At 35.4% G+C, this 72,089-nt stretch overlaps 1 protein-coding gene across 2 annotated transcripts; it reads right to left on the minus strand.

Moving 5' to 3' along the window:
• Nucleotides 1-17,030: 17,030 nt before the first annotated feature.
• Nucleotides 17,031-51,193, minus strand: LOC149562664 (uncharacterized). Of its 2 annotated transcripts, XM_089823908.1 has the most exons (4): nt 51,043-51,193; nt 27,380-27,511; nt 25,657-25,711; nt 17,031-17,110 (listed from the first exon to the last, which is right to left on the minus strand). In XM_089823908.1, exons 1-3 carry the CDS (start codon nt 51,189-51,191, stop codon nt 25,690-25,692), a joined length of 303 nt encoding a protein of 100 aa, XP_089680034.1. In that variant the 5' UTR covers nt 51,192-51,193; the 3' UTR covers nt 17,031-17,110; nt 25,657-25,689. The 2 variants fall into 2 exon arrangements, with proteins under 2 accessions (XP_089680034.1, XP_089680033.1); XM_089823907.1 differs by lacking the exon at nt 17,031-17,110 and having other exon boundaries at nt 25,619-25,711.
• Between the last annotated feature and the right edge of the window lie 20,896 nt (nt 51,194-72,089).

A 72,089-nucleotide genomic window follows, 5' to 3' on the forward strand; every position in this document is an offset into this window, starting at 1 on the left:
TATAGTTGATCTTTTGTCAACTTCAACAAATAGTATACACAATTTTGTTTATTTTAATCATGTTGCACCAATTCATTGAAGAAAACTACAAGTTTTCACATCAAGAAAGAATGTAGTGCCAAATTAAAACCAATTAGAATCTCCTAGAACTAAGATAGGTTATTGTAGGGTTCAACACCATGGTCTAGTAGAATTTAAAATTTAATTGATATCCCTCATGGCCTCCAAATTATGACCCTCCAAAAGTCATAGTTAAATAGAGCTTAGTGCACGTTGGGGATACTCTAGTGTGTGGTAGACATGAATGTTCTAAAAAGTCCATGGTTAAAATAAGGGTGTTACTAGGTCTCACCCATCCATTCAAATCTAATGACATAGTTGAATTAATGCAATGATGAATGATTAGAAAGAGACATATTATTTCACTAATTCAATTAGGAACACTTCAAGTTTTGGCATCATGTGAGAATGTTGTGAAAATTAAAATCAACTAGAATCTCCTAAAATTAAGTTAGGTTATTATAAGGTTTGAGAACATGGTCCTGTAGCATATGGTAGTCTGTCAATATCTCTCACAACCTTCAATTTTTTACCCTTTGAAGATCATAGTTAAATCATGCTCAATACACCTTGGGAAAACTTTGGTGTGTGGTGGTTGTGAGTGTTGTAGTGACTATGTGGTCAAAAAATGGTGTCACTAGGTTTCACCCACCCATCTGGAGCTAATGACACAATCAAATTGATGTTACAATGAATGACTATAAATATACACGTTGTTACACTGATTCCCTAAGGAACACTGCAAGTTTTGGCATTAATCAAGAATGTTGTGGTAAATTATAACCAATTGGAATATCCTACAATTGAGATAGGTTATTGTAGGGTTCAACAACATGGTCATGTAGAATCTAAAAGTTCATTGATATCCCTCATGATCATGAGTTATGACCCTCTGAATCTCTGATTGCAATTAAATCATGCTTAGTGCACCTTGGGGATACTTTAATGTGTGGTGGTTGTGAATGTTTTAATGAATTTGTGGTAAAAAAAAGGGTGTTACTAGGGTTCACCCACTCATCTAGAGTGAATGACAGTGTCAAATTGATGCTATGAGGAATAGTTGGAAATATAGAAATTTTTGCACCATTTCACTAAGGAACACGGCAAGTTTTGGAATCAAGAGAGAATGTTGTGCTAAATTAAAACCAATTGGAATCTCCCAAAATTGATATAATTTATTGTACGGTTTGAAAATATAGTTCTATATCATCTAATAGTTTATTGATACCTCTAATGAGCTCTAAGTTATGACCCTCCAAACATCCTAGTTAAATTGTGCTTAGTACACCTTGGGAACACATTAGTGCATGGTGTTTGTGAACATTCTAGTGACTCCATGGTAAAAAATAGTGTGTCATTAGGTTTCACTTGCCCATTTAGAGATAACAACATAGTCAAATTGATGCCATGATAAACAATTGAAAAGATACTCAATGTTGGACCAATTTACTATTAAATATTGTAACTTTTTCCATCAAGATAAAATTCTATGCTAAATTAAAACCAATTGGAATCTCATAGAACTAAGATTGATTATTGTTGGGTGTGAAAAAATGGTCATGTAGCATCTGATAGTTTGTTGATACCCCTTATGAGCTCTGAGTTTTGTTTCTTAATAAATTATAGCTCAATAGTTCTTAGTGCACCTTAGGGACACTTTAGTGTGTGTTGATTGCAAATATTCAAGTGATTCAATTTTAAAAATAGTGTTCTGACAAGGATTTATGATGTAGGAGCATCCAATGGTGTAAGGGCAATCCTGTAACACCCAAAAAAATGATCGGTGTTAGTTTCTATTTAATGTGTTTTCATTTCTAGATACCCATTTGCATCAAATAAAGATTCCATTTCTCATAGTTCCACTATTGGTTTTCTGGGTTAAATTTTTTGAGCACCTTGTAATATGTGCCAATGTAGAAAATAGATTATTTTCTAACTAAGCCATAATTATGATGAGTTAGAGGGTGTAATTTAGAGGGATGATTATAATTTTAATTCAAATCACTCTAGAGAAAGAATTAGGTCAAAAGGGTTTATGGTTTGAAAGTTATTACAGTTTTAAGTTTCCTAGAGACCCCTTAAGAGCACTTCAAAGTCATATTTGAGGCACTAAATGGCCTTTTACGGGCCCAAAATATTGGGGACAAGAAAATATCATCCATAGGGTTGTAGATCACTTAGAGAGCTTTCCAAAAATGTAAACAGTTTGTCAATCAGAGTCCTGGATCAAAAGTTATGCCTTCTAGAAGTTAGACTACCATTTCTGGATTCTTCTAATTTTACACCAACTTTTGACATGTTTTATAGAACCTTCTATTTTGGTGATGGATTCCAAATGGCATATTCTAAAATGTATTCCTAACCCTAAAATTAATTTGGGTTACTTAAGGACATTTTTGGTATTGTAAAGGCAATTTTTGGTGGAGTTCGAGAGAAGGTATTGGAGGAGGCTTTTTTCTCTAGGATTAGACTACATTGTAAGCCCATAGGGCATGTCTTTGAGTCTATCCTCATTGTAATAAATGTAATAGCATACCACTTCTGATAATAATATTTCCCTTCTCTTTTTTTGTTCATTTTGATCTTGGAATCAAGTGGTATCAGAGCAGGTTTTCCTAAGTGTGTAGACAAAGTGTCGACTATGACGTAGTTTGCACCAGGACTATGTGGTTGTGGGTTTTGATACAAGAAGATGCCTCCATCAAAGGAGTATGGTGGAAGCACTACAATTTTTACTCCTAAGGTTAGAGCCCTCCAGAGACAAGTCCAAGCATTGTAAGAGGAGATTCGCAGAGGGATGAATGTTTCCATAAGCGACGAAGGTGAGGAAGCAAATGAAGGAGAAGAAAATATTGGGTAGGAAGGGGAAGGAGATGGAGAAGTCCTAAACTAGGTAGAGGAGAAGCATTTTAGGGCCATTTCCAATCTTGGAAAAAGACCTAAACTCAGATGAGTTGATTGACTAGATCAATGAGCTGGAGGAATATTTTGAGTACGAGGATATCAGGGCCCTTGGTAGGGTTAAGTTTGTGAAGGCCAAAATGAAATGCCATTCAAAAATCTAGTGGCAAGAGATTGATTAGTTGGAAAGAAATAGGAGAGGCAAGGAGAAAATCACAAGATAGAATCACATGGTGGACAAACTAAAGAAGCAGTTCATTCCTATTGATTATGAGCTTGATTTGTTCGAGAAGATGCAAAGGGTTAAAGCAAGTAGGAAAATCTATCTAGGAATACACAAAGGAATTTTACCAAGTCCTTATTAGGGTGGGGCATGTAGAAGCAAAAAAGGAGAAGGTTTTGCATTACCTTAGTGGGTTAATACCCAGCATTCAAGAGGAGTTAAGTTTGGTTAGAATGACTAGCATTGAAGAGGCATACCAATTTGCCTTGCGAGTTGAGGAGAAACTAAAAAAAAAAGTTTGATGGAAGGCAAAGAGGTTGCAGTCAAGGAGGAAGGGGTAGTGATAGGTTATTTGGAGGCTGAAATGAGAACCAAAAGAAAAATGAAGATGTGGGTACTAGCTGGAACCAAAGGAATGATGGTTTCAACCAATCATGTGATCAAAACTTTGGGGATCAAAGAGGAAAAGGTAGAGGACATGGACAAGGTTCAAGAAGAGGAAGCTTCCATGGTACATTTTTTCATTGCAATGAAGAAGGTCATTGTGGCTTTGAATACCCTCAACACCAACGAAGGATAGATAGGAGAGCTAATGGTCAAGCAAGGGTTGCTCATGTGGATGATGATGCATGGTCATCACACTTAGAGGATGCAGAAAGAGGAGAGGTTCTAGTTAATGAAAGGGTCTTACTAAGTAGTGAGACTGAATGTGGACAAAGGAGGAGTTTTTTTCATAACAGGTGAAAGTGCAAGGGTAAATGTTGTGATGTGATTGTTGATAGTGGAAGCACCAACAACTTGGTGTTAGAGGAGATAGTCTCAAAGCTAAAGCTCAAGAGGGAGAAACACCCCCAACCCTATTAGATTGCTTGGGTGCAGGATGATCATAAGGTCTTGGTTAGTGAGAAATGTTTGGTAAAGTTCAAGATTGGGAGTTACCATGACAAGGTTCTTTGTGACATTATTCCATTGGATGTCTTCCATTTACTGTTGGGAAGGTCATGGCAATTTGATAGGCATGCTATATATGATGGTCATGTAAATACATACTCTCTGACAAAGGATGGAGTTTTTCACAAATTGAAGCCCTTGATAAAGGAGGGTGAAAATGTATGCAGTAGTGCTAGGGCATGCCTTGTTAATGGAAGAGAATTTTTGGATGGTGTGAAACATCAGTATATGTGTTATGCTTTGATTCCTAGAAAAGATAAGGAAGGTAGTAATGAAGTTCCACCTAAAGTTTAAGGTCTATTAAGGGAGTATGGAGATTTCATCTCTGATAATGTTCTAGAAGGGTTGCCACCAGTAAGGCAAATTAGCTAGCAAATAGAATTAGTCCCTGGAGTTAGTTTGCCTAACAAGGCTACTCATAGGATGACTCCTACTGAGACTGAGGAGCTAAACAGACAAGTTCAGGAGCTATTGAGGAAAGGTTTGATTTGAGAGCCTGAGTCCATGTGTAGTACCCACAATGCTGGTACCAAAGAAAGATGGAGAGTGGACAATGTGTATAGACTCTTGAGCCATAAATAGAATAACCATCACATATCAATTTCCTTTACCATAAATGGATGATCTTATGGACTATTTGAGTGGAGCTAAGTACTTCACAAAGATAGATTTCAAGAGTGACTATCACCAGATATAGATATGAGAGGGAGATGACTAGAAGACTATATTCAAGACCAAGGAAGGTTTATATGAGTGGTTAGTCATGTCCTTTGCACTGACCAATGTGCCAAGCACCTTCATGCAACTTATGAATGAGGTACTAAAGAATTTCTCGATAATATTTGTTATTGTCTATCTGGATGATATTTTGATTTTCAATAAATCTTTGGATGAACATTTATTGCACATTCATAGTGTCCTTGAAAGGTTGAGGGAAGAGAAATTGTTGATTAATTTTAAGAAGTGTAGCTTTGTCAAAAAGGAATTCATCTATTTGGGGTTTGTTGTATCAACTGAGGGTCACAAAATGGACCTAAAGAAGGTGAAGGTCATCTTGGAATGGCCTACTCCAAGGTCTACCACTGAGGTGAGGTCATTCCATGATCTAGCTTTTTTTTACAGAAAATTCATTAGAAATTTCAGCAATATATGTGCACCCCTATCTGAAACAATGAGGGGGGATAGAAAAGAGTTCAAGTGGACTATAGGAGCTACAAGGAGTTTTGAATTGTTGAAGAAGAAGGTGATAGAGCAACCTATGTTGGCACTTCCTAATTTCAACAAATTGTTCTAGGTGGATTGTGATACTAGTGGTAGTGCTATTGGGGCTGCATTGAGCCAAGAAGGTAAACCTATTACCTATTTTATTGAAAAATTGAGTGATGCAAAGAAGAAGTACTATGTTTATGATCAAGAATTCTATGCAATAGTTCAAACCATAAAGAAATGGGGCATTATTTGTTTCCAAAGGAATTTTTCTTGTATACTAATCAATAGGCATTGTAGTACCTAAATAGCCAAGGTAAATTGAATCAAAGACATTTAAAATGGGTAGAGCTCATGCAAATCTATACAGTTGTATTGAAACATAGAAGTGGAAGGTTTAATAGGGTTGTAGATGCATTAAGTAGAAGATAGTTGTTGTTGATAGTAATGTAGGTTGAAGTGGTTGGGTTGATGAACTCAAGAATTTGTACCCTGAGGATCCTGACTTTATAGAGGCTTGGAAGGCTTGTAAAGAACCTATTACTCTAGACAGGATGAGGTGGCTAGATTACATGATTCAAGATTGGCTAGATTACATGTTGTTTAAGGGAAGTTAATTTTGTATTCCAAGGAGTTCCATGAGGGAAAACTTGATCAAGGAGAAGCAGAGTGGAGGGATGGTAGGACACTTTGGTCGAGATAAGACCATTGCCATTATTAGAGAACATTTATTTTGTCCTCAATTTTCATAGGATGTGAAGAAGTTTGTGCAGAGTTGTCAAGTATGTCAAACAACCAAAGGATTTAGCCACAATACTAGACTCTATCAGCCATTACCTATTCCAATGAAGCCTTGGGAGGACATAAGTATGGATTTTTTTCTTATATTGCCAAGGATACAAAGGGGTAATGAATTAGTATTTATGGTGGTTGATAGGTTCTCGAAGATGGCACATTTCATTCCATGCCACAAGACTCATGACACAATGCATATTGTAGATTTGTTTTTCAGGGAGGTGGTGAGGCTACACAATCTCCCAAAAAGTATTGTTTCTAACAGAGATATTAAATTTGTGGGGTATTTTTGGAGGACTTTGTGGAAGAAGTTGAAGATAGAATTGAAGTTCAATTCTACACATCATCCATAGACTGATGGAAAAACATAAGTAGTGAATAGAAGTTTGGAAAATTTGTCGAGGTGTTTAGTAGGAGATAAGCCCAAGGGATGGGATATAATTCTACCACAAGTAGAATTTTCTTACAATAATTCTATGAATAAGAGTGTTGGTAGATCACCATTCCAAATTCTTTATGGGAGTAGTCTAAGGACTACACCAGAGATGAGAAAGATGGAGCAAGGGGAGAGGGAAAGTGTTGAGGTAGAAGACTTTGCTAAACATGTCAAGAACCTACATGAGGAGGTTCAAACACATATTACGAAGATGAACCTACAGTGTAAAGCTAGGAGAGATCAAAAGAGGAGACATAAGGAGTTCCAAGTTGGGGATTTGGTTATGGTATACTCGAGGAAGGAACAATTTCCAATGGGTACCTACAACAAGCTAAAGATGAAGAAATTTGGCCCCTACAAAATTTTGCAAAAACATGATTCAGGGAATGCATATGAGGTGGAGTTGCTAGATGGGATTCACATTTCTCCTATTTTCAATATTGTAAACTTAATAGAATATCATGATGATCCCCATGATGCAGATGAGGAGTTGATGCTAGAGCCATGTCCAATTCCTACTTCTAAGAAGGAAGACATAGAAAAATATTTGGATAGTCGTGTGGATTGGAGTACCTAAAACAGGTAGTATGAAGAATACCTAGTGAAGTGGAAAGGATGACTAGTACAAGATTCAACTTGGATATTCATAATGGAGGTTGCCCATTTGGGTTTTCCTCTACTAGATATAAAGTGACAAGGTCACTTTTCAATCTACCTTGAGTGTTTGATGCATGAGTATCTAGTGGTGTAAGGGAAATCTTGTATCACCCAAAAATATGCTTAGTGTTAGTTTTTGTTTAATGTGTTTTCATTTTGGGATACCCATTTAGGTCAAATAAAGATTCCAATTCTCATAGTTCTACTATTAGTTTTCTAGGTTAGAGTTTTTGAGCACCTTGGAATACGTGCCAAAGTAGAAAATAGGTTATTTTGTAATTGAGCCATAATTATGATGAGTTAGATTGTGTAAGTTGGAGGAATGATTATAATTAGAATTTAAAGCACTCCAAAGAAAGAATTAGGTCAAAAGGCTTTATGGTTTGAAAGTTATTCTAGTTTTAAGTTGCTTGGAGACCCCCCAAGAGCACTTCAAATTTAGATTTGAGGCACTAAACAACCTTGTACATGCCCAAAAAAATGGATATGAGAAAAGCTCTTATATAGGGCTATAGAGCGCTTGGAGAGCTTTTCAAAAATGTAAATCATTTGTCAATCAGAGTCCTAGATCAAAAGTTATGCCTTCCAGAAGTTAGACTACCATTTTTGGATTCTTCTAATTTTACACCGACTTCTTGTGTGTTTTATAGAACCTTCTATTTTTGTGCTGGATGCCAAATGGAATATTCTAAAATGTATTCCTAACCCTAAACCTAATTTATGTTACTTAAGAACATTTCTGGCATTGTAAAGGCAATTTTTGGTGGAGTTTGGGAGAAGGTATTGGAGGAGGTTTTTTTCTCTAGGATCAAACTACATTGTAAGCCCATAGGGCACGTCTTTGAGTCTATCCTCATTGTACTAAATGTAATAGCATACCGCTTCTGATAATATTATTCCACTTTTCTTGTTGTGTTCATTTTGATCTTGGATTGTGCCCTCATAAATTTTCTTACCCATCCAAAGCTAACAACATAATCAAATTGATACCACTATGAATGGTTGGAAAGACACATAGGGATGCACCAATAAACTGACCTCCTCACCCCCTCCTAAATCATCATCCCTCCTTGACCTCCTCCTTATTCTTTCTCCTCTACCCTATGTCCCCTTTTTCCTAATCCCCCCTCCTCTTTCTCTACTCCCTCTTCCTCCTCATATGCCCTCTCCCCTCTCCTCTTCATCCCAATCCTCCCCCTCTCCTCCTTTATCCCTTCTCTCTACTTTCTTCACATCCCCCTCTCCTATTGCCCAACCCTCTCATCCCCCATCCAACCTCTCTCTAGCCCTCTTTCGACCCTATACTTGCTCCTCCCTTTCACCCCATTCACCTCATCCTCATCCACTATACCCTCTCATTCCTCATCCCTCCTCCCTGCTCTACCTCTCTCCTCTACCCACCCATCTTGCTCCTCTCCTTCCCCCTTCACTACCTCCTCCCCCTCCTCTCCTTTCCCCTCTACTACCTCCTCCCCCTCCCTGACTACCCAACCAACTCATCCCTCTATACTTCATCCTTCTCTCTTGCCCCCTCCACTCCCTCCTCTACCCACTCCCCTGCCTCCCCCCCCCCCCCCCCCCTCCCCCCACCCCCCCCACCTTCACCTCTACCTAACCCAATCCTCCCCCTATGACTCCAACTATTCTACCCCCTCTTTCACCCCATACACCTCCTCCTCTATCCCCACTTTCTTCTCAACCCCCTATCTCATCCCTCTCGTCCTCCATCCCTCCCCCTCTATGGCCCTCTCCAATCTCTCTAGCCCTCTTTCACCCCTTATACCTCCTCCTCCCCCCCCCCCCCCTTATACCTCCTCTACTCATCCTCCTCCCCATATGTTCCCTCCTCTACCCACTGATCCCCCTCCTCTCCTGCACCTCCCTGACTACCCAACCCACTCATCCCCTCTGCTTCCTCCTCCTCTCTTCCCCCTCCTCCAGCTAACTCCCTTCCCCTTATCCTCCCCCTCTTTGACTACCCAACCCACTCATCCCCCTATACTATTACCTTCTCTCCTGCCTCCTCTCCTATCCCCTCCTCTACTCACTCTTCCCCATCCTCCTTCACCTCCACCTCCACCTAACCCACTCGCCCACCTTACATCCTCATCCTCCTCCTCCTTTGATGCCCCCTCCACTCCATCCTCTACCCACTGCTTCCTCCTCCTCTCCTCCCCTTCCTCTATCTAACCCCCATTCCCCTTATCCTCCTCCTCCCTGACTACTCAACCCACTCATCCCCGTATGTTGCCTCCTCCTCTCCTACCCCCTCATCTACTCACTCTTCCCCATCCACCTCCACCTCCACCTCAACCTAATCCACTCACCCTCCTTGTCTTCTCCTCCTCTATTGCCCCCTCCACTCCCTCCACTCCCTCCTTTACCTACTGCTCCCCTTTCCCCTCCTTCTCCCCTTCCACATCACTTGTTCATCCCCCTATATTGCCTCCTCATCCCCCTATGTTGCCTCCTTTCCTACCCCCTCCTCTACCCACTCTTCCCCATCTACCCCCACCTCCACCTCTACCTTGACCTAACTCACTTGCCCTTCTTGCCTCCTCCTCCTCTGCTTCACCCTCTACTCCCTCCTCTACCCAATGGTCCCCTTCCTCTCCTCCCCTTCCACCTCACCCATTCATCCCCCTATGCTGCCTCCTCATCCCCCTATGCTTCCTCCTTATCCCTCTATACTACCTCCTCCTCTCCTACCCCCCTCCTCTATCCACACTTCCCCACCCTCCACCTCCACCTCCACCTAACCCATTCTCCTTCCTTGCCTCCTCCCCCTCCTCTACTTCCCCCTCCACTCCCTCCTCTACCAACTGCTCCCCATTCCCCTCCTCCAACCCTTCCACCTCACCCATTTGGACCCCTATGTTGCCTCCTCCTCTCTTGCCCCCTCCTCCACCCACTCTTTTTGATCCCCCTCCTCCTCCTTTTCGTCCTCCACCTCCACCTTGACCTAACTCACTTGTCCTCCTTGTGTCCTCCTCTACCCACTCATCCCCATATGTCTCCTCCTCCGCTACTGCTCCCTCCACTCCATCCTCTACCTACTGCCCCCCTCCACCTCACTCATCACTATATATCTCCTCCCCTATGCTTCCTCCTCCTCTCCTACTCATTCCTACACTTGCTCCTCCATCTAACCTCCTCCTCCCCTTCTCTACCCACTCCAATCCCTCCTCCTTCCCCTCCACCTCTACCTATCCCACTCCTTCCCTTAAGCCTCCAACTCATCTACCCCCTCTTTCACCCCATACACCTCCTCCTCTATCCCCACTTTCTTCTCAACCCCCTCTCCCATCCCTCTCATCCCCTATTCCTCCTCTTGGTCCCTCTCCAGCCTTTCTAGCTCTATTTCACCTCTTATACCTCCCCCCCCTCCCCGCACTTTCACCTTATTCACCTCATCCTCATCTCCCCCTCCCTCCTCCACCCAATCCCCTTCTCTCCTCCTCCTACCCTTGTGCCCTCCCTCCTCTTTTACCCTGTAAACCTCCTCTTGTAGGTCCACTATCTTCCCATTCTTCTCCCTCTCCCCCATTATCCAACTGACTCTCCCCTTATACCTCATCTTCTTCATCCTCTCCATGTTCTCCTCCACCCACTTCCCCCCTTTTCCATGGCCTTCTCTACCCACTCATCCTCCTCCTCAATCCCCTTCTCACCCCCCACCCTCTCCCTCCTCCCACCTTATTCACCTCCTCCCCCTCCTCCTCCTCCTCTGCCCTCTTTGACCCCATACACCTCTTATCATCCTCCCCCCTCCTCGACTACCCAACACACTCAACCCCTATGCTTCCTCCTCCTCTCCTAACCCCTCCACTCCCTCCTCCATCCACTCACCCCCTCCACACCATCCTCATCTATCGACCCCTCCTCCTCATCCCTCTATCCTTCCCTACTCTACCCCTTCCACTCCCTCCTCCTCCCCCTCCACCTCTACCTAACCCACTTCTCTTTCTTTGCCTCCAACTCTTCTACCCCATACACCTCCTCCTCTACCCCCATTTTCTTCTCAACCCCCTATCCCATCCCTCTCATCCCCTAGCCCTCCTCCTCTCTAGCCCTCTCCAACCTCCCTAGCCCTCCTCCACTCCCTCCTCCATCCACTCACCCCCTCCACACCATCCTCATCTATCTACCCCTCCTCCTCATCCCTCTCTCCTTCCCTACTCTACCCCTTCCACTCCCTCCTCCTCCCCCTCCACCTCTACCTAACCCACTTCTCTTTCTTTGCCTCCAACTCTTCTACCCCCTCTTCTACCCCATACACCTCCTCCTTTACCCCCATTTTCTTCTCAACCCCCTATCCCATCCCTCTCGTCCCCTAGCCCTCCTCCTCTCTAGCCCTCTCCAACCTCTCTAGCCCTCTTTCACCCCTTATACCTCCTCCTCCCCACCTTTCACCTCATCCTCATCTCCCCCCTCCCACCTCCACCCAACCCCCTTATCTCCTCCTCCTCCCCTTATGCTCTCCCTCCTTTTTTACTCCCTCCTCCCCCTATGCCTCCAACTCTTCTACCCCCCCTCTTTCACCCATACACCTCCTCCTCTATCCCCACCTTCTTATCAACCCCCTATCCCCCATCCCTCCTCCTCTCTGGCCTTCTCCAGCCTCTCTAGCCCTCTTTCACCTCTTATACCTCCTCATCCCCACCTTTTACCTCATTCACCTCGTTCACCACATCCTCATCTACCCCCCTCCCTCCTCCTCCCCTTATGCCTTCCCTATAGCCCCAACATCTTCCCATCTTTCTCCCTCTCCCCTATTACTCAACTAACTTGCCCCTTATGCCTCATCTTCTTCATCCTCTCCATGTTCTCCTCTACCCACTTTACCCCCTCCTTTCCACCTTTCAGCTCATTCACCACATCCTCTTCTCCCCCCCACCTCCTCCACCCGACCCCCTTCTCTCCTCCTTCTCCCCTTATGCCCTCCTTGTAGCCCCAACATCTTCCCATCTTTCTCCCTCTTCCCCATTACCAACTAACTCACCCCTTATGCCTCATCTTCTTCATCCTTGCTATGTTCTCCTCTACCCACTTCCCCACTCCTCCCTGGCCTTCTCTACCAACTCATTCTCCTCAATACCCTTCTCACCTCAACCCTCTCCTTGATTGTCTAACCCACTCATCCTCCCTCTTCTCCTCCTCCTTCTCCCCTCTTTGACCCCATACACCTCTTATCATCCTCCTCTGCCTCTTCGACTACCCAACACACTCACCCCCATATGCTTCTTCCTCCTCTCCTACCCTTTATGACATCCCTCTCATCCTCCTCTTTGGCACTCTCAAGCCTCTCTAGCCCTCTTTCACTCCTTATACCACCTCATCCCCACCTTTCACCTCATTCATCACCCCTTATGCCTCATCTTTTTCATCCTCTCCATGTTCTTCTCTACCCACTTCCCCACTCCTCCCTGGCCTTCTCTACCAACTCATCCTCATCAATCCCCTTCTCACCCCCACCCTCTCCTTGACTGCCTAACCCACTCATCCTCCCTCTTCTCCTCCTCCTTTCCCCCTCTTTGACCCCATACACCTCTTATCATCATCCTCCCCCTCTTTGACTGCCCAACACACTCACCCCCAAATGCTTCTTTGTCCTCTCCTACCCCTTATGCCATCCCTCTCGTCCCCCATCCCTCCTCCTCTCTGGCCCTCTCTAGCCACTCTAGCCCTCTTTCACCCCTTATACCTCCTCCTCCCCCTCTTTCACCTCCTTCACCTCATCCTCATCTCCCCACATCCCTCCTCCACCCAACCCCCTTATCTCCTCCTCCTCCTCCCATTATGGCCTCCCTCCTCTTTTACCCCATAAACCTCCTCCTTTAGCCCCACAACCTCCCATCCTTCTCCCTCTCACCCATTACCCAGTTGACTCACCTCTTATGCCTCCTCTTCTTAATCCTCTCCATGTTCTCCTCTACCCACTTCCCCCCCTTCTCACTAGCCTTCTCTACCTGCTCATCCTCCTCCTCAATCCCCTTCTCACTCATCCTCCCCCTCCTCCTCCTCTTCCTCTACCCCCTCCTCCTCCCCCTATGCTCCCTCCTCCTCTACCCACTCATATCCCTCCTCTCCTGCCCCTCCTTGACTATCCAACCCACTCATCCCCCATGCTACCTCCTCCTCTCCTACCCCTCCTCATCTATCCCCCTTACCTACTCCTCTCCTACCCCTTCTCCCTCTCACCCATTACCCAGTTGACTCACATCTTATGCCTCCTCTTCTTAATCCTCTCCATGTTCTCCTCTACCCACTTTCCCCCCTTCTCACTAGCCTTCTCTACTTGCTCATCCTCCTCCTCAATCCCCTTCTCACTCATCCTCCCCCTCCTCCTCCTCTTCCTCTACCCCCTCCTCCTCCCCCTATGCTCCCTCCTCCTCTACCCACTCATATCCCTCCTCTCCTGCCCCTCGTTGACTATCGAACCCACTCATCCCCCATGCTACCTCCTCCTCTCCTACCCCTCCTCCATCTATCCCCCTTCCCCTCATCCTCCCCCTCCCTGACTGCCCAATCCACTCATCCTCCTATGCTACCTCCTCCTCTCCTGCCCCCTCCTCTACACATTCTTCCCCATCTTCCTCCACCTCCGCCTCCACCTCAACCTAACTCACTCACCCTCCTTGCCTCCTCCTTTGCTACCCCCTCCTCTCTTGCCCATCCTTGACTATCCAACCCACTCATCCCCCATGCTTCCTCCTCCATCCAACCCCCTACCCCTCATTCTCCCCCTCCTTGACTATCCAACCCACTCATCCCCCATGCTTCCTCCTCCTCTCATCCCCCCCTCCTCCATCCAACCCCCTTCCCCTCATTCTCCCCCTCCCTGACTGCCCAATCCACTCATCCCCCTATGCTACCTCCTCCTCTCCTACCCCCTTCTCTACCCACTCTTCTACATCCTCCTCCACATCCACATCGACCTAACCTACTCATCCCCCTCCTCCATCCAACCCCATTCCCCTCATTCTTCCCCTCCCCAACTGCCCAATCCACTCATCCCCCTGTGCTACCTCCTCCTCTCCTACCCCCTTCTCTACCCACTCTTCTCCATCCTCCTCCACATCCACATTGACCTAACCCACTCATCCCCCATGCTTCCTCCTCCTCTCATCCCCCTCCTCCTCCTCTCCCCCTCCCCGACTACCCAACCTACTCATCCCCCTATGCTGCCTCCTCCTCTCCTGCCCCCTCCTCCACCTCCACCTCAACCTCACCCACTCTTCCCCAATGCTTCCTCCTCTCGTTCCCCTTCCCCTCATTCTCCCCCTCCCCAACTACCTAACCCACTCTTCCCCATCCTCCTCCACCTCCACCTTGACCTAACCCACTCATCTCCCATTCTTCCTCCTCCTCTTGTCCCCCTCCTCCATCTAACCCCGTTACCCTCATTCTCCTCCTCCCCAATTGCCCAACCCGCTCATCCCCCTATGTTGCCTCCTCCTCTCATGCCCCCTCCTCTACCCACTCTTCCCCATCCTCCTCTACGTCCACCTCGACCTAACCCACTCACCCTCCTTGCCTCCTCCTCTGCTGCCCCCTCCACTCCCTCCTCTAACCACTGCTCCCTCTTCTCCTCCTCCTCTCCCCTTTGACCTCACCTATTGCCCCCTTATGATGTCTCCTCCTTTGCTACCCCCTCCACTCCCTCCTCTACCCACTGCTCCCCCTACACCTTAATCATCCCCATATGTCTCCTCCCGTATGCTTCCTCCTCCTCTCCTCCTCATCCCTCCTCCACTCACTACTCCATCTAACCCCCTTCTCCTCCTCCTCCCCCTCCTTGACCCCATACACCTCTTATCATCCTCGTCCCCCTCCTTGACTGCCCAACACATTCACCCCACTATGCTTCCTCATCCTCTCCTACCCCTTCCACTCGCTCCTCCACCCACTCATCCCCATCCACATCATCCTCATCTATCCACTCCTTCCCCTCCTCCATTTTAACTCCTCCCCCTCCTCCCTTACTCTACCCCCTCCTCTTCCCCCTTATCCTCCCCCCCTCACTCTTTCTTCATTTCCTCTACTCCCTCCTTTAATGAAAACCAGTCCTATTTACTCATTGTGGAGTGTATGCACCAAAGTCAATGACATTCAACCATGGTATGAATTAATTCAATTTACATTTAACATTACTTCATAGCATGTACTTATATAATAACATATGTGCTCCTAATGCTAACACACATGTATAAACTTTGTTTCCCACCTACAATAACACCTTGTGTGTATGTCATGCAAACCTTTAGATACCCTTTTTTTATCATTAATATATAGGAATCCATCATAAACACTATACTCTTTGAGAACTTGTTAAACATAAAAAAAATATAATATACATTGATAAAGCTTACATATATAATCTATAATGTATATAAAATAAAATTATATTATTCATGTATTGTTATTTACTTCTCTTGCTATTCACTTTTATAGGCTTGAAGTAAACAAAATGTCATCTTAGAAAAAAAATCTATTTGCAATGTAATTGAAAAAATATAATTAATTTATGATGTAGTTATAAATATAATTTTAAAAGAATAAATCAGAATGCGCAATAATAATATCTTTAATCAATTTAAAATTAAAATTAAAATTAATAAAAATGAAATAATAATATGTAAATAAGAGAGACACTCTCAAAGATGTCATTGCCCATCTAATGACAGTTTTTGGAGGGATATTTTTATCCCTCCTCTAAAAAAATATCTTTATTGAATTTAATTCTTGAATAATGTTTACAATAAACACCTTCCGCTATGAAAAACACGCTAAATTGATATTTTCTTCCTATCTTAAAATTTCCAAATAACTTCTTTGGAATCAAGTTCAATTATCTCCATATTGTTCAGGGAAAACTTGTAATCAACATTAGTACAAACTCATGAAACAAACTTGACATTATGGAAATTTCTCTGCTATTGGCAGGAATTACCTCTAGCTTTTCTCAGTAGCTTCAAAAATATTGTGACAGCCCTCACCAAATTGGGGAAAATTGTTTTCAGCTAGTAGAATAGAAAGTTTTCTATTATTTGCCAGCTCCTTGAACATAAACTTTTGTTTGCCACTGTGACTAATATAGCAGAACAAAACAAAACAACACAGAACTACAATTCTTTTGTTGAAAAGATGTTCAAGAGGGTGTTCGAGAGCCATATTTTTGGACAAAACAAGTTAGTAAAAGTGTAAAGTATTCTAAATAGATATTTATACTAATAATAAAATAGGTAAGAGAAACTCATAAAATTAAATGCACCTCATAATGTAAACAACCAGCATGTGCCCACATTTTATAGTGGGAGCTGATTGCTATACATTATGGTAGCTGATTGCTTGATATTTGAAGATACTCTGAAAGTGACCCTATTTTAATGGGCTTATTTAACATAGTATTGAAATATAAATCAAATCAATAGAAAGTGGATTATATCAGAAAAAACTATTTGAACTTATAAAACTCAAAATAATAATAGGTTATACAAAATGCCTGTCTTATATAGTAGAAGAAAGAGCTATTTAAACTTAAAAAGCAAAAAAATATAATTCATACACAATGTCTAAAGTCTGGAAAGAAGTTGTCTAGAATCATGAGACATACTTGATTGGTCACAAGCAGTTTTTCACTATCAAGTCTTTTAACCATGAACCAAGAATATTGAATATCATTGCATGTTGGAATATAAATCAAAACAAGGAGAATTTATTTGAACAAAAGAGACATAGGGAATGGAAAACTAGAAATCCTCAAAATAATGGCTAGCAACATTTAGAGAATAAAGGGAAGCTGCATATTACCATATGAATGCAATCAGTGTGATAAAGCCTAAATTCTGAAAACACTGAACCAAGAACATCGAATAGCACTGTAAATCAAAATAAGGAACATTTTTAAATAAAAGAAAGAGAGGGGATGGAAAACTAAAAATCTACAAAATTATGATTCACCAACATTGCAATCCTAATTCCAGTTCCTCATTTTGCAACCATTAGATGAGGGAAGACAATAAATTGAAGTTATTGTGAACATTAACATAGTCATCTTGCACAGAAAAAAGTATTTGATAGCAAGGAGAAAAACCGTAGGACTGACATTTGATATTGCACCTCACCTCAATTTTGGTTTATAAAATTTTAGAAAAATGAATGGAAGGAGCATAAATCTACGAGTGGAGATAGTAATACTAGTGGAGATGGTATGCATAACCTAAAAGTGTGTATATAAATAAAGCTGAAAGTTTCACTGTGGATATTCCTATGCAGATGGTATGCCTATGCAGAGGTATATAAATAAAGCTGAAAGTTCCGCTATGGATATTCCAGAGCTATTACAATTAATACAATACAAATGACTAGACGAATACTAATATGAAAAAAGCTGAGAAGTAGAACAGCAATCAAATTCAAATATATGAAAGTTCCATTGTAGATATTACAGAGCTATTACAATTAATACAAATTCAAATGATCACAAGAAAACTAATATGAATAAAGCTAAGAAGTAGATATGTATAAGAATAGCAATCCAATAAGTTGAACAGGAACCAAAGTCAAATGATATAAAATTTTTGCTGTGGACAATTAGTACAAATACAAATTCTCACAGGAAAATTAATATCTATCCACACAAAGCTACTACAATCAGCAATAGTATCATTGGCACCGCTAATATGAAAGTTCCACTGTAAAATAGTAGAAAAATGATTAAGGAGGCAGATCATAAAAACTTTTATTTATTAAGGGAACAGACCAAGGGAACACTCAGCAACAGCACCATTGATATCAATGTACCATCAGCAGCAGCACTGGTGATATGAAATTTTGACTACAAAACTATTAAAATCAACTATAGCATCACCGATATAAAACTTCCATTATCAAGCATTGGGAGAACAGATCAAGGGAATAACAATAACCAGTCCAAGCATGGGAAGTGTAGTCACTAACAAAACCTTGTTTTAAGAAATACAATTGACACTACACTGGATAATTATGGCACATCATCATATCAATCCTATCTCAACATGATTCACAATCATAAGATGGGAGATGGATAAAGTGATGGAGGGGAATGGTGTACAGGCTTTGCTAAGTAAACTATGTACAGGCTTCGCTAAGTACAGACTTCGGTAAGTATGCTACTTCACGAGCATGGTTACAACCACCTCAATGTTGCTGCTCTCAAGTCTACTTTAGTAGAAATGAACTCTGAGAAGGGGAATAGAATAAAAATACTGTGATCAGTGTACGCTGATATAAAAATGACAAAAGAAAAGCACCTCTAGTTGATTTGCTAAGATTGCTTTAGTGGAAAGCTTCGTAGCATGTACCCTCCAAAATTGATAAGGTGAAATGAGAAATGAGTGGGATAAAAAGGGTTGATACTGGAGCTGATGTGTTACATAAACACTAAATGCCCCATAATTAGATCAGTTTTTGGAGTCATTTGACAAGGAAGAAGGATGGAAAATGGGAGATCAGTCAGGCTAGAGGCAAGATACTTGACCAAATGGCCATTTACATATGTAGCTAGCTATTGGTTGTGATCTGTGGTAATATTAGCATCTATTTTTCGTAGCTGAATGAGAGTCATTCAGTAATTATAGTACTTAGAGTTGTACTATCAGTAGTGTCAACTGTAGCATATCAGTTTTGAAACAATGGCCTCTTTTGTTGGTCAATCTACGAGTGTCTGTTTTACTCTTTTTATAAGAAAGAAGAAAGTGAATAGTTTTTAAGGTAAAACCTTGTGCAGATGTTTCTATGTTAAGTCATAAGTTCCTAGACTTTTCAAACAGTTGTAGTATCTTTGTTGGTTTGTACAAGCAACTTAAGGGCCTTGTTAAACCCTTTATGATATCATTACTTTGCGGAGCTACTAAGACGCCTTTGATATTTGATCTTTCCATTTTAAATTCTCGTCTCAACGTAGACCACCCATCACTAGATTGCAGGAAGGCAATTTTCAGGAAGGACTTAATTCATAAAGTACTTCTCAACCCATGATGGCAAAAAGTTTGACAAGCTGAAAATGAGCTTAGAAGAAAAAAATTGTGCTTCTGATGTAGGAAGTGTTGAGGATTTGACCACAAATGCCTGGACATTATCGAAATGCATTTTATTAAGTGATGTTATAAATGGAGATTGAATTTGATGAGGTGGAGCTGCTTCAAGCAATAGGAAAGTATTGTTTTTGAGTTTGAGAGAGAATTTTCCACCAGTTCCCTTAGGAACACCATGATAGCATTCATTTAGGGCTCATGGGGATCTATCATACAGAGTTATAGTGCTTATTGATGGTGGGGCTCTGTACAACTTATAGGTGAAGGCTTAGGGATAAGAAATGATTGACTGTTGCAGATTTCATCACATTTGATATCATTGTGTCAACTTAAGTTATCCATTGGTGATAATAAAATGTGTTTAAATTTTTATGGTGGGACTGGGGAAGCAAATATATGGCCCTTGGAGTATAATGATTTCTCTCTATTGGGGAATTTTCCCAAACATGTGGAATTGAAGTTCAAATATTAAGGGAATCCATGATAGTCAAGGGCATACTTGAGAGGTCATATTGAATAGTCACATCTAGGAGTATGGAATGGACTCTAATGAACTAGTATTGAGAGAAACTAGTTGGTTTGTATCAAAACACAAGCCAAGTATATCTTCAAGACATATTATGGACAAGTATACGCTGGTGTTTAGTGACATGCTTCTAGGATGACATTGCAGAAGGGATCTCCACAATTTATAGAGTTGATCTCTAATTCCATCATAACTCATAGCCTCCAGAAAATGTCTTGATATCTTGTGGAGAAGTTAGGCCTTTGGACTATTGAATCCTATGAAAATCCTAGGGGTGTTGAAGAATTTAGGTTTGAAGAAAGTGGTCTGATAAGTCAGATGGATGTTCAAACATTCAAATGAACGGGCTTAAATACACTATTCAATCTCTATGAAATCAACTCTTTAATTCTGAGGTCTGTCCTAGAATGTTCATTGTGTCATTCCTTGTGGATTTATCCCAACTCTATTACTGATCTGTAAATCTAAAACACACATATTTGGTATAATTTAGGTGCCAAAAAATGTTCTAATCAAACTCACTTCATCTGATAATCAAAGAATATTGACTGGAATGTTAGGGAAAATAATTACAGTTGTATTGCACAAGAAATGGGGACAAACTTGTTGCAACATTTAAGAGGGAAAAACAAAAGAAAAGAAAGGAAAGCATTAAGCTTTTTGAGGTATCTATGTTATTGATTCTCTAATTTCAGACCTCTAGAATGTTGGCTAGAATGTTTAGGGAAAATAATTGTCATTGTATTACGCACGAAATGGGAACAAAGTTGTAGAAAAATTTAAGAGGGAAAAAAAGAAAAGGAAGGAAAACGGTAAGAATTTTGAGGTATCTATGCATTTGACTCTCTAATTTGAGGCCCCTAGAATTATTAGAATGTCATTCCCTGTGTTCCAACCTCATTCTATGGCTACTAATCTGTAAAATCTAAAGCACCCATATTTAGTATAGTTCAAAGGCCATAAAAGGTATTGTTGATTCAAAAAAATTGGTGTTTTGTTAAAAAAGAGCATTATGGTTTTTGAGGATTTAGAATATAGAGTGGGAGCTTGTAGGAAGAGGTAGAGTAGATGCATTCAATTTTTTTCTAAAGCATCTATAATGGAGAATTGGATAGGGCATACATATATCAAATATAAGTTAAAAATACTAAATTAATAAACTATTAGTCTTCAATGAACATTCGCTCAACTATAACTATGCAACAATTCATGTTAAAGAACTTCATACTAATTTATAGCATAATCATAGCAAATGATTTGATGAATTAGTATTTCCTTATAGTGCCTATCCTTGTTCACATCTTTTCTGGACATATTGTTGCTATTATTATCAGACTATGATGGACTAGTTTTATGTTGATGGATTAGTGGTATTGTTTTGAGACTATCAGACATTATGTCATGAATTCAGAGGTTATGTGATGAGATCATTTAGACTTTACATTTCATGCATACATGATGATTATTATATTGTTTTCAGCTATTGTTGATGATTAGTTGATGGTTATTATCTCATGTGTTTTATTATGGATACTTATCCCATACTTGCATGTGTATGGTGTGTGTGTTTTCTTATTGTATAGCATTTCTGATGTGGTTAAGGAAGGGAGTTGTAGTCACCTGCTTAGTCGGGATTTACACGATGTACCACTTCTTGCCATTGTCTGTTTAGCTTAGCATTATATATATTGTATGTACATGCATGATTTTTTTGCAGGTTGCAGGTATCGGGTATCGACTTACCTGAATTGCCAGGATGAGCGTACCTTATTATACTATCTCAATGATAAGAGAAGGGAGATAAATTCTCAAGTCCAAATCCCTAACCTTTAAGCCAATTGTCCTAGTGAGGTAGGACAAGTATCTGGATATTCTACCCACCGAATGTGTCGGATGACATAATTTGTGATTTTTAACCCTTTAGACTGAGTTTGTGTGATTTTTTCTATGATGGGTTTTCATATTTTATTTTGGAGGTCTATGGTGAATTTTCTATTAATTAAGTCTTAATAAATAGATTTAATTAATAAATTAATTATTTGAGAAAATTAATATAAAATATCATGTTATTTGATATTTTGATTATAATTAATTAAATGGGAATTAATTGAAGAAAAAGAATTAAATAAAAGAAAATTAGAAATTAAAATTAATAATAAAAAAATAATAATAATAAGTAATAAATAAATAATAATAATAAAAGCTATAAAAATTAAAATGAAAGTTATAAAGATTTAAATGGAAATTATATAAAAAGTGAATTGGAGTTATAAGCTTGCATGAGAGTTAACGCACTTTTCTATTTCTCATGTGTCAACAACACGGAGGTTTGTGCATCAATTAAGCACATGGTGTCTACAATCCTATGGTTCATCTAGAAGGTTGAAAAAGACCCATGCTTAGTTGGTGACACCTTGTTGTTTCTAGAGGCATTCTAGATGTTTCCTGAGAGCTCTTTATATTCAGGCATTCCTAGAAGCTTAGACATAGCGTGGAGAGCTTTTGGAGCATTGGAGGACTCGGGAACTCTGAAGAAGGGAGGAGCTTGCTTTGTGAGTTTTTCTGAGGAAGAGTGAATTAGCATCAGAATCCGGGTAGATTCTTGTGATTTTACTTATGCTATTTCCGCATCTTGCATTCCCTGTCTTCTTCATGTCTTCCATATGTTTTCTGAATATTTTTCTATTTAATTGTATACATTCTCAATATGGGTAGTTACATTTTATTTCAGAATCTTTATATGCATAGATCTGAAGAGAACACAGGGCTAGGGTTTAAATTGTAGCCAAACCCATTGGATGAATTATTGAGTAAATTTAGAGAGTAAATATTTTATAAGAAACTCATGAAATCGTATATATATTCCTTGTGAAAAATATATATATATATATAATTTCAGATCTGCATAAATAAACATTTTCATATATATATTTAAATATATATGTTTATAAAATTCTACGTATATTTATATATATATATATATATATACACACATATATATATACATATGTACATTTGTACATACATACATACATACATACATACATACATATATATATATAAATAATTGGAAAAGTCGAATATAGAATCGCAGTCAATAATCTTTATTAAAAATCTGAATTTCGTACGCATCTGTGAAATGTGATTTTGAACATGTTATTAAAAAAATATTATATTATATTGGGTGGGGGCGGATCGCACCCCCCGTACCCGCGCCTTTATATGGTCGCTGGGTACCTGCTTATGCAGCGTACTTGCGACAGTGCCATTAGGGCAACAGTCGCAGGCTACCCGTGACATACGTCACATTGGTGACAGTCATGAATACGACGACGAGTTTTTTTTTAAAAGTTTGGCTAAGTTATATGAAAATCGATTTTATATTTCGTTTTAATAAAAATGTGAATATTAATAATTATATATATATTTATATATGTATATATATATATATATATCTATAAATATGTATATATATGTATATATGTAAGTATGTATATATGTAAATTTAAGTTATTGTAAAAGATTTAAGAATATGAATAATAACTTATCAATTATTATTAAAATAAAGAGATATTAATAATTAACTTAATTAAACTTAGTTTAATTAAGGTTGATTATTAGAACGTGTCATAAATCGAAGTTTTGAAATATGTAGATTTTGTTAATAATATTGGAATCATTGAGAATGTTATTTTCAAACAATATTTATATAAACAAAATATGATTAGATCAATTAGAAAATTGAGTCTAATGGTTTTGGGGAGAAACCTTTATCTATTAAACAAATACATGGGTTAGGTAAAACATGAAATTTCTCCACTTGATATCTAAATTGGAGAACGTAAACTGAAAACCTCCACATTTAATTCAGGTATGTAATTTTAGCAAAACCAAGACATGTGTTTGCATTGTGTATTCTTTATGCTATTGTTTTGGGTTTTGGGTTGACTAGTGTTGACTAGTTATAGGACGTCTACCAGAGGCTTGGGAGTTATGTGATTGTGATGACATGATGATGTTTTAATTTCGATCTTTATAAACCTAACCATAGTTATGTGATAGAATGCTCTATGTATTGGATGTGATTACTGATTGTTATAGTTGAGATTCTTATGTATGAGACACTTGACTTAACCATTATTTTTGGTCATCGATCAGTTATCCTTGGTTATTTTTTAGTCGCCATGATGGGACTATAATGTGGATTTATTCTTGATGATGTCATGATGTGACATGTTTGACTCAACCATTTTTGGAGTCTTCGATCAGTATGATTGAGATATATTTTGGTTATTGAGAACCATTGGATACTTTGATTAACAGTGATACTTCAGTTGCCAATAGAGAGCTGTTGTGTTCATGATTTTCTATGGTTGTTTGCTCATGGAGATTTGATGCTTTTATGCATATTTGATGATTTTATTATGGATTACCTTTGTGATTTTGAGATTTATGATTCCATGAGCTTAAGGTAGGATATCTGCATGTAGTGATGGAAAGTGGCTTGCAATGGGGGCCGGGACCCTAAGAGGCTGCCAGGGTAACTCATTGTAAGTTGGATTAATAAGTGATAACATTCACACCTAATACTAACTGAATGAACCTAGATAAGTGTTTTGTTCTCGCCCATGCCTTGAGTGCTTGTACAGGCTAGGATGGGAGTAGTGAGAACGCATGGTTGCGACCTTGCATTCCGTAGTATGCCTCGTTAGTATGAGAGGATACTAGTGGCCGCATGAGATCAGTATGGACCCGTGGACTTTAGCTAATTGCCAGGGTAACTTGTATGTGATAAATGTGATGACACTTTCCTGTTTGCATAGTAGGTTCCTACATGTCATTGTGTGCCTCTGGGATTAGATGTCAGATTTTGTGTTTGGAACCTTTGAGTTAGTATACTTTTAGGATTCCTAAACTTATAGAGATTTGTGCTATGTGATTTTGGATAGCCTGTTTGGGACTTGAGATTATCTCCTCAACATGGTGGGAGTGGACCACTTAAGTACCACGCGGTCGGGTGTTAGTGTATTTTCCACTCTTATCATTTGAGATTCATTGAGACATCGTGGCTGATGCGTCCTTCATGATGGTGGATATGTATCCTTTCATTGATGATTAGCATATGTTAGATTACTTTCTGCATATGATGTTATATATGTTAGGAGTGACATTCCTACTATGTTAGTACCGATGATCTCTTCGGTGATTTGGAATGTTACGCACGGAGGGATGGCTAGGATCCACGATGGTCTAATGATACTATTAACGGTTGGGAGGAACCGTGCACTTAGTTTATTATGTTGATCTTTATGATGGATGTATATGTCTTCTATGATGATGTGTATCTTGTGAATATCTTTACTTTGATGTATCATGGATTAGAATAGGATGATGTACCTTATTCTATGTATGTATATTCTTTGAGCTTGTCATACCCTGTGACATGTACAGTGGATGATTGAGTATTTGAAATGTAATGAATAAACATTGTACTTATCATTATTATTTCATGTGGATGTTGTACTAGATGGATTCATATATGTTAGATGTTTGTAGATGTAATTCAACATTAAGGGATCTTAAAGAATGTAATCTATTATGTATGTTATGTTTACTTTTAGATGGACATTGCTATTGCTTCCGTCATTGTGCATAAGTTATATGTGGTATTTACTTTCATGAAGAAAAAAAAATGCTACCAAACTTAGTGAAATTCTAGGTTAATTCTTTGGATCCCTTGGCGGGGCATTACATTCCTAATCTATATTATTATCATGGCATTCTGGTTTAGCTGGGTTTTAGAAGGAAGAAAGAGAATGCTAACCTCATCATCTTCATCTTCCCTTTTCCTCTGACATCACATCCTGTCAAGGTTGTGCCTGTGTCGCCAACAAACAACATCCAATATCATACACTCAAAATGATGAAATATGCAACTTATAATATCAAATTTTAGGGAAAAAAATGCACTCAAATTATGGAAGGTGCAGAGCATGATCATTTATCTAGAAGAAGAATCCAGTAAGTGGGATGAAGTTATTATTTCCCTTTCCAGTTCAATTATGTAAACCCTTGAGTGTTGTAAAGCCCCATTTATAATATGCTAAGATTTTATATCACAAGAAGGAATCGAATGGAATAGAGTGACCCTATTTGGATAGGCTTATTTAACAAAGTATTAAAAATATAAACTAAACGAATGAATACTAGATTATATAACAGAAGAAAAATCTCTTTAAACTTATAAAGCACAAAAGATAACAGGTGGCTTAGATTATAAAAGAAAGAACAATTTAACTATAAATGACAAAATAATAATAGTTCATACATAATTGCCTAGATTCTGAAAATAAGTTATCTAAGAGTCATGAGACATACTTGATTGGTCACAAGAAGTTTTCACTATCAAGCCCTTCAACCGTGAACCAAGAATATTGAATATCATTGTACGTTGGACTGTAATCTATAAAAGGAACACTTTATTTGAACAAAAGGGTCATAGGGAATGGAAAATTAGAAATCTACAAAAATTATGGCTGAGTAACATATAGAGAAAGCAGGGAAGTTGCACCTTATCACACGAATGGAAAATATTTAGCAATTTGTGTGTGAGAAGCCTAAATTCTGAAAAAAACATGTTTGGAGACATGGGACGTGATAAATTCTGAAAGAAATTGTCAAGCCCTTTAACGATGAACCAAGTATGTCGAATAAAACTAAACTATAAATCAAAACAAGGAACATTTTTAAATAATAGAGAGACAGGAGATGGAAAACTAAAAGTTTGCAAAATTATGGCTCAAAGAGTTTAGAGTCTCTTTCACTGTTACTATGTCTTTACCTTCAAAATTCCCCTCACCCAAGGACTTACTTGGAGTAATGGGCATGTTGGTCAGATTGGAAATCTTGCTTTCAGGACAGCAATAGCCTTTGAGCATTTTGGACCTCTGAGATACTCTGTTTCCAACTTGACTTTTGACTGTATTAACTCATTCCTCTTTTCTCTTTAACCCTCTGCTGTGTCAACCACAGACTGATCTTTTGAATGGTGCCTTTGCCTAATACCCACGAGTTTTGGCCCAAGAATGTTGGGTCTTGTATGGATGTATCAAAATTGTTGTTAGGATTAGCTATGCGTGATATTTTGTTGGGCATGACTTACATTTTCTTATCCATTTGTAAGAGTTGAATAAATCAGACTACTCCTTAACTCTCTACAGGATTGAAAATGAATTAGAATAGGACTCAATTGAAGAGTGAAATTTATAGCAAGAGGAATGTGGAGAGTTAAATAATCTTATATTGATACTAGAGCATTAGCCTATTGGGCACCTTATAGGAAGATGGCAGAGGCATTATTATAATAGAGGAAGCATTTGATTTCGTGGTGGAGTTATAACAGGGTATGGAAGAGATCATTTGTGATATTATAACAAGCTTTAGGATATCAAGATTTCATAAAAAAATTCCAAAACAATCGGTGAACACCCAAATTAAAGCAGTAGGAGCCTAATTCATTCAGAGGTAAAATAAAAAAGGCAACATACAGCTTACACAGCGAACAACTGCAAGAGGACGAACATATTTGTTGAAGACAATCAGCATCACACCGAAATCTGAGCAAATATATTAAATTGACTCGCATATATTTGAAGCAGAAGAACATGCTCCTGGACACTCTGCACACCAAAACCAGCGATCATTATGTAGCTGACCTCCTTGTGAACGATGTAATAAGACATTTAATTCACTAAATTATGAGAATTCTATATTTTAATTCAACTGCGTTAAAGATTTTTTTAACAATATTACAGATCACATTCCGAAATTCATTATAAGACTGAAGAGATATATGATTCTTTTAACATTCTTTATTTTGATTGTAGTGCCTGCCCTTAGTTCACATTTTGCTAACATTGCTAAACTCTTTTAGAGCTAGTTTCATGTTGATGGTTAGCAACATTGTTTTATTTTCAGATATTCTACTATAGATTCAATTTATTATGTGATGAGATTACTTAAATTCTACATTTCATGTATGTATGATGGTTATTTTTAGTGTTTGCAATTGTTGATGATGATTATTACATTGCTTTCATTTATTTATTATCATATGTGTTTTCTTATGGATACTTACCCCATACTTGCATGTGTATGGTGTGCGTGTTTGCTTTGCATGTTTGTTTTTGTATGGCGTGTCTGATGTGGTCAAGGAAGAGAGTCGTAGTCACCTGCTAGTCAGGATATACACGATGCACCACTTCCTGTCATTGCCTGTTTAGTTTAATATATATTGTGCTTGTACATGCATGGTTTTTATGCAGGTTGCATGGACCGGGTATCGACTTCCCTGAATTGCCAGGATGAGCGTACCCTATCACATTATCTCAATGATAAGAGAGGGGAGATAAATTCTTAAGTCCAAATCTCAACCCTTTTAAGCCATTTGTTCTAATTGAAAAATTAGGACAAGTATCTGAGTTGAGTACCCTCCGAATATGTCGGATGACATAATTCGTGATATAAACCCTTGGTTTGATTTTGTATGTATTTTGGCTATGATGGGTTTTCATATTTTTACCTTGAGAGTCTTTGATGTATTTTTTATTAATTAAGCCTAATTAAAAGATTTAATTAATAGTTTAATTAAATAAAAAATTAATATGATATTTTAATATTTATTTTATTTAATTAATTAGGAAATTAATAAAATAAAATAATTAAATTTGAAGATAAAAGTTTAAAGTTTAAATTTGGAATGTGACAATATATATTTTAATAATAATATACTTGAAATTCATTTTTAAATAAATGATTAAATAATATTATGATTAAAGCTAATAAATATTTTAGCAATAAAGTTTTGGAAAATGAAATTTAAAAGTGGAAAATATATTTTTAATTATTAAAAGATTCTAGATTTCATGTGATTAAAATATAAATATATTAAGATTGAAAAGTGGAATTACAAGAGTTAATGCATGAGATTTAATAAATAAATAAATTAAATTGGAAAGAGTAAATTAAATATTATATTACTTAATGTGCAATATTTTTAATATTTGCTCACATAGGAGTTTGCAAATTCTCAAGAGTTGTCATGTAGACAACACAAGGGTTTGCACTCTAAGAATGCATAAGTTGTCTACACTTAGAAGTTAGCATTTTATTTGAGCACATGGTGTCTACAACCTTAAGACTTATCTAAAAGGTTGGAGAAGACCCATGCTTGGTTGCCATGCTTATCTTCTAGTTGTTTTTAGAGACACTTTAGATGCATCTTAGAGGTCTTTAAATAGAGGCTCTCCTAGTGTGTTTGACAAGCTGAAGTACAAGCTTAATGGAAGCTTAAAGGAAAACTGAATGGAAGCTACAAGCTGCAAGCTTAAAATGGAAGCTTCAAAGCTTACATGCATTGAGAATGTAACGCCCCGCCAAGGGATCCAAAAGAATTAACCTAAAGTTTCACTAAGTTTGCTAAACATTTTTTTTTTTTAAGTAAGAAAGTATGACATACACATCAAACAAATAGTAGCGGAAGCAATAACATGTAATCATCGATAAACATACATTGCAAGTTACATTTCTTAAAGATCCCAAGACGTTGAGTCACGTTTAAATTTAATTAATTCTAAGTCTAACAACTATCACATACATATAAAAGAATAATCAGAAACTCTAATGTCCATAATATACATTTGTTCCGAATGCTCCTTGGCAAATTAATTTAGAATGCTCAATCATCTACTGTACATGTCACAGGGTATGAAAGGCTTAAAAGAATATACATATGTAAAGATCAAGATACAACATCCTCAAATCCATGATACAAAGTACAGTAAAAAATATGAAACTATTCACCATACATGATACATCCATACATCCATAATGATAAAACATCTATCATAAAATCTAACCATCCATCATACTAATCCAAGAACATAGTGTAGGTAAATGCCAATCACGAAATCTCCAACCACGGTGACCACGGAATGGACCTCAATGGTAAGAGTAAAAGCACTACCACCTGACCGCGTGGAACCTAAATGGTCCACTCCCACCGTGCTGAGGAGATAGTCTCAAGTCCCAAATAGGATAACAAAAAAACCTATAATCAAAATTACTCTCTAAGTCCAGGAAATCATATAAGTATGCTAACTCAAGGGTTCCTAAAAAGATCGACATCTAAAACCCAGAGGTACCACAAGACACGTAGGAAACCTAATATGCAAGCGGGAAAGTGTCATCGCAAAAGTCATGTAGAAGTTACCCGAGCAATCCCTTAGGAATCCCGGGTCCCTACTAATCCTGCGGCCACTACTATCCTCTCGTACTGACGAGGCATACTATGGAATGCAAGGTCGTAACCAAGTGTCCTCTCTACCCCATCCTAGTCTGTACTAGCACTCATGGCATGGGAGAGAACATACAATTATCTTGTTAGGTTCATTTTCTCTCATTTAGTGTAAATGTTTTCACTTATTAAAAACGACTTACAATGGGTTTCTCAAGGCAGCCTCTTAGGGCTCCGACCCCCATTGCAAGCCACTTCCCGACTCTACACATAGATAACCTACCCTAGCTCATGAACTCGTAAAACAAAGAATCATAATAAAACCATCTCAGTCCTATACGAGCAACTGAAAAAACATCATAAAAAGATAATCCACAAATTATATCAGTTCTTCATGAGCAACAGATAACATCAAATAGTAATCATGTAATCACGACAGTTCTCTATCAGCAACTGAAGGCATCAATGATAAGTCACAAAATCCAATGGTTCTCTAATGAGCAACCAGAAAGTAATACAAGTATAACTAATTGAGACTCAGAAATGGTTATCAAATATAACTGATCGAGACTCAAAAATGGTTAAGTTAGGTATTCTCAAATACATACACCTCAGCTTCACACAAGGAAACTGGAAAGCAATAACAAACCGTAACACAATCATGTCATAGAGCACTTCATCACATTACCATGGTCGGGTTAAGAAAGATCGAGACCAATTCATCATGACATCACATTCACAACCCCCGAGCCTCTGGTAACAACCTAAACTGGTCGACGCTAAACCGACCCCAAAACATTCAAAGTACAAAGACAACATCAAAGTCTCAGGGATTAGATCTAAAAGTATATTATTTGAGTTAAGGTAAGGTTTATGTTTCAGTTTAATGTCGAATTCAAGTAACAAAGTTTTCATATTTACCCCCTTTACGATTAACCCTTTCTATAATAACTTCCATTAAGTCAATCTTCCAAATCTACTATCTAATCAGATAGTATTCATTATTAATTGACTTTAATTAAACTAATTTTAGTTAAAGTAATCAATAATCATTTGATCTAATTACTTATTTTAATCTATCCATTAATTGTTAAATTATTAATATTTAACCAAAATTATCAATAATTTAATATTTACCATTTATGTGAAATACATTTAATATTTATTATTTAAGTATTAATAAAATAAAACTTTTATTAAATAAAAATATATAATAATTTTATTAATTAAAAATTTTAATTAATAATAAAAATCATTTTTGTAAATAATATATTAAAGAAAAACGAATTAACAAACTATATATTTTTTTAAAAAAATAAAAAAAATAAAAAAATAAATAAAAATAAAAATAAAATAAAAATAAAAATCAAACTCATTATTATAAAACCGTCGGCTTATATAAGCCGACGGCCTGCCGCAGTCCTGCGGACGTAGGGCCTGCGGCAGCAGGTACGTCGTACCTGCGACGCAGGTCTGTCGGCTAAGCCGACCGTGGGGGGTGGGCACGGGGTAATTCCCTCCCCCCCCCCACAAACTTATAAAAATTATTATATTTAATTTTTTTTTTTAAAAAGGGTACAATCAATATATATATAAACATTTTTAAACTATATATATATTAAAATAATATTTTTTTTTTAATATATATATATATATATAAATATATGCTTTGAAAGATTGTTTCCTCCTCTATCTTGATATAGAAAATATAGTCATTCATCCAAACGTTTAATCTAGAATCTCGGTATTAAATTCAACCCTTCCCATTTAAATCTCATGTATAAAGAAGTTTATAAACAAGTAACTGATAAATACCAATATCGTAATGTTTAAGTATTCTTCACAAGGAATTTCAGATTTACAAACCCCAGACACGAAGAAGACAGGAAAGGATAATTGCGTATTAAATCGATAATAGAAAACACAAGACCCTACCTGATCCTGATGCTATTATGCAATCTCCAGGAACTGTAAAAGAATTCGCTCCTCTCAATAACTTTCTTCTGGAAAACTTTCTTGGTATCAGCTTTCTGAAATTCGCTTCCAAAATTGTCTCCCCCCAAAAATTCTCGTCCAACTTCGTATATCACAAAAATGAACCCCCAAAGTTGTGATAAGCAAATTCTCCTCAATTCGAGGCACTAATTGTGCGTTTACCCGAGAAGACTCTTTGCACAACTCAGTTAACTCCAAATTAACTTCTATTATCTTTTCTTATTCTTTTGCATTCAACTTTCATGCACATTAAGTTGAATTATTAAATAACTTTATTTAAAATTTCACTTGACTTCAATTCTTAATTAATTTATTACTTTAAATCTTATGTGCACTTTTAAGAAATTAAAATAACATTATTAATTTTTATAATTTAATCTTTTAATTTAATTCTTATATTTAACTCATGTTTAGATCATGCGATCTAGAATTCTTAATAAATTAATATCTTTCAACTTTTTAATTTATTTTAGAATTTAATTGATAACATATTTAATTAATTTAAATAACAATAATATTTAGCATTTATTTAAAAATGAACTCCAAATATATTATTATTAAATTAAATAAATATTATCCTGTTCTAAATATATCTTGAACTTTAATTTCCAACTTTAATTCTTTTATTTAATTAATTAATTAATTAATTAAATATAAAGATATCATAATAATTCTTTATTAAATTAAATCATTAATTAGTCTTTTTAATTAGACTTAATTAATAGAAAATACACCAAGGACTCATAAAGCAACATACGAAAACCCATCATAGAAAAATACATACCAAATCAAACAAAAAGGGTTATAATCACAAAATTACATCATTTTATGCATTCGTAGGGTACTTCACTCAGATACTTGTCCTAATTATCAATTAGGACAATTGGCTAAAGGGTTTAGGATTTGGACTTAAGAGTTTATCTCCCCTCTCTTACCATTGAGACAGTGCGATAGGGTACGCTCATCTTGACAATTCAGGGAAGTCGATACCCGGTACCTGCAACCTGCATAAAATTCACGCATGTACAAACACAATATTCTAAGCTAAACAGGCAATGGCGGGAAGTGGTACATCGTGTAGATCCCGACTAGCAGGTGACTACGACTCCCTTCCTTAACCATATCAGAAACACCATACATAAATAAAACAACATGCACACCATACATATGCAGTATGGGGTAAGTATCCATAAGAGGCACATGAAATAATAAGCCATCTAACTAATCATCATCGATAACTAAAACCATTGAATAATCATCATACATGCACGAAATATAGAGTACCAAGTAATCTCATCATATAATAAACTGAGTGTAAACATCCTCTGATAATCTCTAAAATAATGATACTACTCATCAAACATAAATTGGTCTAAAAGAGTTTGGCAATCATATCATAAATGTAGCTCGAAAAATGTAAACTAGGGGCAGGCACTACAGAGAAGTTCATATGCTCATATATTTTCTACATGCTTCTATGTTCTTTCTAGCTCTTCTAGTCACTTGAAGGATTTGGTTGGCTTGGATCTTGAAGGAGTTGTGAAGGATGGAAAAGGAAGGGATTTGTTATAGACTTCTGAGGCATGACGGATTAGCATCAGTGTCCAGGTGCACTCGTGATATTCGCATATTCTCTTTGCACTATTTCTCTTCTTGTCTTCATCATGTTTGCTATATGTGTCTGAAAACTCTTTATGATTGAATTTACAATTAAATTGGAATCTAGATGTGTATGGTTGCAAAGAAAATAATAGAAAATCCTAGAGCCAATTAAGGAAGAAATTAGATCTAAACGGGTTTGGGTTCGAATTCGAATCAAATTGAAATAGATTTGAAAATAGTTTTAAGATTTATGGCCAAATCCATTAGTGAAATTATTGGATAGATTTAGAGAACAATTATATTAAGAAGAAATTCTTAATTCATCACAAACTGTCCTGTCGCTGCCCTTTGGATAGACCCGAACTCAGTCATTCTAAACTTTTTATTTGGATCGAATTTATTCGATCGCTCCGGTCAGAAGTGGCACAACTTGGCCCTCTCCAACATATTTTAATTTCAGCCCAATCCAACGGTTCATTAGGGAGATATGGCCGTCGTAATGGAACTGTTTTATTCAAAGACATATATTTCTCCATTTTCCATAACCAAGAGTTCTTTATGCTTAAACTTCACAAAAATAATATATCAAAGCATAGAATGAATTAAAGATATTATTGTAATTTTTTCTTATTAGAATTTTATTAATATGCATTAGTTTTATATGGTTTATTATCTAATCTAATTAAATCAAATTTAATTAAGATTAGTTAATAGTAGAAGAAGTGTAATTAACTATTAGTCAATTTAAGTAAATGAATTTTTAAATGAGAGAAAATTAAAAGAAAAGAGATTTTAATATAGTTTATATATTTTATAATCTATATTAAATAATTTAGAGATGGTAATTTTATATTATGTTTTTAAATGAAGAGACTTTAATGATAATGGATTAAGATTTAATTGACATGGAGTCATTGTTATAACATTGTTATAATTTGAATAACTATGGTGTTATTAATACATTATATATTATTAACTAAATTATTGATATACCTTAATGGTATTAGGAGTTAGCTAATGAAGCTTATGTAAAGTTCTCTAGATCGATTAATAATAGTTTTGATGAGTTTATTATTTATTAATATTTGTTGGGTCTAACAAACTATTAATAAATAATAGTATAAATAGTTTAAATAGTTATCAATTAATATGATCATAGTTAATCTAGAAAAGATTATTTAATGATTGAAGTACTATAAAAGATATTAATCAAATTGAATTGATTAATAATTTGGAGGAGTATCAATTAACTGAATCAACATACATAGGGGAAACTTATTTGAGATAATAATACTTGGTATTAGGGATTTATTATAACTTGTTATTATTAAAATATAAATGTGAACATTGTTGTAGAGTGACGAATGTGGTCATTATAGATTTATTAATCAGATTCTCAATATAGCTTGTTATTAGATATTAACAAATTATTAATATGATCATTTGAGTATTGAATTATAATTGACTTTTAACTTACAGAATTCTAGTTAGTTATTAGTCAACTGATTTTAATTGGAGCGTTGCTATAATTATGTAATTATTAATTAAATCAATTAATAAGAGTTAATTAGATTTAAATTAAATTAAGTAATGGAGATTTAATTGATATAATTCTTTTAACGAGATTGTAAAAGTATTGATATCAAGTTGATAAGTCTTATTCTTATGACTTGAATAATGACTTTAGATATTTTAATGGTGAAGACTTAGTAATATATAATTGAGAATTATTACAATGATAAAAATTCAAGGATTGTGAACCGATATTAATTGATCATTTTAATGAAGTTATAATCTTTTATTCGAAGAATGATAATTGGTTCTCTTATAATATAATGAATAATGATCATAGAAAAGTTGAAAAGTTAATCAATTAGAATATGAATCATAGTTAAATAAAGAGAACAAGTTGATTAAGGGTCAATGATGATCAGTTTAGTGAATATTTATCCTAAAGTTATTCTTACAATGTAATTCTTAATAATGGAAGGATAATGCTATCGGAGAATCAAATGGGTTGACTTGTAGGTCAAATGATGAAACTTAAAACACTTGAAAATATACTTACAAATTGAAAACTGAAACTCTACACATTATTCAGCTATGTGATTTTAGTAAACCAAAACATGTGTTTGCATCGTGTATTCTATATGCTTCTTATTTTGGATTTTGGGTTGACTAGTATTGACCAATCCTAAGTTGTTACCAGAGGCTCGGGGGTTATGAGATGTGATGGCATGTTGATCTTATTTGGTCTCGATCTTTATAAGCCCAACCATGGTAATGTGATCGTATGCTCTATAAAATATTTGTATTTGTTCATCAGTCTTCATGTGTGAAGTTGAGATGTATGTGTATGAGACACTTGAGCTAATCATTTTTTAGTCATCGATCAGTTATCCTTGAATTATTTTTTAGTCGTCGTGATGGAACTAAAATGTGGATTTATTTCTTGATGATGTCATGTTGTGACATGTTTGACTCAACCATTTTGGAGTCTTCGATCAGTATGATTTTGATATTCTTGGTTGCTTGTTAAGAACCAATGGATATTGTGATTTATGTTGAGATATATTTTGGTTAATGAGAACCAATTGATACTTATGATTGTCAGTGATGCCTTCAGTTTCCAATAGAGAACTGTTGTGGTCATGATTTTCTATGGATTCTTTTCGGATGCTTATGGAGATTTGATGATTCTTATCTTGGAGATTTGATGATTCTTATTATAGATATTTGATGCTTTTATCATGGATATTTGATCATTCTTTTTATGGATTATCTTTTGGATTTTCTTTACAGTCGCTTGTACAAGACTGTGGTGATTTATGATTCTACGAGCTTAGGGTAGGTAATCTACTTGTAGTGTTGGGAAGTGGCTTGCAATGGGGGTCGAGGCCTTAAGTGGTTGCCAGGGTAACTCATTGTAAGTTTGGTTAATAAGTGATAACATTTACACACTAAATGGAGATTAAATGAACCTAAAAAGATAATGGTTTTGGTTCTCGCCCATGCCTTAAGCGCTTGTACAGGCTAAGATGGGAGTAGTGAGATGCATGGTTGCGACCTTGCATTCCATAGTATGCCTTTTCAGTATGAGAGGATACTAGTGGTCGCATGAGATCTGTATGGACCTGTGGAGTTTAGCTAACTGCCAGGGTAACTTGTACGAGATAAATGCGATGACACTTTCCCGCTTGCAGAGTAGGTTTCCTACATGTCATTGTGTGCCTCTAGGAATTAGATATCGATTTTGTGTGTATTGGAACCTTTGAGTTAGTATACTTTTAGGATTCCTGAACTTATAGAGATTTATGCTTTGTGGATTGATAGCCTTTTTGGGACTTGAGATTATCTCTTCAGCACGGTGGGAGTAGACCATTTAGGTTTCATGCGGTCGGGTGGTAGTGTATTTTTCACTCTTATCATTTGAGATCCGTCCGAAACACCGTGGCTGGAGTATTATTGGTTGGTATTTATCTTCGTTCTGTTCTTGGAGCATTATGATAGACGATATACCTTATGATGGATGTATTTACTAGTATGTTCTTGTATTGATGATTTTCTTATGTTAGTTGATGTTATATTATGCTTTGGTTTGCATGTTAGTAGGATGTTTTAGGAGTGACATTCCTACTATGTTTATAGCCGATGATCTCTTCGGTGCTTTGGAATGTTACGCACGGAGTGATGGCTAGGATCCACGATGGTCTAATGATGCTATTAACGGTTGGGAGGAACCGTGCACTTAGTTAGTTATGTTTGTGATATATGGTTATCTTTTATGATGGATGTTTATGTCTTTTGTGATGATGTATCATGTATGGTTTATGGTCTCATTATGTTATTGCATCATGGATCAATATTGGATAATGATGTACTTTATTTACATGGATGCTTATTCTTTTAAGCTTTTCATACCTTGTAACATGTATAGTGGATGATTGAGCAATCTAAAATGTACACTTGTATATTGTTTAAGAACATTGGATGTATCATTGTTATTTCATAAGATGTGATGTTAGATGATTAGATATGTTAGATGTGATACCACGTTAAGGGATCTTTAAAGAATGTAATATGTTATGTTATGTTATTTTCAGTTGGATGTTACTATTGCTTCCACAAGTGTTATGAATGGTTTATCTTTCATGTTTTAAAAAAAAAGAAATTGTTTGGCAAATTTAGTGAAATTCTTTGGATCCCTTGGTGGGGCATTACATTTGGTATCAGAGCTCAGGTTTCAACATTGGGAGCTATGGGTATATTTGAATGCCACTAGTTGTTAACTAGTTGAAAAAAAATGAAAACTTTGAACTATCATGTGTATCTCTTTCAAACTGAAAACTTAAAACTAGGTGAACTGAAACAGAACCTAAAATTGTTACTTGCATATTTTTCATACTTCAACACTTAGCTTCAAAATTGAAAATTCTACTGAAAACTTAAACGAAGGCAAAACTGAAAATATAAACTTATTCTAGTTGCAAAACATGTATCTTTTATCTAAGTTTCAAGATAGTATACCTTTGTTTATCGTTGCAAGCATTAAGTTGCTCTTGTTTAGGGGATATATTTCAGTAGTTGTTATAGGAATGATGTTGGATCGATATGATTTTTGGTTTACCATTAAACCAGAATCATATTGCTCTAAAGGTGTTGTAATATCTTCAGTGGAATCATGCCTCCCTATAGGAGGAAAAGGGTTCAATGGGACCCGCATAGTGAGTATCTTAGCTTTTCATTCTTGTAGACTTCCACAAGTAAGCTTAATCCTGGGGGGGTGTATGTAGTGCCTGCCCCTAGTTCACATTTTGCTAACATTGCTAAACTCTTTTAGAGCTAGTTTCACGTTGATGGTTAGCAGCATTGTTTTATTATTAGATATTCTACTATGGATTCAATTTATTATGTGATGAGATTACTTAAACTCTACATTTCATGTATGTATGATGGTTATTTTTAGTGTTCACAATTGTTGATGATGATTATTACATTGCTTTCATTTATTTATTATTATATGTGTTTTTTTATGGATACTTATCCCATACTTGCATGTGTATTGTGTGCGTGTTTGCTTTGCGTGTTTGCTTTTGTATAGCGTGTCTGATGTGGTCAAAGAAGGGAGTCGTAGTCACCTGCTAGTCAGGATCTACACGATGCACCACTTCTTGCCATTGCATGTTTAGTTTAATATATATTGTGCTTGTACATGCATGATTTTTATGCAGGTTGCAAGTACCGGATATCGACTCCCCTGAATTGTCAGGATGAGCATACCCTATCACATTATCTCAATGATAAGAGAGGAGAGATAAATTCTTAAGTCCAAATCTCAACCCCTTTAAGCCATTTGTTATAATTGAAAAATTAGGACAAGTATCCGAGTTAAGTACCCCCTGAATATGTTGGATGACATAATTCGTGATATAAACCCTTGGTTTGATTTTGTATGTATTTTGGCTATGATGGGTTTTCATATTTTTACCTTGAGAGTCTTTGATGTATTTTCTATTAATTAAGCCTAATTAAAAGATTTAATTAATGGTTTAATTAAATAGAAAATTAATATGATATTTTAATATTTATTTTATTTAATTAATTGAGAAATTAATTAAATAAAATAATTAAATTTGAAGATAAAAGTTTAAAGTTTAAATTTGGAATGTGACAATATTTATTTTATTAATAATATATTTGGAATTCATTTTTAAATAAATGACTAAATAATATTATGATTAAAGCTAATAAATATTTTAACAATAAAGTTTTGGAAAATGAAATTTAAAAGTGAAAAATATATTTTTAATTATTAAAAGATTCTAGATTTCATGTGATTAAAATATAAATATATTAAGATTGAAAAGTGAAATTATAAGAGTTAGTGCATGAGATTTAATAAATAAATAAATTAAATTGAGAAGAGTAAATTAAATATTATATTAATTAATGTGCAATATTTTTAATATTTGCTCACATAGGAGTTTGCAAATTCTCGAGAGTTGTCATGTAGACAGCACATGGGTTTGCACTCTAAGAATGCATAAGTTGTCTACACTTAGAAGTTAGCATTTTATTTGAGCACATGGTGTCTACAACCTTAAGACTTATATAGAAGGTTGGAGAAGACCCATGCTTGGTTGTCATGCTTATCTTCTAGTTGTTTCTAGAGACACTCTAGATGCATCTTAGAGGCCTTTAAATAGAGGCTCTCCTAGTGTGTTTGACAAGCTAAAGTACAAGCTTAATGGAAGCTTAAAAGAAAATTGAATGGAAGCTACAAGCTGCAAGCTTAAAATGGAAGCTTCAAAGCTTACATGCATTGAGAAGTTCATATGCTCATATATTTTCTACATGCTTCTATGTTCTTTCTAGCTCGTCTAGTCACTTGAAGGATTTGGTTGGCTTGAATCTTGAAGGAGTTGAGAATGATGGAGAAGGAAGGGATCTGCTATGGACTTCTAAGGCATGACGGATTAACATTAGTGTCCAGGTGCACTCGTGATATTCGCATATTCTCTTTGCACTATTTCTCTTCATGTCTTCATCATGTTTGTTATATGTGTCTGAAAACTCTTTGTGATTGAATTTACAATTAAATTGGAATCTAAATATGTATGGTTGCAAAGAAAACAATAGAAAATCCTAGATCCAATTAAGAAAGAAATTAGATCTAAACGGGTTTGGGTTCGAATTAGAATCAAATTGAAATAGATTTGAAAATAGTTTCAAGATTTATGGCCAAATCCATTAGTGAAATTATTGGATAGATTTAGAGAACAATTATTTTAAGAAGAAATTCTTAATTCATCACAAATTGTCCTGTCGCTGCCCTTTGGATAGACCCAAACTCAGTCATTCATAACTTTTTATTTGGATCGAATTTATTCGATCGCTCTGGTCAGAAGTGGCGCAACTTGACCCTCTTCAACATATTTTAATTTCAGCGTAATCCAACGGTTCATTAGGGAGATATGGCCGTCGTACTAGGACTATTTTATTCAAGGATATATATTTCTCCATTTTCCATAACCAAGAGTTCTTTATGCTTAAACTTCACAAAAATAATATATCAAAGCATGGAATGAATTAAAGATATTATTGTAATTTTTCCTTATTAGAATCTTATTAATATGCATTAGTTTTATATGTTTTATTATCTAATCTAATTAAATCAAATTTAATTAAGATTAGTTAATAGTAGAAAAAGTGTAATTAACTATTAGTCAATCTAAGTAAATGAATTTTTAAATGAGAGAAAATTAAAAGAGAAGATATTTTAATATAGTTTATAATATATATTAAATACTATTTAATATATATTAAATAATTTAGAGATGATAATTTTATATTATGTTTATAAATGAAGAGACTTTAATGATAATGGATTAAGATTTAATTGACATGGAGCCACTGTTATAACATTGTTATAATTTGAATAACTATGGTGTTATTAATACATTATATATTATTAACTAAATTATTGATATACCTTAATAGTATTAAGAGTTAGCTAATGAAGCTTATGTAAAGTTCTCTAGATCGATTAATAATAGTTTTGATGAGTTTATTATTTATTAATGTTTGTTGGGTCTAACAAACTATTAATAAATAATAGTATAAATAGTTTAAATAGTTATCAATTAATATGATCAGAGTTAATCTAGAAAAGATTATTTAATGATTGAAGTACTGTAAAAGATATTAATCAAATTGAATTGGTTAATAATTTGGAGGAGTATCAATTAACTGAATCAACGTACATAGGGGAAACTTATTTGAGATAATAATACTTGGTATTAAGAATTTATTATAACTTGTTATTATTAAAATATAAATGTGAATATTGTTGTAGAGTGACAAATGTGGTTATTATAGATTTATTAATAAGATTCTCAATATAGCTTATTATTAGATATTAACAAATTATTATTATTGAATTATTAATATGATCATTTAAGTATTGAATTATAATTGACTTTTAACTTACAGAATTCTATTTAGTTATTAGTCAACTGATATTAATTGGAACATTGCTATAATTATGTAATTATTAATTAAATCAATTAATGAGAGTTAATTAGATTTAAATTAAATTAAGTAATGAAGATTTAGTTGATATAATTCTTTTAACGAGATTGTAAAAGTATTGATATCAAGTTGATAAGTCTTATTCTTATGACTTGAATAACGACTTTAGATATTTTAATGGTGAAGACTTAGTAATATATAATTGAGAATTATTACAATGATAAAAATTCAAGGATTGTGAACCGATATTAATTGATCATTTTAATGAAGTTATAATCTTTTATTCGAAAAATGATAATTGGTCCTCTTATAATATAATGAATAATGATCATAGAAAAGTTGAAAGGTTAATCAATTAGAATATGAATCATAGCTAAATAAAGAGAACAAGTTGATTAAGGGTCAATGATGATCAGTTTAGTGAATATTTATCCTTAAGTTATTCTTACAATGTAATTCTTAATAATGGAAGGATAATGCTTTCGGGGAATCAAATGGGTTGACTTGTAGATCAAATGATGAAACTTAAGACACTTGAAAATATACTTACAAATTGAAAACTGAAACTCTACACATTATTCAGCTATGTGATTTTAGTAAACCAAAACATGTGTTTGCATCGTGTATTCTATATGCTTCTTGTTTTGGGTTTTGGGTTGACTAGTGTTGACCAGTCCTAGGTTGTTACCAGAGGCTCGGGGGTTATGAGATGTGATGGCATATTGATCTTATTTGGTCTCGATCTTTATAAGTCCAACCATGGTAATGTGATCGTATGCTCTATGAAATGTTTGTATTTGTTCATCAGTCTTCATGTGTGAAGCTGAGATGTATGTGTATGAGACACTTGAGCTAATCATTTTTGAGTCATCAATCAGTTATCCTTGAATTATTTTCTAGTCGTCATGATGAGACTAAAATGTGGATTTATTTTTTGATGATGTCATGTTGTGACATGTTTGACTCAACCGTTTTGGAGTCTTTGATCAGTATGATTTTGATATTCTTGGTTGCTTGTTGAAGAACCAATGGATATTGTAATTTATGTTGAGATATATTTTGGTTAATGAGAACCAATTAATACTTATGATTATCAGTAATGCCTTCAGTTGCCAATAGAGAACTGTTGTGGTCATGATTTTCTATGGATTCTTTTCGGATGTTCATGGAGATTTGATGATTCTTATTATGGATATTTGATGCTTTTATCATGGATATTTGATGATTCTTTTTATGGATTATTTTTTGAATTTTTTTTACAGTCGCTTGTACAAGACTGTGGTGATTTATGATTCCATGAGCTTAGGGTAGGTAATCTACTTGTAGTGTCGGGAAGTGGCTTGCAATGGGAGTCGGAGCCCTAAGTGGCTGCCAGAGTAACTCATTGTAAGTTTGGTTAATAAGTGATAACATTTACACACTAAATGGGGATTAAATGAACCTAAAAAGATAATGGTTTTGGTTCTCGCCCATGCCTTGAGCGCTTGTACAGGCTAGGATGGGAGTAGTGAGACGCATGATTACGACCTTGCATTCCATAGTATGCTTTGTCAGTATGAGAGGATACTAGTGGCCGCATGAGATCTGTATGGACCCGTGGAGTTTAGCTAACTGCCAGGGTAACTTGTACGAGATAAATGCGATGACACTTTCCCGCTTGCAGAGTAAGTTTCCTACATGTCATTGTGTACCTCTGGAAATTAGATGTCGATTTTTTGTGTGTTGGAACCTTTGAGTTAGTATACTTTTAGGATTCCTGAACTTGTAGAGATTTATGCTTTGTTGATTGATAGCCTATTTGGGAGTTGAGATTATCTCTTCAGCACGATGGGAGTGGACCATTTAGGTTCCACGCGGTCGGGTAGTAGTGTATTTTTCACTCTTATCCTTTGAGATCCGTCCGAAACACCGTGGCTAGAGTATTATTGGTTGGTATTTATCTTCATTCTATTCTTGGAGCATTATGATAGATGATATACCTTATGATGGATGTATTTATTGGTATGTTCTTGTATTGATGATTTGCATATGTTAGTTGATGTTATATTATGCTTTGCTTTGCATGTTAGTAGGATGTTTTAGGAGTGACATTCCTACTATGTTTATAGTCGATGATCTCTTCGGTGCTTTGGAACGTTACGCACAGAGGGATGGCTAGGATCCACGATGGTCTAATGATGCTATTAATGGTTGGGAGGAACCGTGCACTTAGTTAGTTATGTTTGTGATATATGGTTATCTTTTATGATGGATGCTTATGTCTTTTGTGATGATGTATCATGTATGGTTTATGGTCTCATTATGTTATTGCATCATGGATCAATATTGGATGATGATGTACTTTATTTACATGGATGCTTATTCTTTTAAGCTTTTCATACCTTGTAACATGTATAGTGGATGATTGAGCAATCTAAAATGTACACTTGTATATTGTTTAAGAACATTGGATGTATCATTGTTATTTTGTAAGATGTGATGTTAGATGATTAGATATGTTAGATGTGATACCACTTTAAGGAATCGTTAAAGAATGTAATCTGTTATGTTATGTTATTTTCAGTTGGATGTTACTATTGCTTCTGCAAGCGTGATGAATGGTTTATCTTTTATGTTTTTAAAAAAAAATTGTTTGACAAACTTAGTGAAATTCTTTGGATCCCTTGGCGGGGCATTACATTTGGTATCAAAGCCTAAGTTTCAACATTGGAAGCTCTGGATATATTTGAATGCTATGCCACTAGTTGTTAACTAGTTGAACAAAAATGAAAACTTTGAACTATCATGTGTATCTCTTTCAAACTGAAAATTTGAAACTAGGTGAACTGAAACAAACCTAAAATTGTTACTTGCATATTTTTCATACTTCAACACTTAGCTTTCAAAATTGAAAATTCTACTGAAAACTTAAACGAGGGCAAAACTGAAAATTGAAACTTATTCTAGTTGCGAAACTTGTATCTTTTATCTAAGTTTCAAGGTAGTATACCTTTGTTTATTGTTGCAAGCATTAAGTTGCTCTTGTTTAGGGGATATATTCAGTAGTTGTTAAAGGAATGATGTTGGATCGATATGGTTTTCGGTTTACCATTAAACCAGAATCATATTGCTCTAAAGGTGTGGTAATATCTTCAGTGGAATCATGCCTCTCTATAGGGGGAAAAGGGTTCAATGGGACCCGCATAGTGAGTATCTTAGCTTTTCATTCTTGTAGGCTTCCAGGGGTGAGCCTAATCCCAGGGGGGTGGATGTAGTGCCTGCCCCGAGTTCACATTTTGCTAACATTGTTGAACTCTTTTAGAGCTAGTTTCACGTTGATGGTTAACAGCATTGTTTTATTATCAGATATTCTACTATGGATTCAATTTATTATGTGATGAGATTACTTAAACTCTACATTTCATGTATGTATGATGGTTATTTTTAGTGTTCGCAATTGTTGATGATGATTATTACATTGCTTTCAGTTATTTATTATCATATGTGTTTTCTTATGGATACTTACCCCATACTTGCATGTGTATGGTGTGTGTGTTTGCTTTGTGTATTTGCTTTTGTATGGCGTGTTTGATGTGGTCAAGGAAGGGAGTCGTAGTCACCTGCTAGTCGAGATCTACACGATGCACCACTTCCTACCATTGCTTGTTTAGTTTAATATATATTGTGCTTGTACATGCATGGTTTTTATGCAGATTGTAGGTACCGGGTATCGACTTCTTTGAATTGCCAAGATGAGCGTACCCTATCACATTATCTCAATGATAAGAGAGGGGAGATAAATTCTTAAGTCCAAATCTCAACCCTTTTAAGCCATTTGTTCTAATTGGAAAATTAGGACAAGTATCCGAGTTGAGTACCCTCCGAATATGTCGGATGACATAATTCATTATATAAACCATTGGTTTGATTTTGTATGTATTTTGGCTATGATGGGTTTTCATATTTTTATCTTGAGAGTCTTTGGTGTATTTTCTATTAATTAAGCCTAACTAAAAGATTTAATTAATGGTTTAATTAAATAAAAAATTAATTTGATATTTTAATATTTATTTTATTTAATTAATTGAGAAATTAATTAAATAAAATAATTAAATTTGATGATAAAAGTTTAAAGTTTAAATTTGGAATGTGACAATATTTATTTTAATAATAATATATTTGGAATTCATTTTTAAATAAATGACTAAATAATATTATAATTAAAGCTAATAAATATTTTAGCAATAAAGTTTTGGAAAATGAAATTTAAAAGTGGAAAATATATTTTTAATTATTAAAAGATTCTAGATTTCATGTGATTAAAATATAAATATATTAAGATTGAAAAGTGGAATTATAAGAGTTAGTGCATGAGATTTAATAAATAAATAAATTAAATTGGGAAGAGTAAATTAAATATTATATTAATTAATGTGCAATATTTTTAATATTTGCTCACATAGGAGTTTGCGAATTCTCGAGAGTTGTCATGTAGACAACACAGGGGTTTGCACTCTCAGAATGCATATGTTGTCTACACTTAGAAGTTAGCATTTTATTTGAGCACATGGTGTCTAAAACCTTAAGACTTATCTAGAAGGTTGGAGAAGACCCATGCTTGGTTGTCATGCTTATCTTCTAGTTGTTTCTAGAGACACTCTAGATGCATCTTAGAGGCCTTTAAATAGAGGCTCTCCTAGTGTGTTTGAAAAGCTGAAGTACAAGCTTAATGGAAGCTTAAAAGAAAATTGAATGGAAGCTACAAGCTGCAAGCTTAAAATGGAAGCTTCAAAGCTTACATGCATTGAGAAGTTCATATGCTCATATATTTTCTACATGCTTCTATGTTCCTTCTAGCTCTTCCAGTCACTTGAAAGATTTGGTCGGCTTGGATCTTGAAGGAGTTGCGAATGATGAAGAAGGAAGGGATTTGCTATGGACTTCTGAGGCATGACGGATTAACATCAGTGTTCAGGTGCACTCGTGATATTCGCATATTCTTTTTGCACTATTTCTCTTCCTGTCTTCATCATGTTTGTTATATGTGTCTGAAAACTCTTTGTGATTGAATTTACAATTAAATTGGAATCTAGATATGTATGGTTGCAAAAAAAACAATAGAAAATCCTAGATCCAATTAAGGAAGAAATTAGATCTAAACGAATTTGGGTTCAAATTAGAATCAAATTGAAATAGATTTGAAAATGGTTTCAAGATTTATGGCCAAATCTAGTAGTGAAATTATTGGATAGATTTAGAGAACAATTATTTTTTTAAAAAATTCTTAATTCATCACAAACTGTCCTGTCGCTGCTCTTGGATAGACCCAAACTCAGTCATTCATAACTCTTTATTGGGATCGAATTTATTCGATCGCTCCGGTCAGAAGTGGCGCAACTTGGCCCTCTCCAACATATTTTAATTTTAGCCCAATCCAACGGTTCATTAGGAAGATATGGCCTTCATACTATGACTGTTTTATTCAAGGACATATATTTCTCCATTTTTCATAACCAAGAGTTTCTTTATGCTTAAACATCACAAAAATAATATATCAAAGCATGGAATGAATTAAAAATATTATTGTAATCTTTTCTTATTAGAATCTTATTAATATGCATTAGTTTTATATGTTTTATTATCTAATCCAATTAAATCAAATTTAATTAAGATTAGTTAATAGTAGAAGAAGTGTAATTAACTATTAGTCAATCTAGTAAATGGATTTTTAAATGAGAGAAAATTTTTAAAAAAAAAGATTTTAATATAGTTTATATATTTTATAATATATCTTAAATACTATTTAATATATATTAAATAATTTAGATATGGTAATTTTATATTATGTTTTTAAATGAAGAGACTTTAATGATAATGGATTAAGATTTAATTGACATGGAGTCACTGTTATAAGATTTTTATAATTTGAATAACTATGGTGTTATTAATACATTATATATTATTAATTAAATTATTGATATACTTTAATGGTATTAAGAGTTAGCTAATGAAGCTTATGTAAAGTTCTCTAGATCGATTAATAATAGTTTTGATGAGTTTATTACTTATTAATGTTTGTTGGGTCTAACAAACTATTAATAAATAATAGTATAAATAGTTTAAATAGTTATCAATTAATATGATTAGAGTTAATCTAGAAAAAATTATTTAATGATTGAGTACTGTAAAAGATATTAATCAAATTGAATTGGTTAATAATTTGGAAGAGTATCAATTAATTGAATCAATGTACATAAGAGAAACTTATTTGAGATAATAATACTTGGTATTAGGAATTTATTATAACTTGTTATTATTAAAATATAAATATGAACATTGTTGTAGAGTGGCGAATGTGGTCATTATAGATTTATTAATAAGATTCTCAATATAGCTTGTTATTAGATATTAACACATTATTATTATTGAATTATTAATATGATCATTTGAGTATTGAATTATAGTTGACTTTTAACTTACAGAATTCTAGTTAGTTATTAGTCAACTGATATTAATTGGAACGTTGCTATAATTATGTAATTATTAATTAAATCAATTATTGAGAGTTAATTAGATTTAAATTAAATTAAGTAATGGAAATTTAATTGATATAATTCTTTTAACGAGATTGTAAAAGTATTGATATCAAGTTGATAAGTCTTATTCTTATGACTTGAATAACGACTTTAGATATTTTAATGGTGAAGACTTAGTAATATATAATTGAGAATTATTAGAATGATAAAAATTCAAAGATTGTGAACCGATATTAATTGATCATTTTAATGAAGTTATAATCTTTTATTCGAAAAATGATAATTGGTCCTCTTATAATATAATGAATAATGATCATAGAAAAGTTGAAAGGTTAATCAATTAGAATATGAATCATAGTTAAATTAAGAAAACAAGTTGATTAAGGGTCAATGATGATCAGTTTAGTGAATATTTATCCTTAAGTTATTCTTAGAATGTAATTCTTAATAATGGAAGGATAATGCTATCGAAGAATCAAATGGGTTGACTTGTAGGTCAAATGATGAAACTTAAGACACTTGAAAATATACTTGCAAATTGAAAACTGAAACTCTACACATTATTCAGCTATGTGATTTTAGTAAACCAAAATATGTGTTTGCATCGTGTATTCTATATGCTTCTTGTTTTGGATTTTGGGTTGACTAGTGTTGACCAGTCCTAGGTTGTTACCAGAGGCTCGGGGGTTATGAGATGTGATGATATGTTGATCTTATTTGGTCTCGATCTTTATAAGCCCAACCATGGTAATGTGATCGTATGCTCTATGAAATGTTTGCATTTGTTCATCAGTCTTCATGTGTGAAGCTGAGATGTATGTGTATGAGACACTTTAGCTAATCATTTTTGAGTCATCGATCAGTTATCCTTGAATTATTGTCTAGTCATCATGATGAGACTAAAATGTGAATTTATTTCTTGATGATGTCATGTTGTGACATGTTTGACTCAACCATTTTGGAGTCTTCGATCAGTATGATTTTGATATTCTTGGTTGCTTGTTGAAGAACCAATGGATATTGTGATTTATGTTGAGATATATTTTGGTTAATGAGAACCAATTGATACTTATGATTATTAGTGATGCCTTCAGTTGCCAATTGAGAACTGTTGTGGTCATGATTTTCTATGGATTCTTTTCGGATGCTCATGGAGATTTGATGATTCTTATCTTGGAGATTTGATGATTCTTATTATGGATATTTGATGCTTTTATCATGGATATTTGATGATTATTTTTATGGATTATCTTTTGGATTTTCTTTACAGTCGCTTGTACAGGACTGTGGTGATTTATGATTCCATGAGCTTATGGTAGGTAATCTACTTGTAGTGTCGAGAAGTGGCTTGCAATGGGGGTCGGGGCCCTAAGTGGCTGCCAGGGTAACTCATTGTAAGTTTGGTTAATAAGTGATAACATTTACACACTAAATGGGGATTAAATGAACCTAAAAAGATAATGGTTTTGGTTTTTGCCCATGCCTTGAGCGCTTGTACAGGCTAGGATGGGAGTAGTGAGACGCATGGTTGCGACCTTACATTCTATAGTATGCCTTGTCAGTATGAGAGGATACTAGTGGCCGCATGAGATCTGTATGGACCCATGGAGTTTAGCTAACTGCCAGGGTAACTTGTACGAGATAAATGCGATGACACTTTTTCGCTTACAGAGTATGTTTCCTACATGTCATTGTGTGCCTCTGGGAATTAGATGTTGATATTGTGTGTGTTGGAACCTTTGAGTTAGTATACTTTTAAGATTCTTGAACTTATAGAGATTTATGCTTTATGGATTGATAGCCTGTTTGGGACTTGAGATTATCTCCTCAGCACGGTGGGAGTGGACCATTTAGGTTCCACGTGGTTGGGTGGTAGTGTATTTTTCACTCTTATCATTTGAGATCCGTCCGAGACACTGTGGCTGGAGTATTATTGGTTGGTATTTATCTTCATTCTGTTCTTGGAGCATTATGATAGATGATATACCTTATGATTGATGTATTTACTGGTGTGTTCTTGTATTGATGATTTGCATATGTTAGTTGATGTTATATTATGCTTTGCTTTGCATGTTAGTAGGATGTTTTAGGAGTGACATTCTTACTATGTTTATAGTCGATGATCTCTTCGGTGCTTTGGAATGTTATGCACGGAGGGATGGTCAGGATCCACGATGGTCTAATGATGCTATTAACGATTGGGAGGAACCGTGCACTTAGTTAGTTATGTTTGTGATATATGGTTATCTTTTATGATGGATGCTTATGTCTTTTGTGATGATGTATCATGTATGATTTATGGTTTCATTATGTTATTGCATCATGGATCAATATTGGATGATGATGTACTTTATTTACATGGATGTTTATTATTTTAAGTTTTTCATACCTTGTAACATGTATAGTGGATGATTGAGCAATCTAAAATGTACACTTGTATATTGTTTAAGAACATTGGATGTATCATTGTTATTTCATAAGATGTGATGTTAGATGATTAGATATGTTAGATGTGATACCACGTTAAGGGATCTTTAAAGAATGTAATCTGTTATGTTATGTTATTTTTAGTTGGATGTTACTATTGCTTCCGCAAGTGTTATGAATGGTTTATCTTTCATGTTTTAAAAAATAAAATTGTCTAGCAAACTTAGTGAAATTCTTTGGATCCCTTGGCAGGGCATTACACTGATAATAGATCATACAGTGTGATCTAAAGTATTCATAAAAAAATCTTTTGTCAAAACATTTAGATATTCTCTTTATGCAATACCTCCTTGCATGAATCCATTGTGCTTGTGCTTCCTCTGCATCAATGAATAAATGAACCCGTGATCGAACAAAATCCTTTACAATAAATCTAGACAGAAACCAATGAAATAATAATTTATACCCTTGTTTGGAGCAAGATCCTTCCATCATGAGAGGATGCCTGCAAGACTGCTATTTGAGACTCAAACAATACAAATTATGAACCGCAATGAACCAAGAGATATTAGGAAATTGTGAAGTGTAATCCACAGACTGCTATTTTAGACTCAAACTAAACAAATTATGTCTCACTATGACTACAAAAGAAGAAGTTTATTCTTTAATACATCATTGACTCGCACAGAGCATCTGAAACACAAGAACATCTGAATTTTTCATCATCTCCCAAATAAACTTCACCAAAAGAACCGCAATGTACTTGGAACACAAGAACAATGAGCATTCCATGTGCAAATTGCATATTCCAGATCTATCTATAACACTGCAATATAAATAGGCTCCTTCTAATTTGTGTGAATGCCCAGATTTTGTTTTCATCAATCTCCTCATTAAATTCACGAATCTCCTGTCTTCAAAGAAAGCAACGGATATTTTCTTTAAAAACGCCCAAAATTTAAAATAAAGCAACGATTTGATTTTTTTTAAAGAGCACCAACTTTTTAAACAAAGAAGTCTCTGAACGGCTAGCTCTTCTAATTTTATCACATTTGTAAGTTTAAAGAGTTTTGTTTTGTTTTTGGCTTTTAAGTTTTTTTGATTTTTTAAATGGTATATTTGAATGTTTTTTATAATTTATTTAGATACATTTAATTAAAAAGTTATTTTAGAGATTTTGCTTTTACATTTAAAATATTAATTAATTGAACTAGATTTTTAGAAGTGGTTTAATAAGTTTTGAGAAAGTTACATGAATACAATCAATGTAAAATCACAAAGAGTTAATAATACATCATTATTTGTATATTTTGATGTTCTTAATATAATTTGATTTTTTATTAAATTATTAGAAAGGAGACTTTTAAATCTTCTAAGAGAATAACAAATGAAAATATGTTTTTGTGGAACTAAGTGGTGAAAAAATTGAACACTATAGATGCTTTGGCAAAGAGGGACTCATGTAAAATTATTGTAAGATATTCTTCACACTTCAAGAATAATTGGTATATTGACTAAAGATTTAACATTTAAATTTGTAATTTGAGTAAATATGGCCATGATAGTTTATTTTGGAGTTTGTCAATCATAGAAGAGCATACCAGAAGCTATCTTAATGGAAACAATTGTCCATCATTTATATAAAAGGGAAAGAAACAAAATTAATTCATTGGCATTTTTTTTGTTTTTTTGTTTTGTTGATTTTCATATTTGTTGAATACATTATCATAATCAACCAAGGTCATATTACAATAGAAGAATGGTTTTTTATTTCAAAACATATAGTGTATTTCTTAGAAGATTTGGATGCATAAAATAAACATTTCGTCATAAGATGATAATTTTTTATAATTGTAGAATTCCTTGTAACTATTTATTCATTTATTTCATTGATAAGAAGAAAAATAACCATAAAATTGAAACTTCCATTTTTGTATAAGATTTTTCAATAAACTCCAAAAGGAATCTTCAAGAGTTTCAAAAACAAATGAAAAAATATTTTTGTGGAACTACAAGTTGTGAAAACTTTGAACAATATAGATGCTTTGGCACTCATGTAAAATTATTGTTAGACATTCTTCATGTTTAAAGACTAATTGGTATGTTGATTGGAGATTTAACATCAAAATTTGTAATTTGATTAAACATGGTGATGATAGTTAGTTTTAGAGTTTGCCAAATCATAGAGGAACATACTAGAAACTATGTTAATGGGAATATTTGTGCATCATTTTTATAAAAGGGAAATAAACATGAAAAGGTTGAGTAAAATATCATGTGAATGCTTTGAGTGATTTGGTCATAGGGATTGCTTATCGAAATTGATTGTCATTGGTATTTTTTCCTTGTTTTTAAAAAAAAATTTAAATTATTGATTTTTGTATGTGTTGAATACATTATCATATAGGAGAATGGTTTTTTATTTCAAAACATATAGTGTATGTCTTAGAAGACTTGGTTGCATAAAAGAAACCTTTCATGTCATAAGATGATAATTTTTTATAATTGCAGAAACCCTTGTAACTATTTATTCATTTATTTGTGATAAGAAGAAGAAAAACTATACAATTGAAACTTCATTAAGTTTAAGAAACACATGAAAATATGTTTTTGTGGAACTACAAGTTGTGAAAAATTTGAACAATATAGATGCTTTGGCAAAATACTCATGTAAAAATATTATTGAAGCCAAGATTAGTTATTATTATTTGTTATGACCAAATATTTTGATTATTAGTTAAGCTTGAGTAGATTTAAGCCCAAAACCTTCCAATTAAGAGTCTCACAATTTACCATTGTGTTGTAGGTTCTTGCCTTCAAATTTTGTAATTTGATTAAACATGGTCATGATAGCTTGTTTTGGAGTTTGCCCAATCATAGAGGAGCATATCAGAAGCTATCTTAATGGGAATATTTGTGCATCATTTTTATAAAAGGGAAAGAAACATAAAAAGGTCGAGTAAAATATTATATGAATGCTTTGAGTGATTTTGTCATTTGGGTATCATATCGAAATTAATTGCATGAAACTGACACATTGGTATTTTTTAAAATTATATATATTAATTTTGTTGATTTTCATATAAGAGTTATTTTCAAAATCTTGTAAATTTTTTTCACACGTGTTGAATACATTATCATAATCAACCAACACCATATTACAATAGGAGAATGAATTTTTATTTGTACATCTCAGAAGGTTTGGTTGCATATGAGAAACCTTTCATATCATAAGATGAGAATTTTTTTATAACTGTGAAGACTCTTGTAACTATTTATTTATTTATTTGATTGATAAAAATAAAATTAACAAAAAAAATTGAAACTTCAACTTTTATGTAAGATTTTTCATAAATTTGCAAAAGGAATCTTCAAAAATTTAAGATTTTTATACTTTGTAATATTGCACGAATCCTTCTAAATGAAAGTTTGCATGTCTGCCCTCTCTTGCAAAGATTTTGTTTGCCCCTTCATCATTATATGTATCAATCATCTTCCCTCTAATTATACTACTTTGTATGAATCTTTTGTAACAGGCTCAAAATTTATTCACATATACACCCAGACTCACATTTATTAATTAAAATGAAGTGAATATATATATATATATATATATATAGTCCAAACTATTAAGGTAGTTGAAGCAAAACTATGGAAATAGTTACAATATTAAACTACTTAATAAGTACCCCCTAGTTAACAAATAAGTTAATGATCCTAAAGGATTAGTTAGCATACCCCCCTTAATCTAATGGGATATCTATCATGCCAAGAAGCTCTCCAAATCATTCAAATTTTACATGTTCCAATGCTTTGGTAAAGATATCAACAATCTGCTCTTTAGTAGAACAATATTTCAACTTTATGGTTTTGGCCTCAACAAGATGTCAAATCAAGTAAAATTTGGCATTGATATGCTTGGTTCGATCTTGAAATTTAAGATTGTTGACCAATTGCATTGTAAAATTATTATCAAAAAATAATGGTGTTAGGGGATGAACTGGTCAAGGAAAGGACCCTCAACCCTGGAGAAGAGGAAGGTAAGGATGTCTCGCAGAAAGGTTTTCAGGAGGCTGGTTTGGACCTTTTCCCTAGCGAGGAACAGCCGATTTTGGGCTCCACGGAAGAGATCAAGGAAAGAGACAATAAGGAAATTATCGTCTTCCAGGACCCAGAGGAAAACTTGGTCTCCACCAGAGAAGCAACAACCAAAATAGGAAATAAGGAGGACTTGGTGAAAGATTAGGACCAAAGGGTTGATCTTCACAGCACCCCAAGGAATGCTAATAAGGCTTCTAGATCGCTGAAGTTCGAAAAGAAGGGAGAGATACCTAGGAAGAATCAAATTAGAGATCCATTCAAGGCTTCTCCAATGGCGACTAGGAGCAGTTGCAAACCAGATGTGGGCTCTACAACCAAAGCAGGCAAGAAATCAAAAAGGGAGTCCAGAAAAGAGGAGACCAAAAGGTGTTTGGTGAATGGGTACCAAAGCACCTTGAAGGAATTTTCCAAGAGTAAAAAATGAAGATCATCTCATGGAATATTAGGGGCCTAAATGGCACCCATAAATAGGAAATCATTAGGAATTTGATTAGAGACCAAAGACTAGATATTTTGATGATCTAAGAAACAAAAATGAAAAAGGATTCTTTGAGAAACATAGAGTTCAGTAACATGATGAGCGGTGAGGCTTCGAACTCTGATGGAGCCTCTGGGGGCCTGCTAACTTTATACAAGTCAAAAAAATTTAGGGTGGAATCGGTTTCCAATGCAGGTAACATTCTTTTTTGTAAAGTGTACAATATCCATTCCAATGAATTTTGGTTCTTGCTCAACATTTATGCCCCCAACAAGAAGAGAGAAAGAAAATCCTACTGGTCCAGAGCAAAAGGGTTGTTATAGAATAGTAACTTGAAAAAAGGCATCATTATGGGAGATTTCAATACCCATCTTCTGGATAAGGAGAAGAAGGGTGGTCTACCTCAGGACTGGGATAACAAGCATGATCTTTCTAACTTCATCAATGATTTGGCTGTTCTGGATCTGGACCTTATGGGTGGTGACTTTACTTGGTCCAATAAACACTTAGGCAAGGAGTGTATTCAAGTTAGACTGGATAGAGCACTCATTTCTCCTGAATGGTTGCAACCCTCTTCTTGCAAATTAGCTCTTTTGCCTAGAATTGGGTTCGACCACTCCCCCATCTCCCTCTCAATTGTTCCTTTTGACCCCTGTAGACCTCCTCCCTTCCGTTTTGAGAAAATGTGGACCTCCCACCCTAACCTTCTAGAGAGAATTAAGGGCTGGTGGAGCATAGATGTGGAAGGCACTACTATGTTCAGGGTAGCTAGAAAACTCAGTAATGTTAAAAGGATGGTAAAAGCTTGGAATAAGTCAGATTTTGATCATCTATTCTCTATGAAGGAGGATCTCTCTACTAATCTCACATCCATCCAAGCCTCCATTTAGGAAAATGGGTATGATGCCTTGAGTAGAGAAGAAGAGTTGTCCATCCTATCTGATTTACATGACATCATTAGTAAAGAGGAAAAGTTCTAGAGGCAAACATCTAGAATCAATTGGCTCAAGGAAGGAGACTACATGGTGGGAAGGAGATGCAGAAAGGAGCTGGTAGGGGACTTTGAGAAATGGAAAAGTAGGCCGAAAGTATGGGAAAAGCTTGAAGAGGGTGGGGTAACCAAGTATTTCATGAAGCTGCATGGTTTTGATTAGGAGGTGACCAATAGTATGGTGGGGTCCTGGAAGGATGGCAGGGTTAAGGTGAATGGCATCAACTTTTGGATAACGGAGGAGGTGATTGCGGCTATCATCGAGATCCCTATCGAGGGTTTCAAATTCTTGAGGGATAAGAAGCTCTCAGCCAATGCGGTTAGGGACTTTGTGGAGAGTGAGAAGGAATTGAAGGCATTGAAAAAAATTGACAACTACTAAGTCCTCGACTCCATGAAGAAGCGGTGGAGGTATGTTCTAAAAGTTGTTATCGAGTACATCACTTTGGACTCAAGGTTTGATAGAGCTCGAACCCACCACTTTGTTATTTTAAATCATTTTCGAAAGAAAGCCAAAATTTCTTTCCCTTTTTATTTGTTAACCTATATGAATAAGGCGATGGATAGCTTCAAAAAGAAGCCCATTGCTAACCCGGCTCTGCATGAGGGGCTCCTACTACTTATCCATGAGCACTTCAAAGCTCAGACTATTAGCAATGTCCCCCCTCAGACAGAGATTGTGGAGTCTAGAAGTTCCAGTTACTCCTTTGACTCAGATGATATTCAGATCCTCAGTTCTGAGAAAGGCGGGATCTCTTCTTCAGGGAAAGCAGCGACTTACCATGCTAAAAAATCCCCCCCCCCCCCCCCATAACCCCAAGTAGGAAAAGCCCTAGGGATCTCGGGCAGAAGCAGGATGAGAAGGCTGAGGAGGGAGGTAGCAATGATGAGGAGGATCCAGAGTTTGAGGAGGTGGTTAAGGAGATGCAGGAGGAAACAAAGGAGGAAAGTGGAAGGAAGAAGCGAAAGAGGGAGAGTCTGGAGGATGTGCACTCTCAATTTGAGAAGGTGTTTGTGCTGCCCCTTTCTCCTGTCCATCTCCACCCTAAGGAGCAGAAAGAGGAGAAAGCTGGGTATGCGGAAGGGGAAGTGTAGACCAATGACAGGAGGAAAGCGTGGATCAACTTCAATATCAAGACCGCAAAAATGGGAATCTTTAGGGAGGCCATGAATCCCTAAATCCTCGTGGATAATCAAGAAGAGCAGCGGCTGGAAGAATTAATTGATCCGGTGATTGTGGCTATTTCGGACAGAGCCAGGGAGACAGGGATGAACCTTTTAAATAATGCTTGCAACAGCATGATTGATAATTTTAGATCAATCAAATGGCTTTTCCATGAGCTTGAGGAGGTTAAAGATCAGGTGAAACATATTGAGGCAACAAGGAAAGGAATGGATGCCAACAGGAGGATGGATTCGGCTGACAGGCTCAGTCTGGCAGAATAGAGGATACATAACCTGGAAAACTACAATCAAAACCTTGCAAATCAAATGTTTTTCTTGTTAAGATCCATCAACAACAACATCATCTCTCTCATGGGCTGGATCAAAGATAGAGAAATGCACGATGATGAGGATGGTAATGATAGGGATGAGGCCAAAACGGAGGAAAACCCTGTAAAGGACAACTCCACTCCTGCTCAAGACCAAGGGAATCAAAGGGTGCAACAGATGGAAACGGAGGAGAATCAACTAGCCTTTGAGGTTTCTCAGGTGATGCATGATCTAGAGTGAAAGAATGAGGAATAACTCTTGCCTGTTCTTTTAATTATCGCTATCTTTTGGCTTTTTGTTCTGGCTTTAGGTCATGGCTTTGCTTGTTTCCTTTCCTAGTCTTTTCTCAGAACTCTTTCCTTTGGCTGGGCTTAATTCTTATTATCAGCCTTTGAACTTATACTTTTTTGGCTAGGTTTTCATGCTTATTATTAGCCTTCTTATGTACTAACTTTTGGGTTTCAGGTTCCTTGTAAAACCTGTTTATCTAATCAAAAACAAATAATGGTGTTAAAGTCAATTGATTCTCCTACAAGTCTTCAAAGATCTTCCTGAGCCTCACAACTTCTTTTGTGGCTTGAACTACCATTACATATTTTTCTTTAGTTGTAGAGTTAGCAGGAATTGTTTATTTCTTTGATCTCCAAGTGATAGCAGTTGAGCCTAGAGTCATCAAATAGCCAGAAGTAGGTACCCTATTTTCTTTGTCACCATCAAAATCTGAGTCAGAACAACTAGTAAGATGGAAGCCTAAAACTTTTGAATATTTTATGCCAAGATTCTAAGATCCTTCTAAATATTTTAATACTTGTTGTGTTATAGTCCAATGGCCTTCACATGGTTTATGCATAAATCTAGACAAAACTCCTACTACAAAGGTAATGATAGGAGGAGTAGTGGTGAGATAAATCAAACTTCCAACAAGCTGCCTTTATTTTGTTGAATCTTCAAAAACATTACTTTCATTAGAGGAAATCTTCAATTTTTGCTCCATTGGTGTGGAAACAGAATTACAGTCTTCCATGCCAAATCTACATAATAATTCTCCAATGTATTTTTTCTGAGAGATAAAAATAAACTTAGGATTTTGAATGACTTTGATACCTAAGTAATAATGAAGTAATCATGAAGTAATCCTAAGCCAGTCTTATCAAAAAACCTTTTTCAAATCTCTCTTAATAGATTGTATGTACTCATCATTGCTTCTTATGACGAGAAGATCACCAACGTACACAACTAGATATACAATTGATCTACCAACTATCTTAACAAAGAGAGTTGCATCATCTAGATTGAAGTGGTTGTAGTTTAATTTCAAGAGATGCTCGATTATTTTTTCATACCAAGAACATGGTGCTTTCTTTAAACCATGCCAAGCTTTTACCAATTTACATACCTTTTGTTGATGAACTTTGATAAAAAAAACCTTCAAGTTGCATCTTATAGACATCTTCTTTCAAAAATCCACTCAAGAAGGTTGTCTTAGTATCCATATGAAGTATATTCCATCCTTTCCTCTTGCACTCTTACCAATTCTCTGATTCAAAATATGTTCAACCTCTTCCATCTACTTCTTAGTCTACTCACTTGGTACAAAAAAATCTTTATTAAATTCATAATAATCATACAAATCAAAAACATTGAATATAAGTGATATATCCATGTCATTAGGTAACTCAACTTCATAAGCACTACAACTATCAAATCTCCTCAAGATCTTACAAGGACCAAAATTCTTCATCTTCAATTTACTATATGTGCCAATATGAAATTGAACTTTCTTTAAATGAACCATCATCTCATCACCAGCTTCAAAAACCTTATTTCTCCTTGATCTATTTTCATTATCCTTGTACTTCTAATACTCTATTCAAACTTATGTTTCACTTCCTCAAGTAAATACTTCAAAACTTCAACAGAATCTTCTTCTTCAACACTTCTCTTCTCTTCTCCAACAATATCCCTTAGGTTTGATATACCTCTAGTCTACATTCTTGTAGCAATATCAAAAGGTGTCTTTCTAGTACTCCTATTCATAGAATTATTATATGCAAACTCCACTTGTGCCAATACTAGATCCTAATTACTCAGTTTATTTTCAAGTAAGCATCTCAAAAAATTACCCAAAATTTTGTTTACAACCTCTATTTTCCCATCAATTTTTGGATGAAATGTAGAACTAAACTTCAACTTAGTATTTGACTTCTTCCACAAAGTCCTCCAAAAAATAACTAACAAATATATTGTTCCTATCAAAGACAATGCTCCTTGGTAATCTATGCAATTTGACAATCTCTTTAAAGAAAATATCTACAATATTCATAGCATCTAATGCCTTCTTACAAGGTATGAAATGTTAATCTATCCACAACAAAAAAATATAGAATCATTCCCTCTTTCTATCCTCGGTAAGCTAAGAAAAAAAATCCATACCGATAATCACTCCAAGGTTTCTTAGGTACTGAAATAGGTGCATATAATCTAGTATTCTGACTTACTCCTTTTGCAACTTGACAAACTAAGCAACTCCTTACAAAATTTTGAATATCCTTATACAACTAAGGCCAATAATACTTCTCCTTAAGAAAACCAAATGTTTTATTAATACCAAAATGTCTAGCCAAGTTAGTGTTATATTTTTCTTTTGTCAAATTAACTCTCATAAATCCCCTATATATACATAAGTAAATTCCTTTAAACAACATACCTAGGTATGTGCAGGATCATGCTCAACCAAACTATGGCCTTAAGTGGCAACAAAAAATTAACAAATCAAGGTTATGTCAACTTGAAGCATTATTTTGAAGTAGTTATGAACTTTATATCAAAAAGTTGTAAGAAAAGATTCTGTAGTAAATTGGATGTAGTTTGTAAACTACTATGCCTTATCTAAGAAATATAATAATTTTATTGGTTAAATTTTGGATTTTAATGTAGTGGTACACAAATTTTAGGACGAAAATAAAAAATAGGTGTATGTATATCCACCTTAATCAAAATCAAATGATAACATTTTTTAATATGATTCTATATCTAAGAAGTAGACTCACCTATGGATGTGATGCATAATTTAGGGTATTTTTATTCTAAATAAATAATTAACTATGAACCTTCAACTATAACATTTTCAAAATAAGAAAACTCTCATGTTTGACCACCTCAACTAATTCACAACTTTACATTTTTTTATTTCTTTTTTCCTTATAATAAGAGAACCATAGAATGTTACACATCTTTTGGATTTCAAAAATGTTGTATTGTTTGCAAGTTATAGTTATTTTTTAATCAATATGTCAATCAACACTTTACAAACATCTTCACTAGAAATTAAGTAACAATTACTTATTAAATTCATGACTTGACAACAATTATGTTGATGATATCTTGAGAGTGTTCTCAAGTCAACCCTTTTTGTTTCTTTGAATTTGGATGAAAAAATAGTCATCAAATGCTCAGTCAAAGTGTGGGTGTCAAATAAACATGACTCAAACACATTTTTTTAGTTACAAGCCCAAATAGGCTTGGTAAATACCAAGCCTAATTGAGTACCCAAAACGAGATTGGCTACCTGAATATTTTAGGCACCTGATTGAGGTAAAAAGTTTTAAAAACATATTAAATATGTTTGAGTAGTTCAACATAAGAAATAATAATATGTGAATACTATTATATATAGTATTAAATATAATTAATTACTATATTAGGATCATAACACTATATATTATATAGTACTCTATATTATCTATAGCATTATATATTATATATTAGTATTATAAATGTTATATTACTATGCATTATTAAATATACCTACTATAGTATATATTTTAACATAGTATTAGAAATTATTATATAGTATTATATATTTTATTAAATAAATGCAATTTTATTTAATATTATATGGTATTCGATCAAACTCATTTCTCATATGTTATCATGTGTCATGTTGTTGTGTGAATGGCCAAAAGTGGGAACATAACATGTATCCTACAACCCCTTATGACCCATTGGAACACAACATGTATGTCCCTAGGGGTCCTATGATCCCTAAGAACACATTTTATCATGTGATTTGTTGAAAGGGGTCATAGAGTCACCAACAACTCCTTTCGATTCATTAGAACACAACATGTATGTCCCTAGGAGTCCTAAGATCCCTAGGAACACATGTTGTCACATGAATGGTCGAAAGGGTCATAGGATAACCTACAACCCCTTTGAACCCATTAGAATACAACATGTATGTCCCTAGGAGTCATTGTGAGGCCTCGCCCCGACCCATCGTAGCATAGTGATACATTATTATTATTTTGATACTCACGACTCGAGATGTCGAGACATTACCTGATGCTTTGAACATATTATATTATTTCATGTTATGTGATGTTTAATTTCAGCTATTTGAGTTCATCATTTAATACTTTATGAACATGTATGTTGATGAAATGAGTAAATGCAGGATTAACACTTTGATTAAGAGATTTTAATGATTAAGAATATGAGTAGGATGAAAGAAATCCTGATTGATTTGAAAGATGTATGTTTTAATTTATGTGATTTCCTGATACGTATATACATATGTGCATGTGATTTTATGGGACTACTGATGTGTGCAATAAGTGTGAAGGATATTTTAGTAGAGAAACCCAATTAAGGAACAGAATTGATCCCTACATGCCATTTGTGGAAACCTTGTTGTTCGTAGCTTAATTGTATTGTGAGATGTTTGAATGTATCTTTCCGTGCTCAGTAAATGTTAATGTTTTGTAACTGTGTTCTTATAGTGTCACTTGACACTCGTGAATTTGCATATGCATTCCAACATGCTAGTTAGGGTTAACTGTGTAACCTTTGGACCTAAGTCAGACTAAGTTAGTGACCTTTTCGCTAATTTGTTTCTTAATCAAGTTTAGTTACCCCTAATCTGGATTAGTGCTTAATCTGCATTTTTGGAGTTATTAGATAGTCCTAAATATTCTTAGCATTTTTTGGGTCCCAAATCAATTCCTAAGGCCTTAAAACATGAAATATTTATACCCAAGGGGTATGGGTATGGTTTGGGGCATTTTCCACCCCCTTAGCCCCCTTTGTTGACTTTTGAGGTCACTCAAAAAGTCTACTTTTGCCTTAGTGCGAAATTGAAAGTTGTTACCATGAGTTGAATAACCTCAACTCCACTTAGAGGTTAACCTTAGGGTTGGTTGAGTTAGAAACTTCTAGATTTTTAGGTGAGTGGGGGAATTTATTGCCCTTTTTGGTGGTTGAGTTTGGATCTTATTTAGAGGCCCTTTTTGGAGTAGTTTTGGTTGTTGCCCAATCTCTACTTTTAGAGAGAAGTCTTGGAAGATTGAAGGCAAGGAAGGAAAAGCTCTTCTCAAAATTGTTCATTTTACCATAACCTCTTTGTGAAGGTAGGAGTTCTTCATCTCCTTGTCCATGTTTTTCATGCTTCTCATGATGTTTCATACTTGGTTCATGCTTATGTTGTTGTGTTGTTTAATGGTATGCTTGTATGTGTGTTGGGTATGCTTGGGAAGGATTGAAACCATGTTTTTCTTGAATGCTTTTCTTTCATGTTTTTGTTTGAATTTCAAAGTTTTCTTGTATGGGTGTTTTGGCATTACTCACCCTTGGATAGGGCAGAAGTGGCCAATTTCAAGAAAGGTATTTAGTTGGACTCCAACAGTGTAGAGTCTCTTCTTAAGACAAGAAGAGGGAGAGAGGGTAGTGTGTTATGGGCCCCTACCTATTAGCACAAACCACATATGAGTTTTGGCATGAAAAAATGGAAGAACAGAAGTTCTTGAGTTATAGCCCCGATTGGGCACCTATTTTGGTGTTGTGTCTGACATCTCTTGTTGGAAAAATCCACCTTTCCCTAGTTTTGATTCAATGTTGAATCCTATTGTGAAAACCTAGTATGGATATGAATGTTTCATTTTGTCTCCTTATTATGTTTGTTTGTCACCTGGTCAGATTTCGTTCCCTCCATGATCTTAGCAATGTATTGCAGAAAATGATATGGATCCCTTGATAAGGGTCATGAAGGAAATTTAATTGGATTGTTGAAATTTTAGGATTGGAATCCTATGTAAATTGTATTTAAAAACTTTGTTGTAATGGCAACGATGTCGATTTTTCTTCCTGGTTCTTTCTCGGTGGAGCCTTTGAATCAGGTTGTCAATAAAATAGCGATTCAATAATTTTTTTTTAAAATAAATAAATAATTGTGTGTTTTTGCCCTCGTATTTTTGGGCATGACAGTCATAGGTCCTTTAGAAATACATGTTATCATGTGATTGGTCGAAAGGGATCCTAGGGTATCGTAAGACCTCTTATGATTGATTGGAACACAACATGCATGTCCCTAGAGGTCCTAGGACACCTAGGAACACATGTTCTCATGTGAATGGTCAAAAAGGGTCATAGGGTAACATACAACCCCTTATGATCCATTAGAAAACATGTATGCCCCTAGGGGTCCTAGGACCCCTAAGAACACATGTTGTCATGTGAATGCTCGAAAGGGGTCACAAGATAACCTATGACCCCTTATAACCCATTGGAACACAACATGTGTGTCCTTAGTAGTCCTAGGATCCATAAAAACATAGGTTATGCGAATGGTAAAAAATGATCATAAGGTAACCTATGACCCTATACAAACCCATCGAAATACATGTATGTCCCTAGGGGTGTTAGGACCACTAGGAACATGTACTATTGTCATGAGAATGGTTGAAAGGGATCATAGGGTAACCTATGAACTTTTATGACCCATTCAAACACAACATGCATGTCCCTAAGGGTCCTAGGAACTCTCAGAACACATGTTTTCAGGTGATTGGTCGAATGGGGTCATAGAATCCCTACATAAACATGTTGTCATGTGAATGTTTGAAAGTGGTCATAGTTTATCCTACAACCCCTTATGACCCATTATAACACAACATGTATGTTCGAACACATGTTGCCATCTGATTGGTTGAAAGTGGTCATAGGGTAATCTACAACCCCTTTCAACCTATTGGAACACAACATGTATGTCCCTATGGGTCATAAGACCTCGAAGAACACATTTGTCATATAAATGGTTGAAAGGGGCTATAGGGTAACCTATGACCCCTTTTGACCCATTGAAACACAACATGCATGTCCCCAGGGATCCTAAGACCCTAAAGAACACATGTTGTCATGTGATTGGTCGAAAGGGGTAACAAGGTAACCTATGACCCCTTCTGACCCATTGAAACACAACATACATGTCTTTAGGGGACTTAGGACCTCTAGGAACACATGTTGTCATGTGATTAGTTGAAATGAATCATTGGGTAACCTACGACCCCTTTCAACCCATTAGAATACAACATACATGTCCCTAGGTGTCTTAGGACCCTAAAGAACACATGTTGTCATGTGATTGGTCAAAAGGGGTAATAGGGTAACCTACAACCCATTATAACCCATTAAAGCACAACACACATGTCCTTGGTGATCTTAGGACCTCTAGGAACACATGTCACGTGATTAGTTGAAAGGAATCATACGGTAACCTATGACCCCTTTCAACCGATTAGAACACAACACATATGCCCCTAGGGGTCCCAAGACCTCTAGGAACACATGTTCTCATGTAAATGGTTGAAAGGGGTCATAGGGTATCCTAAGACTCCTTATGACCCCTTGGAACACAATATGTATGTCTTATGTATGTCTTAGGGGTCCTATAACCCCTAAGAACACATGTTATTGTGTGAATGGTTGAAAGGGGTCGTAGGTCCTTAGGACCCATTCGAAAACAACATTAATTTCCTAAGGGTCCTAAGACCCCTAGGAACACATTTGTTTATAGCATTGGTCGAAAGGGGTCATAAGGTAACCCACAATCCCTTATGAGCCACTCAAACACAACATGTATGTCCCTAAGGGTCCTAGGACCCATAAGAACACATGTTATGATGTGATTGGCTGAAAGGGATTGAAGGGTATCCTATGACCCCTTATGACCCATTATAACACAACATGCATGTCCTTTGGGATCCTAGGACCCCTAGAAACATACATTGTCATATGAATTGTCAAAATGGATCATAGGGTAACCTAGGATGCCTTATGACCCATTTGAACACAACTTGCATGACCCCAGGGGTCCCAATACCCCTAAGAACACATGTTGTCATGTGAATGGTCAAAGGGAGTCCTATGGTAACCTAAAATTCCTTATGACCCATTCAACCACAACAAGTATGTTCATAAGGATCCTAGGACCCCTAGGAAACACATATTGTCATGTGAATGGTCAAAAGGGGTCAGACAATAACCTATGACCTTAGGACCCATTAGAACACAACATGTGTTTCCCTAGGGTTCCTATAACCTCTTATAACACATGTTATCATATGATTGATTAAAATGGGTCATAGAGTAACCTGTGACTCCTTAAAACCCATTGGAACACAACATGTATGTCATTAGGGGTCCTAGGACCCATAAAAATGTATGCAGCCATGTGAATGGTTAAAAGCATTTTTAGGGTCTCCTATGACCCCTTATGACCCATCTGAACACAACACATATACCCCTAGAGGTCCTAGGACCCCTAATAACACATGTTTTCATGTGAATGATTGAAAGGTTTCGTATGGTAACCTAAATGCCTTAGAACCCATTAGAACACATCATGCATCTCCTTAGGGGGTTAGAACCCCTAGGAACACATGTTGTCATGTGATTGGTCAAAAGGGATCATAGGGTATCCTATGACCCCTTAGGACGCATATGAACACAACAAGCATATCCCTAGGGGTCCTAACATCCCTAAGAGCACATGTTATCATCTGAATGGTCAAAAGGGGTCAAAGGGTAACCTGGGACCCATTAAGACCCATTAAAACACAACATACATGTCCTTAGGGGTCCTAGGACCCCTAAGAACACATATTGCCATTTGAATGATCAAAAGGGGTCATAGGGTAGCCTATGACCCCTTATGACCCATTAGAATACATGTATGTCCTTAGGGGTTGTAGGAGCCCTATAAACACATGTTGTCATGTGAATGGTACTTATGACCCCTTAGGACCCATTTGAACACCACATGCATGTCCCTGGTTGGAAGGGGTCATAAGGTAATCTACGACTCCTTGTGACTCATTGGATCATGACATGCATGTTCCTAGGGGTCCTAGCTAGGAACACATATTTTCATGTGACTAGTTGATAGGATTCCTAGGGTATCCTATGACATCTTATGACCCATTAGGACACAATATGTATGTCCCTAGGGGCCCTAGGAAAACATGTTTTCATTTGAACAATCAAAATGGGCTATAGGGTAACCTATGACCGCTTATAATGCTTTCAAGCACAACTTTCACATCCCTAGGGGTCTTAAGACCCCTATGAACACATGTTGTAATGTGATTGGTCAAAAGGGGTCATAGGGTAACCTAGGACCCTTGATCAACCATTCAAACACAACATGCATGTCCCTAGGGGTCCTAAGACCCCCTAGGAACACATGTTGTCATGTGATTAATGTAAAAGGGGTCATAAAGTAACCTATGACCCCTTACAACCCATTGGAACACAATATGTATGTCCCTCAAGGTCTTAAGACCCCTAGGCATTCATGTTGTCATGCGAATGATGCATCTTATAGTATATGTGAAAAACCTAATCTATTGGGAGCACACATAAAAAAGTAAATGTTAGTAGCACATGTATATATAAAGATTCAAATTAAAATAACTACTAACAACCTGAGTTTTACAACCAATGCAAACAATGATAAGAGTCCCATGCAACTTTGGAGAAGCTCAACAAGGGCCCCCAAAGAGACCTTGTTGGTGTGCTCAAGATTGTGGGATGTGGATGTGCTCTCCCCAAACACAACTATGGAATCCCAAAATTTGATAAATGATATGAAGCTAAGCTAAAATTATGAATAACACTTCAAATAATGACTATGGAAGTGTTGACCTTTCATTTTACATGATATTGAACAACAAGGATCCTTTCAAATCCCTCTCTTGAAAAGTTGCTGAAGGATAAACTCCAAGGTTTTGGGAGGTTTTGTAACCTACTAAAATCTACTCAATTGAAGATAACTATGTATGTCCATGAGGATGCATTTTCTAGTTTGAACCAATTTTGGATAATCTATTTGATCTGTTATTGTTTGAAAAAGTAACCACAAAAGAGAGATATTCTTTGGTATTTTTTGTTTTATGATGAATGCAATTATCGATGCAACTATATGAATTCCTATTTTAACCAAGTGTTAGAAAAATAAAATTAAAAAAGATAAGGTAATGAGATATTAAAAAAATAACTTGAAAGTGAAATTCCTAATGAACATAAACCATGGTAACAACACGTCTATGAATTACATTGTCAAAAATGTCGGGTAGGAAATCTTAGGAGCAGTGCTTCCTCAACTCCACTGATGTAATCATCGATGCCAACTCAATAATAATTGAAATATGTTTCACGTTTCATCAAATTGCAAGGCTACGAAAAGTGTGCTCATGTGATACAAGATGCTATGCAAGAACAATAGGCAATATTTTCTCCAATTCGTTACGTTATCAAAATTCATTAACACGAGGCAAACACCAAAACTAAAAGGTTGCACAATCATAACAATGCAATAAGACTATTGGCTCCATTATTATTCATGAACATGTAGTCACAAAAATAATACACTCTGGCAAGAATAACTATACTCAAAATGAAAGCATCAATAACATATATTATTGCATCAAAATAATAGCATAGAGTACATATTATGTACATGTATTTAAAAGAAATCATCTCCTCCCCTTGTGTTAGGAGTGAGACTTCTTAAAATGCAAAAACATACTAAGAGCTAATAAAATAAATCTAATTATATATAAACAGACTCTCTAAATGGTGCTAAGTAGGTCTCCACCCCTATTTATATTCATTAATGGATACATAAGCCTTTACATGACACAAAAGAATAAAAGAATGAGAATGTAAGAATAATTTAGTTGCAAGATGATTTAGGAGTCTTTGGAAGTTCAACCTTTCCTAGGTGTTTCCAGGAGTTGAACTGTCATCAAAATGCATTTTTGGTACATGTAATGCTCTAAATTACGAATTGGTAGTTAACTATCGGTGCATTGCTTCTTACTCAAAATTGTCAATGCACCTCTATGAAAAGTACACCTACACACCTATGCACATTGGTGACAAGTTCCAAAAATCCAAAAATCTTCTAAGTGTCAAAACTAAATTTCTAGCATATGGGTTTTCTTCCTGTTTAGACCAAAATGATATCTGGATACTTGCTCTTAAACTTCTCTATTATTTTTGCCACTTGGGTAGCCTCTAGAAATTTTATACCCTCATACTTATTCTTCACTACTTGCTGACAATTACTTACTTCAATCCTTGTTTCCACAAAATCCTCAAGCTTGGTGTCCAATTTCAACAATGCTTCTTTGGCCCTGAAGGCTTGTCAGATGTCATCTTTTGATGAAGCTTCTTCAAATGTACCTCTAAAATATTGAACAACTAATTGCATTGTAAAAATCTTGGTCTTTGATTCATACTCAAAAATCTTAAGGTTAGTGGCATTGTAGTACCTCTCTACTTCCAAAAATTGCTCTTGAGCCTTATCCTTAATCCCCTAGATTTCTATGTGTAATCCCTTCATAACCTTATTGCATGTTGATATTTTCTCTATCCAATCCTCTAACTTATTAATCTTCTTGGCCACATATACCTCCATTAACATTTGATACCTTTGACCTTTGATTGATTTTAGAGTCTGTAGGTCATTTTCCCAGGTATGAACTTCATCCATTAACCCAAAATCTTGGTTCACTATGGACCCCAACTTCTCAACACTTGACTGGATGTAGTGTAATAGACCTAAATTTCCCTATATTATTTGCACACCTTTTTCTTCAAAATTGTCATGCCATTGCTGACATGCTTTGACAAATGGATCTAATTATGTCATCCATGTTCCTATTCTCTCTAGTGCTACCACAAGAGTGATCTCTAGATTCTTTAGGTCGATTGGGCCCACAACCTCATGTATATAGCCTCTTAATATCTCATTTTGCTTCCATAATGCTATCAACTCAGTCTCATCCTAGTCCATATGCCTAAAGACCTCTTTCATACTTGTAGTGATCATGACTTTGGATGTGTCTACCATTGGTTTTTGCAACATGACCTCGTTGATTTGGTAGTCTTTAGGAGTTAGTTATTTGGTGTCAGTGTGCGAAGGAGGAATGGCTATGTGTGAAAGCAAGTCTTGATCTTGGTTCTTCATTATGAAGGCCAATTTTTGCACATCATCATAGGTGGATCATGATTTTTGATTGCTTTTACTAATTACTTCATTCCATCCTCAATTGTTAGGTCTAACTACTTTTTATGGTGAAACATAACTTCCCTCTTTAACCATGTCAGTGTGGTGCCCATGGGATACATGTACTTTGCTAAAGAGCTTGTTTCTACTACAAGCTCCTTCCCCTTATTAGTCCTCTCTGGAGTCTTTTCCTATTGAGAAAGATCTATAGTTGGGGTCTATGTATCTAGTTGGGCTAAGGTTCTAGCCTTTGTATCCTGTTGGATGATGTTGGTGGAACGCCCAAAGGTCCTTGAGGTATAAATGGTAACTAATTTCAGACCTCTCCCAAGGGTTCACTCATGGGAGTATCTCTTATTTTCTATCCATTGTTGTTTCTCATCTTATAATGTTGATATCTAGGTAGGCTCCCTTGGAGTAGATGGAGGTGTCATTTTTGAGTCTCTTCTCCTATCTTCTTCTATGGCCTTAGCCAAGTGGTTTATTTGGTATCCTTTGATGTCTTGAGGTGTAGTGTATCATTACCTTCAAGCAACTCGGAGACAACCTTTTACTCCATAGGTCCATTCATTAGAAATCATTGTAAAAACATGTTTATCAATCATAGTCTAACTAGGTGAGAGAGTCTATTTTGAGAGCTCTTGACAAGTTATCAATTTTTTTTAATTTTGAGTCCTTATTAATCTCTTTTTATTTTCTTTGTGGAGCTTGCATGTTTGCATTTGATTCTTCCTTGAAGCCTTTTGTATAGAGGGTCTATAGCCATTTTGGAGTGCATATTCCCTTTGTCTAATTATCTTTTAGATATTCTAGAATCTTTATTTTTAACATCATTTGTAATTTTTTCTTTCTTCTATACCCTAATCATGCTTAGACTATGTGGCCATGGCATTAGTGTTGTCTCCCAAAAATTTTCTTTGGAATGATAACCCTTGCAGCCCTCTTTTATTGAACTTTCTGGAAACTCTCATGCCAAACAATGATTTTAATAGTTTGTTGAAGAGACCTTTTGTTTGAACCAACAAGTTTGGATAATCACTTGCTACTGTCAACCTAGTTTTGAATATCTCCAAGATAGTCAACCATTAAAGTTCATAAAGTGTTGAGAGATATCAATCTGCAACTCTTATTTTAAGACTGAATGTCCTTTGCAACTACAAGCCATATCCATTTTTAAAGTTGGTACAAGAAAAAAAATCATTTGAATGCTTTGAAAAATAAATACCTCTTCCCTAAAGTTGAAACAAAAAAGAGTGATCTATTGGATGCGTCAAACAAGAGTCTTGTTTGCACCTAACACATGGACTGACAATAAGTGATAGACTCAAATTTTAAAACAAAAACACAACTTGAAATAAACACACTACTTGAAATAAACACACTTACAAATTTGTTTATTTATTTATTTTTAAAATATTTTTTGCTTTTAGGCCTCGAGGTAATGTTTCACAAACTAGCCATTAACTGGAAATGGGACCAATTCCCCTTGTAGAGAACTTATCCTAAAAGTATTTTCTCCAAAAATCTCTACAATTCAATAAGGGCCAATCCATAACCATTGAAACTTAGTGTGACTTCCTAGCTTTTCTTTTGCCTTATCCAATAGGAGAACAAGGTCAAAAATTCTTAAAGATTTGATTGTGGCCCACTTGTCAAACCATCGTTTGATGATAGCTCGATGTTTCACCATATGCTCTAAAGTAGCTATCCTTTTCTCATCCAATTCCAAGAGATTCATTAATATGATATGAACTCTATCAGCATCCTACACATACCCCCTAATGAATTTCAAAACTAGAATCCTAAGATTGAGTGGGAATATTGGTTCATGTCCATAGATGAGTAGATATGGAGATGTCCCAAAAGAATTTTTAATCCTGACTTCGTCTATCCATAATGCATATTTCAACTGAGTGTGCCAATCTTTTGGGTTTTCCTATAGAAATTTCTTTATCATTGTGATCAAGTTCTTATTGGTGGACT

The sequence above is a fragment of the Cupressus sempervirens genome, chromosome 4 (assembly GCF_028749045.1).
Source record: "Cupressus sempervirens isolate cs-2001-9-10 chromosome 4, ASM2874904v1, whole genome shotgun sequence".
In the NCBI taxonomy this organism is placed as follows: Eukaryota; Viridiplantae; Streptophyta; class Pinopsida; order Cupressales; family Cupressaceae; genus Cupressus; species Cupressus sempervirens.

Coding starts and splice junctions, on each gene's coding strand:
- LOC149562664 (XM_089823908.1), bottom strand. CDS start 51,191: ATGATGGAAGGATCTTGCTCCAAACAAGGGTATAAATTATTATTTCAT. Junction 27,512..51,042: donor CAATGGATTCATGCAAGGAG/GTATTGCATAAA, acceptor TTTGGTGTGCAG/AGTGTCCAGGAGCATGTTCT. Junction 25,712..27,379: donor AGTTGTTCGCTGTGTAAGCT/GTATGTTGCCTT, acceptor TTGGCGACACAG/GCACAACCTTGACAGGATGT.